Genomic DNA, 70,425 nt, shown 5'->3' on the forward strand with positions numbered 1-70,425 from the left:
TCCTCCTCCACACCAATATAAAATTCAAACTTTTATTGATATTGAGACATGTAAGTAACACTAGAAAAGATTGTTAATGTTTCCTTAATAGTTTGAATGGATTCAACATCCACAAGAGCCACTATGAATAAATAGTTCGCAAAGTATATATGAATAAAGTCTACTCTCTGCAATATGGATGGTGAGTAAATGTCTGATTTTTTAAAAGTATTTTTATAATGCAATCAATAATTCCATGATGAGAACAAAAAGATTGGAAGAAAGAGGATCTTTAGATTTTTTTCTCATTTTTTTTTCACTTTTTAATTTATTAATATTTTTGTTAATTTAAATTTTAAACTTTATATTTTAAATCATAAACTCTAAACTCAATACCCTATATTTTAAATCATAAAATCTAACCTTAAACTAATTATATGAATATATATTCATATAAAAAAAATATATAATAAATTAATAATATATAAATAAAATATTATTACTAACTATTCACAAATATGAATAATTTTAAATTAAAAACAATTAATTAACATGAGAGATATTTGGTAAGTAGTTTCTAAAAACTTTGGATTGAGACGGCTAATATAATATACATACATATTTAGTATATTATTCAAATTATTTTTTGATGGACTATGTAGTTGGAGAAAAATCGTCGAATATTCAATTATTGTAATGTCCAATGCGTATAATTCATATTTCTGATATTATAACACTTTTTAGATTTTTTTCTGAAAAGTCGATGGAATTTGTCGGGGAGTTAATTGTTTTTTAGAGAATTTACAAGATCGATTACTTATTAGAAATTTATTATATTCTATTTTTTTCATGTCATGCTATGTGATTATGCTTCGCCGATTTTTATCATTATAATATATTCTGAATACTATTAAAAAAACAAAACAAAAAAATGTGTATAAATCTATTAGTTTATGTAATCTGCATATTGACCCGGATATTGATTCACAAATTATTTAATATTTACACTATTTAAATTTTAAATTTTAAATCAATCAAAATAAACTTGTACCATAATTAATAATGAAATATATAATATATATTTTATTCAATTTTTATGAAAAGATAAATGGAACTAAATCGTTATAAATGTATATACATTCATTTGGGAAACAACTCTTTGATTTGTTTGATTTGAAAGAAAATTACTATATTAATTTTATTTTTCCTAACTTTTCCTTTATGCAAATATGTTAAATTATAAAAAAAAATCAATAAAACTTTAATTTCATTTAGATATAAAATCATATCAATATTAATTAAGAAGGATATATTATCATAAGATTTACTATATATAAATATTTGAACTTTAATATACATACTAATTTTATCTCTTACTCAAGTGTATAAATACAAATTTTATTTAGCAATGTTGCATAATACAAAAAAAAAAACAGTTCATTAGTGATTGGTAAAGAAGAGTTGAAGCAACATAATAAGATGGGTAAAAGTAAAATAGTGTCAAGAACGAGTGTGGTGGTGACAATAATATTATTATTGTTTGTTGTTGAAGGTACTAAAGTAATAATAGAATGCAATCCTAAAGATTGTCAAAAGATATGTGAGAAGGCTTACGCGGGAAAACTCACCAAATCTTATTGCAAGTCAACTCTTTTTGGTAATATTTGAATAATTTTAAATTAAAAACAATTAATTAATATGAGAGATATTTGGTAAGAAGTTTCTAAAAACTTTGGATTGAGACGGCTAATATAATATACATACATATTTAGTATATTATTCAAATTATTTTTTGATGGACTATGTAGTTGGAGAAAAATCGTCGAATATTCAATTATTGTAATGTCCAATGCGTATCATTCATATTGCTAATATTATAACACTTTTTAGATTTTTTTCTGAAAAGTCGATAGAATTTGTCGGGGAGTTAATTGTTTTTTAGAGAATTTACAAGATCGATTACTTATTAGAAATTTATTATATTCTATTTTTTTTCATGTCATGCTATATGATTATGCTTCGCCGATTTTTATGATTATAATATATTCCGAATACTATTAAAAAAACAAAACAAAAAAATGTGTATAAATCTGTTAGTTTATGTAATCTGCATATTGACCCGGATATTGATTCACAAATTATTTAATATTTACAATATTTAAATTTTAAATTTTAAATCAATCAAAATAAATTTGTACCATAATTAATAATGAAATATATAATATATATTTTATTCAATTTTTATGAAAAGATAAATGGAACTAAATCGTTATAAATGTATATACATTCATTTGGGAAACAACTCTTTGATTTGTTTGATTTGAAAGAAAATTACTATATTAGTTTTATTTTTCCTAACTTTTCCTTTATGCAAATATGTTAAATTATAAAAAAAAAAAATCAATAAAACTTTAATTTCATTTAGATATAAAATCATATCAATATTAATTAAGAAGGATATATTATCATAAGATTTACTATATATAAATATTTGAACTTTAATATACATACTAATTTTATCTCTTACTCAAGTGTATAAATACAAATTTTATTTAGTAATGTTGCATAAAACAAAAAAAAAAAAACAGTTCATTAGTGATTGGTAAAGAAGAGTTGAAGCAATATAATAAGATGGGTAAAAGTGAAATAGTGTCAAGAACGAGTGTGGTGGTGACAATAATATTATTATTGTTTGTTGTTGAAGGTACTAAAGTAATAATAGAATGCAATCCTAAAGATTGTCAAAAGATATGTGAGAAGGCTTACGCGGAAAACTCACCAAATCTTATTGCAAGTCAACTCTTTTTGGTAATATTTGAATAATTTTAAATTAAAAACAATTAATTAATATGAGAGATATTTGGTAAGTAGTTTCTAAAAATTTTGGATTGAGACGGCTAATATAATATACATACATATTTAGTATATTATTCAAATTATTTTTTGATGGACTATGTAGTTGGAGAAAAATCGTCGAATATTCAATTATTGTAATGTCCAATGCGTATCATTCATATTGCTAATATTATAACACTTTTTAGATTTTTTTCTGAAAAGTCGATGGAATTTGTCGGGGAGTTAATTGTTTTTTAAAGAATTTACAAGATCGATTACTTATTAGAAATTTATTATATTCTATTTTTTTCATGTCATGCTATGTGATTATGCTTCGCCGATTTTTATCATTATAATATATTCCGAATACTATTAAAAAAACAAAACAAAAAAATGTGTATAAATCTATTAGTTTATGTAATCTGCATATTGACCCGGATATTGATTCACAAATTATTTAATATTTACACTATTTAAATTTTAAATTTTAAATCAATCAAAATAAACTTGTACCATAATTAATAATGAAATATATAATATATATTTTATTCAATTTTTATGAAAAGATAAATGGAACTAAATCGTTATAAATGTATATACATTCATTTGGGAAACAACTCTTTGATTTGTTTGATTTGAAAGAAAATTACTATATTAGTTTTATTTTTCCTAACTTTTCCTTTATGCAAATATGTTAAATTATAAAAAAAAAAAATCAATAAAATTTTAATTTCATTTAGATATAAAATCATATCAATATTAATTAAGAAGGATATATTATCATAAGATTTACTATATATAAATATTTGAACTTTAATATACATACTAATTTTATCTCTTACTCAAGTGTATAAATACAAATTTTATTTAGCAATGTTGTATAATACAAAAAAAACAGTTCATTAGTGATTGGTAAAGAAGAGTTGAAGCAATATAATAAGATGGGTAAAAGTGAAATAGTATCAAGAACGAGTGTGGTGGTGACAATAATATTATTATTGTTTGTTGTTGACGGTACTAAAGTAATAATAGAATGCAATCCTAAAGATTGTCAAAAGATATGTGAGAAGGCTTACGCGGGAAAACTTACCAAATCTTATTGTAAGTCAACTCTTTTTGGTAATATTTGTATTTGTGAGCATACATTTGCAACAACAACTATAGTAGCCTACCACTAATTTGTGTAACATTTTTCTCATTTTCTTATTAAGCAATAAAAATATCTCTATGATTTCTCTCTATATATAGAAATATATCTTAAATCTTAATTTAAATATTTATTTGGATTTTAGTTTTATAAATTATATACAGATAAAAGAAATGATTTCTTGAAATTAATATTTTAGATTGATTTATGTATGTGATGGTGGAAATCTTGAGTTGAATTAGGATGCCATAAAAACTTTGAGGCGAATATGCTCTATTTGAAAACCCCTTATTATCAGTTAGGAAACACCCAAGATTCGGAGTTCAATCATTTGAGTTTGGCCAAAATAAAATTTTAATTTTTAAACTTTTTTTAATTATTGGGATATTGATATAAAATTAAATAATATTATGCAATCTATTTTAATTATATATATATATATATATTAACAAATTTAATAATATTTATTCGTTAAACCTCAGTTTCACTCTAACACTAACTTCAATTCCAAACAAATTTAATATTATTATGTAAGTGTATAGCCTCGAAAGTTTTAGTGAAATCTTTAAAACAGTTTCATTCAATTCATTATTGTCTTACACAATCATATAAATTATTTTGATGTAAAAAAAATGTGAATAATAAAATAATATTAAAGCAAAATAAAATATGAGAGACCTAGAATGTATTATTATCGACAATCTCAAACAAAACAAAAATAAATTAATCTGTGACATGCTAACAAAATCGAGAGTTACTTCAATTCGTTAGTCAATAGTAACTCATATAATTTTTTTAAAACAACTTAGTGTCTTACATTAAAAACTCTCCTAAGGAAAAAATCTATATGAGTTCACGAATTAAAGCAAATTTAACATTTGCTCTAATTTTAAAGGAAAATGACATACAAGCAAAATGAATACATCACAAAACAAGCTTACAAACAAACAAAACTTTAAGTGAACTATCACGCTTTAAACTTTGACATTTTTGTGATTTTTTCAAAGTTGATGGACCAATTTTGACACAGCTCACAATTTTCCGGATATGTGAGTATTCTCCTCCAAGTGTGAATGGGCATGACCAACAATAAAGATTTCCCAAAAAAATTATTCATTGTGATAAGTCAATCTATGATCGGACGAGCTAAGAGCCATATGTATAATGGTATGTCTAGAAATATACGTTGTAGACCTAATATCATTAGAAAATTATTTTTTACTGGAATTATCTCAGTTGATTATATAGAATCAAAAGATAATATTGCAGATCCGCTAGCCAAATGGTTAAACAAAGAGTTTTTGTTAAAGTCCTCATAAGTAATGAGACTTAAGTCTACAATAAGTTGATACAAAGGGAAACCCAACATATGATAATTAGATATCCCAAAAACTATGTTCAATGGGACAACCTAATTGTACTAAACTTGATAGGTTATTGTGGGTGTAAAATCCTACAATAAAAATAGTATTTCAAAAAAGGATAAGCGCGTGGGAATTTAATGATTCTTTGTGAACAAAGAGATCATTTATATAAGAGAGAAGTAGGTCGCTTCAAAATAATTACACGATTCAATTCTAGACCCTCTCACTGAACTAGCGAGTGTTCAAGGACAAAACGAACACAATCATGAGTACTAGCATGTATCAAGAAAAATTATATGTGAAAGTGTGTAATCGTTTACACAAATGACAAAATATTTTAAGAACATTGAATCTACTAATCAGCTAGTAAAAGTTATATATTTTCATAAGAAAATATTCAAATGGTCATAAATATATATTCTATATAAGATTCAGCTGTTAAATCTTTCACCGGGTTAATCTTTCAATTTTTATTAATGTGCAGGTTTGTTGAAATTAAACTAATTCCATTAATTAAATGAAAATGAGTTTAAATTCAACAGAGGCAACGTCCAAGATAGAAAGATCGAGATTGTTAGACCTGGTGTTATACGTTTTGCTACTAATTTTATAGCACTTCGAATTTTGAATGATCATGACAAACTTGGAATATTTGGTTGTATCTCAGGATTATTCAAAAATATATTTGAAGATGACAAAGGGTATAGGAGTGAAACAAATTGTATTGGATTACTGGTTTTAGACGAATGTTGTGATTGGTGTGAAGTTGATGGCTCCATTGAAGCGTATATTGAGAATTTGTAGCGTTGATGATAATTCTGCAATAGGATTGTTATGAGGGCATGCGTAGGAACGTAAAACAACGAAGGATATATTTTTGAACAAAAAAGCCTTTACAAACCTTATATTGATATCATCAAGACTTGGGGGAAATGTATGTTTTGTCAACATATTCACATGCTAGCATACCAATTGAATTTCATCTTTTAATATTATCAAGACACTTATTGCAAGAAGCAAATATTTATTCAAGTTATACTTGATTTTGTAACCCTACAAAAGAGGATATGCAAGATAGATGGGAAACTATTATTTCATGAAGTTGAACACTTTAAAGATTGTAGACTACCATCTTTTGCACATTAAATGATATTTGATATGTCGAAATCCCTAAGTCCAGCTACTTAAAAATTTTGTATGTAATTCATAACTTTGGTATAAATATAAAAATCGTTTATATTTTATGTTTATCTATTATAGATAATTGGATAATATCATTTTTAACAGATGCATGGTGGAAGTTATTTGAAAGAAATAAAAGTTCGTAATTAGATTTCTCAATAAACAACTTCTTCATCAAGTTGTGAGCATTATTGGAGCACCTTTGATTGGGTTCATTCAAAAAAATAGAAATAGACTAAAGAATTAAAGATTTAATGAGTTGGTTTATATTCATTATAATTTGCGTTTGCGAAATATGTATGAATGCATTGTCAAAAACTTAATGACTTAATGAATATCTTATGTTATTATTAAACAATACTTTAAATTGTAGGTGCAAACGTGCAGGACAAACATATGAACTTTGTTGATAAGACCGAATTTTGGATCATTAACCAGAAGAAGATATTGGTATAAATGAATTGGAGACAACACTAGAGGAAGCACCCATTGTGCTGAAGAACAAGATGAAAATATGAGAGTAAATTTGCTTCTAACTACATGTTTGTAATATTTTTTATATTGTGAATTTGTGATATTGATATGTTTTTTCAATATAAATATTATCTCGCTAATATTATAAATATTGTGTAAAGATGATATTTCGGTGACTCTTGTTGTTGGAACGGATTGGGAGAATGAAGATTGGCTAACACAATCATTGTTATGAGAAGAATCATATGATTTGAATATTAAATATTGTGGTTGCTAGCTTTAATGTTTGGATTGAAATATTTGATGTAGTTGTTATTTACTAATGTTATTCACTTATTATAAGTATATTTAATGTGATTGTTATTTTGATTTTACAGAATTATAGATATATTTTGTGTGATATTAATTTAATTTACAAATTATTGAGTTTAATTAACATGTATTTGATTATTTTGCATATGCCTAATTAATTATATATAAAATGTACTAATATATTTAAATTTAATTTTTTTTAAATAAAATAAAATTCGGTTCAACTAGTGGTTCAACCGGTTGGACTGATCGGGCCGAAGTTCGCAAAAAACTAGGTTGATGACTAGAATGGTTTTCAGAACAATGCTAATTACCCCTATCAGAGTGACCCGATGGAAGGAGTCGACTTATGATACCCAAAAGTCACGGGTTTGGTTCCCACCAAAATCGTTTTGAATGGAAGTAGAGGGTCATGGACCCATGGTTGTGGGGTATCATTAGTGGTGAGTATTAGATGGAATAATTCAAAATTTAATCTGATCTGAATCTGAAATACTAATATGGATTGAATTGAGATCGAATCGAATTGAGTTTGGTTTAGATTACATATTAGATAAATTTAGTTTGGATTTAATACGGATCAAACAAAACGGATTGATTTTACTCGCTTGTCCCATGTGTAATGTTAGTTCTTCCTAATTTAAAAAAAAAACTAATATTCACTAATTAATTAAGAAGATAATTAAGTAAAGATTAATTCAAACTAATTAGCCACTAACTGCATTTAACATTAAATGGAATAAACTTGCAATGATAGACTAAAGTCTTGTCTTTATTCAATAAATCAAAAATAATCCAAAACCTTCTAATATTGTATCCCTTTAAATAATAGTCCATGACACCTATTGGAATTTCTCAGTCTCTAAACAAATACATTAATCTTAAAAGGCTTAGTCATCCAATGGATTGAGCTCATGACATGGATTACCTTTGTATTTTCTTTTGAAACTGTAAAACTATTTTATTAATTATGTTATGGCGATGGTCATCAAACATCAGAAGAAATTCTCAATTAAATTTATGTTTGGAAAATTACACACCTCTATAACAAAAATGAAAAAAAAAACATCAAATGAGATGTCCACTATATATTATAGTTGCTTTTAAGTTTTCAACACTAGACATTCTTTGTCCATTGCAACAGCTAATTCTCAATTATAGGTATATAACCTTGATTGAATTATGTACATAATCACAACAAACAAAAATTAACGATGAGTAACCGAGAATTAGATCATTCCAACACAACCAATTGTGATAAAAGTGCAACTCAAATTACAAGTTGTCGGTAATCAACAAATGTTGTTACATACACAATGAATGCCCTTTGTTCAAAGGACATGATTTATGCAAGCAAAAAAAAAAAAAGAAGAAGTCCATGTTTGTAACCCACCATTGCAGTTGGAAAAAGAAAACCAAAAAAAAAATTGAAAAAAGGAAATTGAAAGGAAAAAATAGCAATTTTTCCCCTTCAAGAGGAGAATCTCCTCCATTCGTGCACACTACAAATCATCTGTTTGTTTTTGTTTTTCTCATGGAATAACTATGGAAATTGAATGGGTTCGGGTTGTAAGGCTTTCTGAACCAAACCGGTTTGCTCCTTCACATGGACCTGGTAGAAACCAGTTGCGGATGCTGCAGAAGGTGGACGCCCCACATATTTAATATCGTCGTAACCACCTCTGTTCAGTGCTTTCATCGCTGTGTATAGGCGCGGAGCAATATAGCTGTACGCTCCCATGTTCATGTGCTCTTCCTGGCACCACACGACCTCAGCATCTGAAATTAAAACATCATCCATTTTTTTACTTTCATCATTCACAAACTTCTTATTATCACTTCCCAAAAACAGACTATTTCTCATCATACACGCAAAAATACAACTTATAACTGAATCTAAATAACAATTATCAAATGAACAAACAATTTTCTCATTTTTCAAACATAAAAAGGAAATCAACATTGAATGAAAGTTTTGGTTGAGAATTATGAGTCTACATACTTGGGTACCGCTTCAGTTCACGTTGGATTAGATCGTACGGAAAGGGGCAAAGTTGTTCCACCCTACAAATTGCCACATCCTTGGCACTTTGTTTTTTCCTTTCATCATCAAGCTCATAATAAACCTGCAATATTGAAAAAGCAATTATCCTTGAAAGTTCCTAGTCTATGATCTAATCCAACAATGAAATAAAATTGTCCATGTATAGTATATGTTGTTGTTAACTGTTAAGGAATGTAAACACATGTGTATCTGATGTACCTTTCCAGAACAGAGAACTAAACGTCTAATACCCTCCTCAAGATCTGAGTGGTCATTCTGGTCCTTTATGAGACGCTTGAATCTGGTACCCTGTTTATCAAACCCAGGATGGCCTTGGACATCATCAAATTCAGAGAGGTTTGATTTGCATTCTTTATGTCGAAGCAAGTTCTTAGGGGCCATCGCAATGAGGGGTTTGCGAAATTCCCTATGTATCTGGGGAGATGGTGAAGATATAATGCAATTGAAATGATAAGTATTCACTACACTACAAAAATAATATTTAAACAACAAACTTTGGCAAATCACACAACAGTGTATCATTTTTTGACTCACTTGACGACGCAAGACATGGAAATAATTTGCCGGAGTGGTGACATTCACAACTTGCCAATTGCATTCCTGAATCTGCTTCCGTAGGGTTGAATCCATCTCGGGTATAACAAAAGGATTGTCATCGCTCATCTGAAATAAAAAATAATGGAAGATGAATTGGAGCAGAAATCATAAAAGAAAAATGAAATATATAATATATAGTACAGTAAGAAAGCTAATGTAGAGAGAGAGAAAAAAGAGACCATAGAGTCAGTACATGACCTCATGAATACTTCTCCAGGAAACTAATACTAAGAAGATATAATGGTGTCTTAACCCAGAAGAATTGAGTTATACCTGAAGGTAACGTTCCAACCTTGCACTTGAATGTTCAGGTCCCTGGCCATCATAACCATGGGGTAAAAGGACCACAAGTCCAGTTTGACGAAGCCACTTTGCCTCTCCACTGCTCAAAAACTGATCAAAGATAACTTGAGCTCCATTTGCAAAATCACCGAATTGGGCTTCCCATAGTACAAGAGCATTCGGATTTTCCATGGAGTAACCCAATTCAAAACCAAGCACACCAAACTCAGAAAGAGAACTGGACACAAACAAACAAACAAAATATTTAGTGGAAAAAGAAGGAAACAATTGAGGTGCAATGTCACATGTGATGATATTTTTGTCAGTATAATGTCAAATTCATAAAAGCACAATTTAAAATGGCAAAAGCACTGCTTCTTAAACGAAGTCTACATTGAAAAAGATAAAACCTTTCAAATGCATGAGTAGCATATCCCTACTTTAGCTGAAAAACCAGGTGTACATGACAAAAGTAGACTTGACAATTAGACAACCTAAGCTATGCAGTCTTTAAATCATTCATTGATAAGTATGAATACTATGGTAGACTATTATGATCTTGTTGACCATATTTCAAAGGCAGCATGATCAATTGGATACGCACATGGGCACATTTTAACTATTTCCATTTATGATTGTGATTATGAAAGTGAGACTTCTATTGAGTATGATCAGTTGGGTGTGGAGCCGTCTCCTATTGACATTCTGTTTACGCCAAACCATGAGCTCATTTTCGATTCGTAGTTTGATGACAACTTAGTGTTGTCCACCAGCTTGGGGATAAAATGTCATTCTGCCTTATTCCTTCAAGTTTCATATGTGATGCATGATCCTTGGTTCGTGTTAGCAATGGAAGATGTCGGATATTCTTGTGTTTTGGAAGCTGCTACAAGGTTTCTATCAATGTCGTATACAACAATGGAAAACGGATTAGCTACTTCACTCCAAGACTCTTGTCGCCAATTCCCTCCAACTAACCCTACTTGTACTAGCTAGTTATTCTGCCATTTAAAAAAATACTATTTTTACCCTTGCAACAAGGAGAAACTAGCAAGCCATCCTTAGTATGTGTCAGTGCTCAAATGCTTTAAGAATCAGTACATTCAATAATTTACCCAGAGAAATGAGTAACAAAATTTACCGGTAAGGAAGTCCTAGAGAGAAGGATTCTTCTATATAGAGTGATGTCTACCAAATCTCAACTATCGAGTGTAACCTTACATTAGTTTCTCTTTTATCTGCCACAATGTAATGAAACAATGTTTTAAGTATCTCTCCTTACCAAATGAAATATGATGGCCACAATGAGTTCCAGAATGTATTATGTTGGTGGTGAAAAGCATACATGATGAAAAAGGGAAAAAACAAGCAATGGAACATGAAAAATACTTCCTGTGGGACTTTCTTTTTGTTTAAGTACTAGCACATGGTCAAACAAAGTACACAAACAGGTTTGACATCAAGTTTGTTCTGAAGACAAGAACAGTATGACTGGTTATCGCTCAACCCAATAATCCATAACAATCTTTTCCCAGCACCTTCTACCGCCTTACCAGTTCATTACTCAATGAGTATGATATTTTGTTTTGAAAGATTAAACAAGGCCACCTCAGTTATAAAATAAATAAAAATTGTGATTTGTATATGCAAGAAGAAATAAGTTTGTCATAGATTGCAAAATATAAGACGGGAACTAACCTGTTGCTTACAGTAAACAACTCCTCATTTTGGTTCATTGTAACATGATCTAGAGGACAATACTGCTCCCCTGTTTCCTGATCATGAAGTACTGAATGTCGGTGACTGAATGTACCTCTCTCAACATCCTGACCACTCAGACGTACATGATTTCCTTCAATAAGCAAGGTCGCAAAAGCAAGCGCTTCTGCAAGTGCCCAGTCAATGCCTTCTCCAGTTTCTATCATCTGAGCACGGTCTTTAAAAATTTTATTAATGGCCCTGTGAGGCTTAAAGGTTTCAGGAAGAGCCGTGATTGCTTTCCCAACAGTCTTCAAAATCTCTGGCTTCACCCTGTAGGACAAAATAAACCTTGTGAACATGATTGAGTAAACGGACCCAATTAAAAGAAAATAGCTAACACAATAATCAGTTACCCTGTGTTTCGGACACGAGACAGCTGTTCTGGAGACTTGAATCCAGTCCAATAAGCTGAAAGCCAGTCCCTCCTCTTTGGGACATAATCTTTGCTTGCCAAAAACTCCTCATTAAGGATTGTAGTGACCTTGTTATGTATCTTATCAATATCTTCTTTTGTCAATTCACCAGATTCAAGAAGCTTCTTTTCATAAATTTCAAGTGTTGACGGATGGTTCCTAATGATCTGTAACCAATCATTCATTCAACACAAGCAATATTAGTAATTTTCATTTAGAATATCTAATTTCCAGAATATATAAATACATAAACAAAGATATAATAATTTAAAACCTGAAGAGAAACCCAAAACAGAATCTACATTTGCACCCTAAGCATTGAAAAGTTTTCAGAGACTAACCTTGTACATCTTGGGTTGTGTGAAAGATGGCTCATCAATCTCATTGTGTCCAAATCGACGATAACAAACTATATCCACAACTACATCAGAATGGAAAGTCTGGCGCCACTCAGCTGCTAGTTCACAGGCATGAACAACTGCCTCAAGATCATCACCATTGACGTGAAATATGGGAGCACTCAAAGCTTTGGCAACATCAGTACAGTATTGAGAAGATCTTCCAGACTTTGGATCAGTAGTGAAAGCAACTTGGTTGTTTACCACAATATGTATTGTCCCACCAGTTGTGTAATTAGGAAGAGCACTAAGATGCAATGTCTCGTAAACTACACCTTGTCCAGCAAAACTACCATCACCATGGATTAAGATACCCATATTCTTAGTCCGGTCCAAATCGTTGGAATAATATTGTTTAGCTCGGGTTTTCCCAACCACAAGAGGATCTACGGCTTCCAAGTGACTTGGATTAGCGACTAGAGACAAATGAATTCTCTTCCCACTCCTTGTTGGCCGATCATAAGAGGTACCCAAGTGGTACTTGACATCACCAGTTCCTGTGTAAAGCCCAACTTCATCCACAGGCCTTGTACCTCCACTAAACTCGCTAAAGATTTGTCTCAATGGCTTGCGAACCACATTACCCAAAACATTTAATCGTCCTCTATGAGACATCCCAATGACAATACTCTCAACCCCAAGATCAGCTGCCCTATCAAACATTTCCTTCATACCTGGGATTAAAGTCTCACCTCCTTCAAGGCCAAATCTTTTTGCAGCAGTCCATTTGGTGGCCAAGAAGTTCTCGAACTGAGTACTCCATACTAGCCTATCAAGCATGACATCGCGCCGTTCCCTATTGTACCGTGTCGGCATAGGAGTCTCAATCTTCTCCCTCAACCAATTACATTGGTCACGATCAGCTATGTGCATGTATTCATATCCAATACTGCCACAATAAGCCTGCTCAAGTCTGGTCAATATTGCTCTAAGAGTTTGCACAGGACGGTTTTCAGACAAAAATCCAGACATCCTCCACACTCCAAGAAAGAACTCTCTGTCAATATCCGCTTCCGTGAATCCATAAAGTGCCGGATCTAAATCATCAGGTATCTCCCTTTCTTCCAACCCCAATGGATCCAACTTAGCTTTCATATGACCATTAACCTGGTAAGCCCTAACCAGTAACAACAATCTCATACTCTCTTGAATAGTTTGTCCAGAAATTCCAGGCGATGTGGAAGCCTGACCAACAAAGTTCCTAAAGAAGTTATCCCATGACTCGTCAACACTGTTCGGGTCTTCCTCCCAAGCCCTCTGCAATTCCTCAAGGTACACGCTGCTTGTCCCATCTAAAAAACTATCAGTCAACCTAGAGAGCGGCACGGGACGAGGAACTGGAGCAGCTTGTGCCTTTGGTCTGAAAATACTGGAATGAAAATACCGATTCTGTGCAGGAATGATCCTCGCCCTAGCAGAATAAGATCCAGACTGTGCTAATGTTCTCTTAATAGCAAGCTTCGCTACATTAGACCCAGCTCTAAACCACGTCATTCTGATTCAACTCAAGACAATCACAAAACAGAATTTAGCTGAAAACGTATACCGTTTAAGTTCAATCTCGGCTCATGTGCATCCTATCTCTTTCCACACAATCTGACAGTCAAAATGAATAATAGTTTATGAGAGAGAAGTAGATATGAACGGAATTAGGACTGATTGACTTGCACAAACATGTATAATATATATATATAAGTTAACGATTGATCAAATCTGAGAGAAATGAAGTGAATAATGATTGATCATACCAGAGTGAAGGATGAATAACGAAGAACCCTAGAGCCTCCTCCAAGCGTAGCCGAAACGCATAGAATAGATGAAGGAGAAGATAAACGGAGCATATAGCGGTCAAAGCCGCTTTATATATCAATCAATCAATGTATGCCTTCCTCAGTCTCACGCCGTTGAACGTGGAAGAGTGAAAGGAATGTCAATTACCTATTTTATCCCTTCTTTTTATTTTATTCTTGTCTGAATTAAGGGAAGAAATGTTTTCATTTATTTATCTTTACCAAAATAAAATAACATTTCTACAATTTATATAAGAATAAATTATTGTCAGAATAATGTCTTATTCAGATTGCAGTATTTTAAGTTACACAATTGAATTATTCGTGAGTTTATACTAACAATAAGAAGAAGAACAAGAATAAATAACTTATTATAAAAGATGTTTGAATCAGTTTTCATACCTATTGAATCTCTTTAAAGGCTAGTCTAAAACTATTTATTTTAAATCATGAATATTTGAAAGTTTGGGACAGATTGCATTATTTGGATTGAATTATTTAAATGAGAAATGATTAAGAGGGAGAATTTGAGGGAGGGAATGATATGCCGCAATTTGATTAGTGAACAAAATAACACATCATTTTCTCCCTCATCATCTCTCTCAAATTCCCTTTCTCTATCACTCATCTTATTTAAATAATGATTAGTTGATGATTTTGAGGGTGATAATTATTTTTAGTAAAAAGATTTAAAAAATATTGATATATATAAATAAAATAAAAAATAATAATTTAAAATAAAGAATATTTTAATATTTAAATTAATGAAATAAATGATTTAATTGATAATAATTAATTAAAAAAATTAATTTTATGTAAATAAAAAAAATTAAAAAAACAATGCTTCCATCTCAATTAACTTAGCTCACCAAATCTGACACACATATTATATATATAACTTTCTCGTTATTAAAAATCCAAATATTAAATTATTGTTAATTTATAAATTTATAAAATTAAAAATTTATTTGAAATTATAAGAATGTATTATATTATTATTTATATATATAATTAAATAAAATTTAATTTAAAATAATAATAAATAAATAATATTTTATATTAATATTATAAAATTAATTACATTAATTTATTATTTAAATAAAAAAATATATATATTAATTTTTAGTAGAAGTCTACTTTATTTATATGATTATAAAATAAGAGTAATTTAAATTGGTAAGATTTAAATAATTTGTTATATCCAATGACATATTAGTATGAAATAAATTTCAAATGTTTTCATCCATTTTTTATATTTTAAATTTTTTACATACTTTTATATTAAAATGAGAAATAATATATACAGTATCTAGTTTTATACAACACTAATGATAAAATATTTTTCTCTCTTTATTTTTTTCAAGATAAAATATTTTTCTCTCTTTATTTTTTTCAAGATATATATTTTGAGTCTACCTTCATACACAGTTGTCAATTGTGCTGTATATATCATTTATCGTATATATATATATATATAATTAAATAAATAAAGTAGGTGTTAAATGAATGTACTGTATATATTATTTTTCTATTAAAATAAAGATAAAAATAAAAAAAATATCAATATTATTGGTATATTAAAAATATCTTATTATAAAATAATAATTTTTTATATACCAAAAAAAATATACAATATAATATGGATATCATAAAAATATGAGATTTTTAAAATTAAATTTTGTATTTCATAACAATCCAACAACATTTGATATATTTATTCTTTTATTTATAATTTTTAAAATTAAATCAAAATATAATTATATTATAATATTATTAGTGTTTTGAATTTTAGGTATAAAAGAAAAAAAAATTAGCAGACCCTAATTTAGTGAATATTGAAAAATACAAATGCTTAAAATTTTGTCATATAAATCCTTCTATAATTAACATAAAGAATAAATTTAAAAAGTGTATAGACTATTTTAATAATGTTAAATTTTGGTTGTACAAATTTAATTATAGTTTACAACCAATTCTAGAACTTGATTTAATTATACATACAATTCACATCACTCTATTTGAAATAACAAAATATGTAACTATTTGAAAGAACAAAATGTGTAACAAGTTAAAGTATTTTGATCATTAACTTAGCAGGCAATCAAAATTAATTAACATAAAAGAAGAAAAAAATATCATGTTGTTATTCAATCACCCTAACAATAAGCAACAATCTCATAACAAACAAATGATCAAAAATCAATTCCTAGACCAAACAAAATAGTAAAATGCATCATTTGTGCTCAATCTCTTCCAACAAATAAGCACATATGATTGGAAAACACTTGGATAAAAAGAACATTGTACTTGACAGTACTAAGGGGGAAACAATTGACATTTGAAATTAAGAAAGCTTAAATAAACACAATTCTCCAAATTGTAAGAAAAAAATTGTTCATCAGCAAGACATCAAAAACTTCCTCATAAGAGAATTAAGTCTTACATGGGATCCCATTGTAGTAAAATGAATCCCAATCACTCATCAATGAGATCAGTAAAAGAAGCCCAAAACCTTACCACCAACATTCTTCCTCCTAGCCTCTTCATGGTCCATAATTCCAGCTGAGGTGGTCAAGACAATGTACCCAAACTGCAAATATAGGTCACAAGCAAAAACACTACGGGTCAGCTAACAATCTTTTGGTTAGGTTATTTGCAAAAGGAAAAACATTCAAAAGGCAAATTTTAATATATAATGCACCTGTCTAGAAGGCAACAATCTAGCTGTCCATCCCTCAATCTCCTTCACACCCACATCAAATCGAGGACTGATGACACCACATTTGTTCAGCCTTCCATTAAGTTCAACAACAATCTTTCCAGACCTGTGATCATCAACATACTCAAATTCTCCAATGTATCCTGGTGTGAAACATACAATAAGAATCAGCATATGATTTAACAAAAAAACTTTCTGAAGTAACAAATCAAATTAAGCACAATACCATGCTTCTGCATCACGATAAGAAACTTGATGATCACTTTTGATGAAGGTCTAATCATGACCTGACGCTTCCCTCGTTTCTCAGCATTATACATACTCTTGAGAGCATCATTGAGCACACTAACTCTCACCATCTTTGTTGTTAGTACTACTGCAAAGAAATAAGCCTTAAAGGTTTAAGTCATTCATGTAATCAGCGACTCAAGTAAACACCAACATAAACATGAAGCTCCTAACTTCAGACACATAGGAATATTCCAATCTCAAAACAATACATTTCCTTTGCCAATTAGAAGCAGGGAATCAAACCCAATGCATCTATTTCTTTCATTGTTCAGATTCATTCAAATATCATCTACGGAAATAGAAATCAAATGTAAACCCAGACGTCAGTGTGCAAGTAAAGAGATCTTTCTCACAATCAGTCAACTAGAGAATAGAGAATGGGTTATCAAAGCGATAAGACAGTAGATAAAGAGATCAGATTCAAACACAAACACAAAGATAACGAATCCATCACAGTTGATACAAAAACAATGAGACGAACATTGGACGAATCGAATCGAATCAATCACAGTTGATAGAAAGGTTGAAGATTGAGGTTGATGGCTTACCGTGCGAGAATGAACAACGAATGTGCCGCCGAGTCCCTGTTGCCGCTCTAGCGCTAGGTTTCTCGGTGGCTGATCTAGTAATGTAGTAAAAGCTCCAAGTTTTATATCTCAGGCTGGCGGCACGTGTTAGTTTATTTTAGGTGCCCTAGATCTTTTATTTGGGCCTTCTAAACTATCTACGGCCCAAATAAACAGACTCCCGTATTATCCTCGACAATCATATATATTTAATTATGACTTTTTAGAAAAACATATTAACTATAATTTTTTGACTGATTTATTTTCGTATATATAATTAAACACATCTAGATGAATAAAATAATAATATTGATTAAATAGTTTTAAAAAATATATCTATCATAATAATTATACACGTATTTTCTCTTTCAGTTCATATATGCATATAAGTTGCCAACCAATTTCAATGCCAAAGTAACTTAGTAGAAAACTACATGCCTTCCAAATTCAAAAGCTTACTAGATAGGAAAAAAAAATGGGATTGGACCACAATTATCAATGTTAACACAGATTGTGTTAATATATCTGTAAAATATTATAAATTATTATTATATTATATAATTATATTAGTTTTTTTTATAAATTTACTATGATATCTATTCCATTATATAATTATATTAGTTTTTTTTTTATAAATTTTATGTAATGTCTATATATTAAACATAATTATTTTTCGTTTTTTAGCATCTAAAATCATAGTTTTGGGTTGTCTCCATCAATGTTATTTTATTCATTGATAATATTCTTATAGTTTAAATAATATTTTTTTCTTTTTAAATATTTATGTTAATGTTTTTATTTTTTCTAACAATTATATACTATGAGTTTTTTCGACTGTCGTTTTACCCCATCCCAGCCTTCTATGCCCATATTTGGTTGCTTTTAATCCAATCATATATGATTTTTGCTTGTTATTTAGTAAACACACTTCCATCCTCTCGTTAGATTCAGAATTCTTTCAGTTGTTATTTCACTCCAGTATTATATGTCCATGAAATTCTACCTTTTTTCGCTAGTTTATTTAGCACACACTGGCATCCTATTGTTGAATGGATCTCAACACCCATAAGTAACTTTGGAATTCTTTTTTTAGTTGTTGTTCACTGTCATTCAATACTTCGATGGTTTATTAGTGAAAAATACACTACCATCATGTAATCGGATGGATTTCAACACTCACGAGTTTAACAAACTTGAAGAAACTACCATCAACATTTTACAATCTCCTTTTATACTTAAAATTCATCAAGTATTTTTCATCTTGAGTTTAAAGAGAATGTTATAATATAAAATAAAATATTATCACAATATTCTAATATTATAATATTGTGATAAAATCATTATTATATTAATTTCTTTAAAAAAATATAATGTAATATATATCTAATAAATTTTTGAAGAGTGATAGGGAAAGGGAATGATGTGTCACTAATGATAAAGGATGAGAAGAGAGAAAATTGAAAAAAAAAAATTGTTATTTTTTCGATCAATCAAGTTGTAGATTGTCCACTTCATTCTCTCTTCTAAAATTTCTCCTCCAATCATTTCTCTAAATTCTAAATTTTTTCCTCCAATCATTTCTCTAAATTTTTAGACTATATTATTATATATAAAAACATTCAATGAGTATCATTTTAATTAGGTCAACATATTTCATCTCCATAGTCAAACCGAGGATCGCGTTTATATATTAAGATTTTGTTTTCTGAATTGTTCAAATTCAATTTATAAAAGAAATAGGTTATATAGTTAAAATATTTAAAAGGAGTTAATAATATATATATATATATATATATATTAAAATAATAAATATTTTAATTAATATAATTAATGAATAGATATAAATATTAATTTATTTGAAAATTATTCAAATAACCAAAATATTTAAGGCCAAAGAAAGAGTGCTTATTAATGAATAAATAAATAAACAAATTACACATTAATTAACTTTTTTGTTTTCTTCTTTCAAAGATCAACCAATTCACACGAATAAGCTACAAATAAACTGGAATCAAACAAGCCCTCCGTTTTTCTTTAATTTGCTTAACATGTATATCAACCCTTTTATTTATGAAGTGAAATATATCATACCAATAATAATAATAAAGAAACAAGGCCAAATGAAATGAAGCTAATAAATAAATAAAACGCAGCCAAATTTAGTAAAATAAAAAAATAAAACAAGAAAGAAGATAAAGGAAAAAAAAAGTTGATTCAAAGTTCAAACTGAATAATGCCTAGTTGTATGAGAAATAAAAGCATATTCCAAATAAATCAGTAACAATATAAACGATTTTTTTAAAATAATAATAATAATAATAATTAACTAGTTAAATTTATAATTAATAAATTATTATGTTTATTCACTGTAATTGTTATTATTATTATTATTTAGTTTGGATAGACTAGAGTTTATTTTTTATTTTTCATTTCTAGAGAGCTATAGTTTAATTTAATTATTTAATTAAAATTTACCTATCTAGATTCTAGCTGAAGTTTAAATAATACTTTTTTTAATATATAATTACTACGTGTCTTTTGTATTAACAAAAATTTCTAACTGTTTTATTTTATTTCTAAAATAAAATATATATATATATATATAATCATTTTTAACTGATTGTTTTATTTTATTAAAAAAATTATTGTTTAATTGAAAATAATTTATCAAAAAATGTCAATATACATCAATATTTAATTACTTACTATTATTTCAAATATAATGTAATTGTATCTTATTTATTTATTCTTTAAAAAAGTATTTAATTTTATAATAACATATCTTATATTTATATAATAAATACTTAAAATTCTTAATCATGATAAATAATAATAATCATATTTAATCAATTATAATACTAAATTATATCCAAAATCAACAACAATATCTTCGAGCTAACTAATTTAAAAAAAAAAAGAAACATTAATTAATTATAAATAAAATATCTATCATAATAATTATTTATTATATATATATATAAATATTAAATTTTATAATATCTAAGACTACTATCTAACTACTATTACTATTCAATTGGGGTGGATTTACTCTAATTATAGCAAAACATAGACGAACTTGGATACGGAAACTCCATATTTGTACACGCATTCCCTCCTTCAGTTCATTAGTTTTGACGATTTCGTTCCAAATAGTTGTACCAAGATTGTATGTATTAGAGTTCATAGCCCATTTTACTAACTTCATTCCTTCCATCACATTTCCCCTTGGATCTATGACCATAACCGGTATACTTTTAGGAGTCCTTTTTTTATGTTCATGATTTTCGAAAGTATTTAAGAAATTAATTTCTTCGGCAGTCATGAAGTTTTTCGGTGATGTTTGGTTTATCGGAATTGATAGGCGGTATTTAGATTTATCCACGTCTGAATCGTGAAGTTCTTTTTGTAGTACCAATATGGGATTGGATCCTTCAATCTCACGAATTTTAGTCGTCATCCAATCAGGTAACAAAGCATCACAATCGGCAACAACTTGAGCTGCCTTTGCACTTTCAAGTTTTAGCTTCCTCTTCTCACTTATAATTTGACTTATACTTAAATTATTTGTGGCATCGGGAATTATAATTCTATTAATGGTCGAATCTTGTTGATTTGGAAATGTGGTTTCGGTTTGGGTAGAAACCACATTTGCATTACCAAGTAGAAGTAGGGTTGAAATTACTGTTCGAAAAGTTTCATTGTTTTCATCGATATTGGATACTTGACGTCGAAACATTGAATCTCTTTTCTTCGGCGGCACATGAGATGGATTCATTGGTCTACAAATTGCCGAATTTCTCTTCTTCGGCGGCACATGAGATGGATTCATTGGACGACTTTTCATGATAACAATAAATTGAAGAGAAAATTTTGAGAAACAAAATAAGAGATGTAATGAGAAAATTTATGAGAAAAAAAATAAGAGATGTAATGAGAAAATTTATGAGAAAGAAAATAAGAGATACATTGATATCAATGATGGATGATGATTTATATATAAAGAGTTAAAGAAGAGACTTTTCAAAGTAATTGAATTATATGCTCCTATTTTTTTTCTTATTATTATTTAATATATATATATATATATATATATTTATTCATTTATTTTTGGAATTTAGTTTCTCTAGTTAATTATAAATAGGATAATTCTTTTTTTTTTCTTTTTTCTGTTTTTATGTCTTTTTCTTCTAACATTCTACTTTTTTTTCCTTTATAGCTTTATGTAGAGGCTTCTTTTAAGTTTTTATTAAAAAAAAGAGAATATTAATCTTATTTTTATTAAATAATAATTTTTAAAATTGAATATTTATATATAATAATTAATTATTTTCCTACTTTTATTTATTATTTTATTTTTTGAATTTAATTTTTTTAGTTAGTTAAGTAAGTAGGGGAGATAATTGTTAAACATCTTTAATAAATTAAATATATTAATTAATTAAATTTATTAAATTTATTTAAAAAAATTATAATATTATTAATATATTATATACTAAATAAAATATAGAGAAAGAAGAAAAAAATGAAGAAATATATATATATATATATATATATTTCTTGTAGGATTAAATACATTAAAAATATAATTATGATTTAATATTTTTTTTATAAAAAATTAATCTCATTAATTAAATGAGGAGTTATATATATGAAAGTAATTTAACTTTAATACAATATAAAGTCTAAACAATCAAAATCGTCAATAATAATTTAGATATTAAATAATATATCTTTGTAAAAATTAAAATTTAAATAAAGATATTAAAATTTTGAAGAAAAAGTGTAAAGTATCGTTTTCAAACAATTACATATCTCTTTTATATAAGAATTTAATACTAACTAATTAACCAAACTAACTAATTAGTTACTAACTAATTAACGGGTTAATAAACCGTTAGTTATTATTTTTACATCCTCCCCTCAAGGAGAAATGTAGTAAAAACAAAGTTTCACCTTGACAAAATAAGTCGATGAAACATCAAACTACGATCATGCAACCATCGTCTTCAGTAAGTCCAATTCATCAAATTTCAATTATTTAGCTATCCAATTTAGACAGTCGAACAAACCAAATTCAGGAAGCTCCATTTTTTCCAGCTACCCAACATAGACAGCCGAGCAAGCCCAATTCAGCAAGCTCCATTTTTTCCGAACTACCCAATATAGATAGCTCAATCTACGTTAGTCAAATCCACAACAATCATCATGAATTGTTTTTTCTTCATTAGCCACCAGCTTTCAACTTTTGCAGCTTTCGATTTTTTTTTCAAAGAAAGCTATTTAACATTCTTTTTGGTATTGACGAAACATATCGATAAACCTTCATTTTTTTTCCAACGATTACAAAGGAACCTTCCTCTACAACTTGAAGACTATCAAAATCTCATTTTAATCCAACAAAATCATCTTTGCACCCGTAAATATTTTTCAACATAATTTTTTGTTTTCCAACCTCAGCTCTAAGCAATCATCATAGCCCTTGCCCCTGTCAATCAATCAGGTTGCTTTTTTTTTACATACTCATTAAGAAGAAGAAGAATTGATTTCAAATTTCTTTATCTCTGCCTCCAAATCATCATCTCCAATTCCTTTTCTTCATTCTCACTCATCAACACCTTCATCCAAAATGAAATTCTCATCATCTAGGTTCAACAACATCATTTCCGATTTGGTTGTTATGGAAGTATAGCACTTTAAGATTTTGTTGAAGGAATCAATTCGCAAACTTCAAAAACTCTAGAATAGGTGACATCAGACGCTTTTCAAATACCATCGTTCATCAAATAGAGTTTCTCCAATTTGCTCGGTGATTTCAAATGCTTCTCGAACGCGCTAACCCCTTTCTCAATCACGCTCGAAGGATTTGTCTTGAGATTGCTAGACCTCCGGATTACTGGATTTGGAACCCTAATTCGTCTTCTCCGGTCAATAGTCGGAATTCTATCGACTAGAATCGTTAATCCGAACATATGGGCGATTTTGATTAGGAATACATCGCTGTTTCGCCTATTCTCTCTGTTCGTTTAGAGCTTGATTCGATTTTTAAAACATAACTAATAATCGCGAAGAAGATGGAATGACTGGTATCTCAATAGCTTCAATGAATCAAAATCACATTCCTCTAGTCATTCTCAAGGTGAAGAACAAGATGAGATTTGTTTACGAAGGAGAAGCTCTTGCTAGTTTCCTCAATTCAATTGAACGGAATATACAATCGTCAAGAAATTATGATACAACACTACCTGGAAAAATATGGCTCAAGAAAAAATTTGCAATTGGAGTGAATGAGGTAATCGTGTGCTAGAACGAATGTCACTGTCTGCTTCAACGTAAATTTCTTCTGAAACTCGCCAAACTAAAACTAAGCGTAAAGCAACTCCTTTAGTCCTTCTCCAGGCCATACTCGAACAACCAGCAATTTCGCCATTCCGAGAATTTTCACCTCATTCTTCAGTCTTCACAGATTGAAGAGCCTCACCATCAAGAACTGGAGGCTGGCGTTCTTGCAAGCTTTGAACCCTTTAATACTTCTCCATATCGAGGCCATTTCCCTCATTGGGAGGTCGGGACCCTGTTTCTTGTCTTCCTTGGTAGCAAATATTTTCATCCACAACAGTTGATTTGGTTCCTATAATGCTAGTAGCCGCCGCATTCTCCTTCACACGATTTAGTAGCCCTTATATTTTCCTCAATCCTGGCCTTTTCTTTCTCTTTCCTCTTCTTGCCCTCGAAGTCTTCCTTCTCATGAGAAGAAATCAAGAACTTTCTCGAAGAAGTACAACAATCTTGATGGATCGAGGGACGCACTAAAAGGTTGTCTCGACCACTCTATTGAAGTTCTTCTTTCATTTCAGATATGATTCCATGATTCTTGAACCAACCTTCTTTTAAAAAAAATATTGTATACAACTCAAATGAGTAAACCCTCTACCATGGCCTGAGAGCCATCGATAGAGGCGCAATGGAATATAGCAATTTGTCTCCAAGATCAAAATTGCTCTGATATCATGTTAAAATTTCGAAGAATAAGAAGTGTAAACTGAAATTGTATTATTGAAAGTATCGTTTTCAAACAATTATATATCTCTCTTATATAGGAGTTAAATACTAACTAATTACACAAATTAATTAGTTAGTAGCTAATTAACGGTTTAATAAACCGTTAGTTATTATTTTACAAGATAATCTAACAATCTTGCATTTTTTTAGGGTGAATTTAAAGACGAACTCGTTTGAATTTTCATAAGAATGAGTTGAGAAGTAGATTAAGCCGAACAAAAGAATTTAGCGGTGTCAAAAAATTCTCTATCAATTATTATGGGCGGTAGTAAAAATTGTCATTATTTGCGATTTAATAAACAAGATTAGAAAAGATTATAATAAAAATAGGTAATGATACTTGTAAGAGGTTTTCAATTGAAAAATCGGTTCAAATAACTCATTATTAAACAAATGAAAAATAACTCTCTCTTCTTTGTTACTAAAAGAAGAATTAACACATACTTGAGAAAAGATCACCAGATTAATCGGCATATATGAACAACAAACTATTCAAAAAAATCTGAGACTACAAATTTAATCGGACTAAACATAATAACTAATCGAACAAAATACATTAACAACTCAAATATGAATGATAAAAATTAAAATAAATTCAATTTTGCCTTGTCATATTCCAAGAGAGAATAATATAGAATCCATTAATAATATAGAATCCATTAAGATGGTAGGTTATTGAGATTGAATATATACTTTTAAAATCTATATAAATAATACTTACAAAATTTTAAATATATTAATATGATACAAAAATTAATTTTATATTAATTAAAATAAATATATTTAATAATTTAAATATTTTCAATCGGATTTGAGCCTTATTAATTTATTGATTGAATGTGATAAACTATATCCATAAACTATAAAATGTTTTTTCCTGATGAACGTATTATTATTGAATATTGATATATGAAAATCTACCAACTATAATAAAAAAAAACTAAGAGCTGATGTTTCAAAAGAACCAATATTTCTACGCAAAACAAACAAACAAAGACAAAAAACCGCCATACCATCCTGCTTTATAAGTTAGACACTTCAACTCGGTTCATAAGCGTATTCCTCACTTTGTTGACAATCTCCTCCCTTGTGCGATGGCTCGCCAGAGGAAATTTCCGACTTTCATCCAATAGGAATCTGTAAACTTCCCATTGCCGTTCAGATGTTGAATGTCTCACAACTTCAGCCTAACAATCATATAAACTCTATCATCTTTAACCATACTTTATCAAATCTTTAAACTTCAACACTAATAACACTTCATTATACTTACCGAGAATATGCATATACCAACCAATTTCAATGCCAAAGTAACGTCGTAGAAAACTCGAGGCCTTCCAAATTCAGAAGCTTCAACTGGATTAGCAACCAGAAGAATGGTGTCTGGACCGCAGCTGGTAATGGTGACACGAAGAGGATGAAGCATTTCCTCCTTCAGCTGACAACATAGACCATTTAGAGTCTCGGGATCTACAATCTTCCCCCCATCTGTTTTTTGGATGAAAAGGTCCACATTTCGAAAGTCATTTGTAGTCTGTGATATTCTTCCATAGGCAACCTAAACCACAAACAAAAATAGGAACCATTGTTATAAATCAAGACAACAGCCATTGCTTGCACTCTGTTTTGATTGTAAAAACAGTTTACCTGAATATTACAGTCCTTCAATGTCCTGAGGATGTCATAAACAAGGCTCTTCTGATCTACACATTGTATTTGAAGCAATGTATGAGCCGGACTCATATGGTTATCAACAGTAATACTTGCCTTCTTAACATTTTTCATCTCGGGGCTAAGAGGAATTGATGAAAGCTGACAGCTGAAGAGCTGTTGAGAAACTTCAGGTGAGAATGACAGGGCCCCTTGTTGATTCTGAAACTCCGGCCCAGGCAAATGAAGTTCACAGCTGATGCAATGCTCTCTTAAGACCTCTGTCAAATGCCTGCAAGTCTCGTCTCGTCTCTCTTTCGTGTGTAGAAGGTTCCTGAAAGAAAAGTAGTACAGTTGAATATGTCACTAAATTCTCAAATTTGAGACAGACAGAACATAACCCATGAAACTTACATGGTATCTGTGATGAAGAAGAGGTCCAAGACTTTGTCATCTGGGGTCGTAGTGACCTTTACTCTTTCAATTGTTAACTCAAGCTTGGAAAGAACCTTGGTAACATCTGTCAATCAATATATATAAAAGTTCTTTCTTTGAATCATAAGTACTTTCAAAAGAAAAAGAAAATGTCTACTAACCGTGCAATAGACCTTTGCGGTCAAGGCAAAAGACTTTCAACAAGTAAACTGGAGGAGGAGTTTTGGGATTGGATGATGATAACTGCTGATTGAAAAGAAAAGACATAGAACAAGAAGGGCAAGCCGCCTGTAACCTATTTTTCAAACTATCCCATTCAATTTTAATTGTGTTCTCAAGTGGAACTGTCCATAATACTATGTAACACCATTTACCATCTGTTTGAAAATCTGCATTCCAAGTTGCAAATGAATTTCATCAATTAATTAAACCCAGATTCAGAAATCCAAAATCAAAAGAAGATGAAGATGAAGATGATGATGCATGCGCAAATCTAAGCTAAACTAACCTCCACGAGTAATGCATAGTCCGAATTCAAGAATGATTCTGCAGATATCGCAGCCAAGTCCTGCTTTGTCGGGGCAGTTAGCCGTGATGACAGTCGGGTCACCGGGTTTGTTTCCATGTTGAATAAGAACGCCGTCGTCCCATGGGATTCCCATTCCGGCAACTGTAGATGATTTTCCGAGTAGCCGGCGTTGAATAATGAAGATGGGTTGTTGGGATTTGGCAATGACGGATGGAGGGCTCGCCGCCGCAGCAGAAGCAAGGGAGGGTGTGTTTGATGATATATAACAAGATATGAGCTGTATGTTTGTTGGTTATGCTTGTTCTGGTCCCCCACTCACAGTGCCTATTGTCACCATATATACAGGATAAAGATGTCTGCAAATAAGCACGTGTCCAGTAATTTTGCGTTTTTCAATGCTGTATATTTCTTAGTTTTTTTTTCTTCTTCATATAGGTTTATCTTTGATTATCTTTTGAAAATAATTGATTTGATATGGGTTTATCTTCTAATAATTGATTTTGTTTCTACTCTCTTTTAGTATAAGAAATGTCTCTAATTTAGTAGTTATTCAAAATAGAGATCATATAATTCAGTATTTCTTAACAAGAGGTCAAGTAGTTGTTCATTATCGGGTCAATTTAGATTAGATCTTGGAGCTTCCCTTTTAAACTTCACAATTTGAGATTTCTTAGAGTTAAAATTATATAAAACGATCTTAACAATTTCAAACGCTTTAAACTTATTATTCAACAGTAGGAAGATTCAAAAACTTTCAATTCTCTGAAATTTGATAGTTAAATTAATCATATGCATATTTTATCTTTTATTTATAAGTAAATAATAAATTAAAGATGTTTGAAAATTATTAATTATTTTTTTATAATTTTAACCAATAAAGAATTTAACGTGTGAATGTGATTTTTTGGGTTTTATAAAGTTTTTTCTTTAAAATTATTTGTTTATTTTTTTTTTTTGGGTTAACATGTTAAAACACTATTATATATATATTCTCTTTTCTTTCTTTTTTTGATTAATAAGGAGTCATTTTAGTATTTTAATAGATAAGAAAAATAATTAGATGATAAAATAATGGTTAAATTTTAGATCAAATTATTTGAAAAACCCTAAACCAAACAAGCTCTAAATGGTACTTGGTGGTTCATAGCCTGTCCAGATACAAAAGAAATTGATGCATGATTGTAACAGGACATGTACCAATTTTGACTTTTAATGTATTTTATATATAGACGACTTTATTTATTGTCATTATGTGCACGATTTAAATCATTTCTTTACATATATATATTTATTATATATATTTATTTAGTTAGTGGTTAGTGGTTACTGGTTAATCTCAAATTCATCCTCAAACTTACATTATATATTCAAACATACTCTCAAACTAAAAATCGTTCTAACCTATTTACCCTCGAACAAGAACTAGGATTAGATATTCAAAAACCCTAATAAAGAACGGTAATTAAAAAGTTGGTTTCAATTATTTTAGAAATATTTATGATATCTATACTGCCACTGCTTCTTCTTCACTGGTAAAACCCTAATCAAGATTTCGCATCATATTATTGAATCTCATTTATGTACTCGCAGAAATCTTCCGGTTGCAATAACCCTTTTATCCTTTCCAATTAACGACCTTTAACAACCACAGGAACTGGGTTGTTGGAAATTTGAGAAATTGAGAGTGAGACCTAGCTCGATTTGGAAGAAGAAAATGGCGGTCCGAGCTCACTTATCAATTCAAAACAGTATCTACTTCTTATCATCATCTGTTTCCTCAACTTATGTGATCAATCCCGCAAGAGCCTATTCTCTTCGGAAGAGACTCCCCTTAAACTCTCTTTCTTTCCCTTCTTCAAGACGAGCACTTTACTGTACTTGCAGAGCGGCGCGGCACCCTGTTAACGATGATTCTACCGGCGAGTCTTTCGTCCTCACAACTCCTCTTTACTATGTCAATGCTCCTCCGCACATGGGTAGTGCTTATACTACCATAGCCGCTGATGCCATTGCCCGTTTTCAGGTACTGAACTTGAATTCTTCAAGAAAATTCCAATCTTTTTGTTAAAACATGAACAATAGTTAGATTAATAAGCTCCATGGATACACTTCAAACCCCTCAATGGCAGAGGCTATTAGGGAAAAAAGTAATCTTCATTACTGGGACAGACGAGCATGGAGAGAAGATTGCTACTGCTGCTTCCAGTCAAGGAACTAGTCCAAGTGAACATTGTGATGTCATTTCAAAAGCTTACAAGATGCTTTGGGATGATGTATGTTATTTACTCATCACTGATAATTAATTTCAAATTTTATTTCTCTTAATGTTCAATGCAAGGTTTGATTGTTCTTTCTTTCCAGTTGGACATATCTTATGATAAATTCATACGAACAACTGATGAGAAGCATGAAAAGATTGTAAAGGAATTCTATTCCAGGGTTCTTGCCAGTGGTGACATTTACAGAGCTGACTATGAGGGACTTTATTGTATTAACTGCGAGGAGTATAAGGTGGGATTCTTCATTTTAACTTGTACATTTCCTTTGTTAATTTTAGAGGCTTTGCAAATTTTTATGTTAAATTATACAGCCTGATGGATGAGTTGTTCAATCCATTAGTAATTTTAAAATACGCAGGATGAGAAAGAACTTCTGGATGAAAAACGTTGCCCTGTGCACCTTAAGCCATGTGTTTCACGAAAAGAAGACAATTACTTTTTTGCACTTTCAAAGTACCAGGAGAAGTTGGAAGAGACTCTAGCAGAGAATCCAGAGTTTGTGCAGCCACCTTATCGTTTAAATGAGGTGTGATTATGAAGATTTCTAGAAGAGAACTATTGCTATATTTTATGTTCAATGCAAAAAATAAGAATGGAACTCCTTTATTTAGAGTTTTGATATAACGAAGAATTGCCAATGAGATCGTAATTTTAACTTTTGTAGGTGCAAAGTTGGATCAAAAGTGGCCTGCGAGATTTTTCTGTTTCCCGAGCATCAGTGGATTGGGGTATCAGAGTTCCCAATGACAGCAAACAGACCATTTATGTTTGGTTTGATGCTTTACTTGGGTATAGTCACTTCCTTTGTGTCTCTTTTGGTCAAGTTGCATTAAATTTCTATTTCTATTTAATTTTGTCCTCTTGATTTCTATCACATTTTTGTTAGATTAGCACCTTTGATGTTTGGATTATTGTTTACTTCACAAATAACTTTTCAATTTTAACTACTTTTCTCTCCTTTCAACATCAAATATAAACAGTTATATTTCTGCACTCTTGGAGGACGAGCAATCCAGTTTAGAAGCAGCTGTTTCTTCAGGCTGGCCTGCCTCACTACACCTAATAGGAAAGGTATAATGATATCCATTCATGCTTAAATTTACGATTTCACCTGGTTGGTATTTTTTCTGTTTGGGGGTCCTTCCCAAGAACAAAAACAATGTGAAGGACATTATTTTATGCCAAATAATCTAAATCTTGTTTTTAACATTTTATTATTATTTATTTGAAACTTAATTGTGAGGGAAGACATGGGAAATGCAATTTTATTTTTTGAGACCGTGTATTTTAACCATTTATTTTATTGATGTTTATCTGCAGGACATATTGCGTTTTCATGCTGTCTACTGGCCAGCAATGTTAATGTCAGCTGGACTAAGCCTCCCAAAAAGAGTATTTGGCCATGGGTTCTTGACAAAGGTGAGTGTAGTTCTTTTCATTCTTAATTCCTATATTTTAACTACTGTTATTGTTTTATGTAAAGATTGGTTTCAATCATGATAGGATGGCATGAAGATGGGGAAATCACTGGGGAATACGATTGAACCAAATGATTTGGTGAACAGATTTGGATCGGATGCTGTTCGGTACTTCTTCCTTAGAGAGGTGGAGTTTGGAAATGACGGGGACTATTCAGAGGAACGATTCATCAATATCGTCAATGCTCATCTGGCCAATACCATAGGTAACTCCATTCTTGATGGTGGCCCGAGATTAAACAAATTATACAAATAACCTTCAATGTTTCAATGTTTTAGGAAATCTTCTTAATCGGACGCTTGGATTACTTAAAAAGAATTGCCAATCGACCTTGTCAGCTGATTCTGCTGTAGCAGCAGAAGGAAATGACTTCAAAGCTACTGTGGAGAAGCTGGTAGATTCAAATTGACAAGATTCATTACTTTTTATTCAAATCAATCTTCTCTCTTATCTCTTCTTCTTCTTCTTCTTCTGACTATTATGATGCATGCATCCAGATTGATAGTGCTAGAGTCCATTATGAAAATCTGTCATTATCATCAGCCTGTGAAGCTGTGCTAGAGATAGGAAATGCAGGCAACTTATACATGGATGAACATGCTCCTTGGTCTAGTTTTAAGAAAGGAGGCACTGCTTCTGAAACTGCTTCCAAGGTTCTGCTTTCTACCCCATTTGGAAACACTTATTGTTTCTGTATCTAGAGCATTTTTTGAATGTCTGTATGACTAAATTTAGTTTTCAAACGATTCTGTATTTGGGAACGTATCCAGATAAAAAAAACAATAAGTGTTTCCAAATAGGAACTGATTTTGATCATTTCTGTTATTTATTTCTTTTGGGCGTAGTTGTTTTTGAAAACTTATTGGTGGGTTTCTTAGAGCAGGATCTTGTAATCATATTGGAAGCAATGAGAATTATAGCAGTTGGTTTATCCCCTGTTGCACCAAGTCTGTGCTTGAGAATATATACTCAGCTTGGCTACACGGAAGATGAACTCAGAGCCGTTACCTGGGTCAGTGTCGATTCTCTCTCCTTTGTAACTAACGATTATATTTTAGTTGAAATTGCTAAAATAAATTTCTGATTTCAGAGTGACACCGAATGGGGTGGGCTTAAGGGTGGTCGGATCATGGCTCAACCAATGCCTGTTTTTGCCAGGATTGAAAACCAAAAGGAAGATGAAGATGGGAGCGGATTGGAAAAGAAACTTGGTAAAAAGCAGAAAGTAGCTCCACAGAGGAGTACTAAGACTGCTGTGGAAGCAGCTTAAAATTTTTGGTCATAGGAGTAGCAGCAAATTGTGGCTGTTATTAAGGTTGAGTATTGGACATGTACTAATAATGATAATTGGAAACATTTACCTTAATAGAATATATTTTGTTCATATCTTTACTATAACTAATTTGATAGAGTAAAGATTTAATATTTTTTACCCAAATAAACAACAATCTTTGTGTTAGCTTTTTCCAAATAACAAAAACTTTTGAGTTTTCTAAGGAAGAAGAAAAGAAAACAGACATATAAAATGATAACTGAAAATATATTATGGTATTCCAAAAGTTCCAACAATTACCTGTATCAAACAAAAACATATCACCAGACAGAAGATGGTGTTAGCTTCTTCCAAATAACAAAAACTTTTGAGTTGTCTAAGGAAGAAGAAAAGAAAACAGACATATAAAATAATAACTGAAAATATATTGATATATATTATGGTATTCCAAAAAATCCAACAATTACCCTGTATCAAACAAAAACATACCACCAGACAGAAGATGGTTTGCTTAGGACTTAGGAGTATGATGTATAAAAAAGGTTTTATTCAGATAAGGGGAAAAATAAAAAACAGAAGTTATCAAAGAGAAATATAAGACACTCAAATATAGATAGTAGACTAGAGCCTCTGTCTTTCTGTATCAAACACCACATTCCTTCATGCCTTCTTGGGAGTTTCGAGCCTGAGGCGAAAGTCCTCTTCCATTAGAGGAATACCGTCCCTCAACTTCACCTTTGGTTCCCAACCAAGCAGCTCCTTTGCCTTTGTTATGTCTGGTTTTCTCTGACGAGGATCATCAGGCGTGTTCTCAACTGTTATGATCTTCATACTTGGGTTGATAAGCTGCAATTTTATTTTATTAGTATTTATTATTGCCTGCATTTCCTATGTTGATCTTCATACTAGGGTTCAATTTAATACTAATTTACCTCTTTGACTGTCTCCGCCAGCTCCAGCATTGTAAATTCACCAGGATTTCCTATGTTGATTGGTCCTGTATTGGCTCCTTCCATAAGTCTGATCAGTCCATCAACCTAAAATATTGCTCCAAACAAAACCCCATCATTTTGCATAATCATAATTATTTAAACTAAAAATAAGTGTGATTGATTGGCTAACCATGTCAGAAACATAACAAAAGCTGCGGGTTTGAGTTCCAGGTAACTGAACAGTCAAAGGTTCATCTCTGCATAAAATGGATTGTCATTCGACAAATCAGCAAAAAGAACACAACGGTCACAATTTATATTCTAAGGTGAGCTTTTTACCGAATTGCTTGAGCTATGAAGTTGCTGACAACACGACCATCGTCTATGTTCATTCTTGGTCCATAAGTATTGAAAATCCTAGCAATTCTTATTTCTAATCCAATAAACAAACAATTGAATCAACACAAAGATCAGCCAGACATAAGGTAGAGAAAAGAGAGAACGTCGTCTCTTTTACCAATTCCATGCTGCCTGTGGTAATCAAACATCAACGTTTCTGCTACTCGCTTTCCTTCATCATAGCAACTCCTCACTCCTACAATTGAATATTCCTTTTCAATTCAATTCTAGTTTTACTTCTCATAAAAATCTATATCAAAACAGTCAATTGGTTACCAATAGGATTAACATTGCCCCAATAATCCTCTGTCTGGGGATGAATAAGAGGATCTCCATAAACTTCCGAAGTTGAAGTTAGCAAAATCCTGTTAAGCAATAGAAGAACAAGCCAAATAAGGAAAAAAAAAACATAAATATATTAGGAGAAATGTATAGATTATTTCAAACCTTGCTCCAACTCGCTTGGCAAGTCCCAACATGTTTAGAGTCCCCATCACATTTGTTTTAATCGTCTGTGAAAGACAAACACTAGTCAGAAAAAGGCATAAACTTGAAAAAAGATAAATCTCAAAGGCATTTAATGGTTTCCACCTTTACGGGATTGTATTTGTAAAAAATAGGAGAAGCAGGACAAGCCAAGTGATAGATTTGATCAACTTCAACCAGTAAAGGCTCAGTGACATCTGCCAAAAACAAGTTAAATCTAATAAGCATACGGAGAATTGTAATGAAGGGAGGGATCAAATTGTACACATACCATGACGAATAAGTTCAAATCTAGGATGACCAATCCATTGTTTAAGATTGTCTTTGGAGCCAGTGAAATAGTTATCAGCAACAATCACCTGAAAATTATCAAATAGCCATTCTTAGAATCTTAGATATGAAAAGGCAAACAAACAACATAAAGGGGAATGAAAATGGTGTCAAACCTCATTCTTCTCATTCTGCATTAACCTATCGACCAGATGAGATCCAATGAACCCTGCTCCTCCAGTAACCAAGATTCTCATGTTTGCCTATTCTTACGATAAGATGTTAGGAATGCATATCTATGGTAATTAAAACAGTAAGAAAGAAAACCAAGTCTTTCTATTACCTGATAAAACCTGCCACTTCGCAATGGAGATGGATTTGGTGGGGGTTTAGTAGCTTGTCCATTGGATGCCATTTGTTAAGTGCTATCTATCCTGAAAAATTCATAACACCGACCCAGTAAGAACAGAATCAACAAGACCAATCAATGTTCTTCCTACACAATAGGTCACCTGATTGTTTCGAGTTATCTCTCAAAACAGAGAATTTGCTGCTACCCTGCTATGAATGCAGTTGCAGAGCGATGAGATTTTATAAGCGGAAACGTTGAGGTAAATAAATCTAGAAAGGGGGTGAGATCTTGAAGTTTACGAGAAGTAAAGCTTAAGCAAGATTAGTCTAACAATCGATAGCAGAAAAAGAAAATGAAATGCAATAAGAGTAGACCCATCAATCAACAGCACACCAAACGAGAGACTCAGATCTAAATGATGATGATGCCCGAGGATTTCTCACATATAATAATACAATAACAGTTAAGAAGAAGATTGATATGTAATTATTAAAGTTGACATTTTTCGAAATCAAGCAATCACCTTCCTGAGCAGCTCTTTGGACTCCAAACAATCGCTAGGGTTTTACCTGCTAAAATAAAGGATTCAGTCTATGGGGATAATAATGAGAAGTTCTATAGCGTAAATAAGAGAATTGGGCAGATTTGAAAAACCCTTTTTTGTGATTGGGAATTTGGGATACGTTAAAGTTTCGATCTTGAAATTGATCCCCTTGCTACTTGATAGTGTCTTTGATTTCTGCAGAGGAAATTTACTAAAACGAATATCCCTTTTTATAGCTTCTTTGGTATTCCACAAAATCACAAAAAATCAAAATATAATTTTTTTTCCAAAAAGTTTTCAAATATTGTTACTTTTTTCAACTTTTTTTTATACGTTTAAAAAAATTCTTTATTAATATAATCACATATTTTGCACAAAATTCAAACAATTAGTTTTCACTTTTTCCTTTATAAATTTTAAAAGTAAATAAAATATCACATATATATATGTTTAAATATCACTTTTTAAAAAAGAGACATATTATTCTCTAAATCTCTCTTATTAATCATTTATCTTTAAGTTTTTGAAAGAAAATCTTAATTAAAGAACTACAAATATTATTTAATGAACACAAAATTCAAACAATTAGTTTTCACTTTCCTTTTTATTATATCTAAAAGTAATGATAATTATAATAAAATATAATTTTTATTTATTTTATATTATTATTTATATATATATTTTTTAAATATCACTTTTTTTTAAAAAAAGTTATTATTCTCTCTTATTAATAATTTATCTTTAAGTTTTTAAAACAAAATCTTAATTAAAGAATTACAAATATTATTTAATGAAAAAATAAATTATTTAATTACATTATTAATATATTATTTAATATTTACATTTTAAAATAATTAAAATATATTAGTAAAAAAAATACAAGCTCTAATCAAATCAAATCTACTTATAAAAGAAGAAAGATAATAACTTGTTTTTTTTGTACAAACATTTATAAAATTTAATGTGTATTTTTTCTTGATAAAGGGATTGGCCACAAAGTTAATAGAGTTTATAAAAGAGAGAGGCAATTAGTGATTTGAACCAATTTATAAGTTTAAATAGTGATTTGAGTAAAGGTGAAAATTTAATATATTTTTTAAATATTAAAATTTATATAATAAAAAAACACTTTTAATAATACTAACATTAAATTATGAGATTATGAATTAGCCAATTAACTTAGTGCATTCTAAAGTAATGTTTTTTAAATTAACATTATTATTACAACTATTAAGATTTTTGTCAAAATTTACACCATTAATAATATAAAAAAGAATATTACATCTTTCAAATAAAATTTCATTTTCCACCAATTATCTCAACAAATATTATTGACATTTTCTTTCTTTGTTCAACTAACAATCTCCTTTATATATTTAATCATCATTATCTCTTGCTTCACAATAAATTTCTCACAATTAATTTCGTGACTTCACTATGAGCTTACGCACAACCATCTCATCATATTATTGTTTCTCCTCATTTTAGTTAAATCAATAATTAATTATTGTTCCTCAATCAACCTCTCACAATTAATCTCGTGACCTCATTCCGAGCATTTTACACCACCAACTATCTCATCTCTCTCCCCACTTCGGTTAAACAAACAATCTCATATTCACATATTAACCACAATTATCTCTTATTTTCGAATCGACCTTTTAGTACTTAATCACCCCATATCCCATTTTTGCCCAATCAAACTCTTGTTACTAATCTCGTGACACCATATTTTGAGCAATTTGTACATGACTATCTCATTCACATATTTAACATTGTACATCCCTTTATACTTTCAATACTAATTTCATGACTCATTTCAGTATTTTGTACCCAACCACGTATCATTACCGACTTCTTACTATCACCTTCGACCAATTAATAATATCTTCATTCATTTAACCACTATTATCTCTTGTTACTCAATCAATATTTCAATACTTAATCTCGTGATACCTCACTTTGAGCATTTTGTATCTCAAACATTTCATCGGGAAGCATCATTATCTCCTATTTCCTAATCAATCTTTCACTATTTATCTCATAACCTCATTTCGAGCATTTTTCATCAACTAATAATCTTCATTTACTTAACCACCATTATATCTTGTTGATCAATTGACATTACAATATTTAATCTCGTGAGACCTCACATCAAGTATTTTCATTTTGTACCCTAATCATCTCATTGTTAAGCATCATTATCTCATGACCTCACTCCAAATATTTTATACCAAACCGACCTCTTCGATCAACCAACAATCTCATTAACTTATTTAATCACCACATAACTCTTATTCTCCAATCGAACTCTCATTAACTCATTTAGAGTATTTTGCAAAAACAGGATTTTGAATATTGGTATTTATTATGTACAATAAACATTTTAATCATTAGATCACTTAAAATTGTTAATTTATATTTATAATTTTTTATATAATTAATAATTCAAAATAAATTACAAAACTTTTAATTATATATTTTTTAAATTAATTATTCTAAGTTTGAGGGTAAAACTCACCAACAACAGCTATAAAATTAATTATTTTTTAATTAATTAATTTTATTATTATTATTATTATAATATGTATATATAAATTGCATGGTAATTAGGGTGACAATCTTTGTAAATTTCGGGTTGGGGTTTCATGTTAAAAGGTTAACGGATTGCATGATTTTAACATAAATTTGACTTATTTAGTAATTCGGGTCAAAATCTCTAACTTGAACCTGATTTGTTTATTTGTAATTGACATGAACCTAACTCGTTTGACCCGATTTATCTAACTCAATTCGAATCAAACATAATGCAATTAACTCACATCTCTATATTTTAAATTAAAATGACATCAATACAAAATAAAAATGAAATGAAATTACAAATCCACTTATAAAAAAAATTTACAAAAGAAAATAAGTGAGTAAATAAGAAAAAATAACACAAAACTCAATAAAAGAAATTTGTAAACGGATTATCGAGTCTATTTTGGGTCATAACAAGTCGACCTGATTTTGACATATTTATTAATCAGGTTAAACAGGTCGACCTGATTTTGACCCGAACAATAAAATACATTACCCTAAACTTGATTTTTTCGTATTTGATTCGAGCGGTGTTTAATTTCGTGTCGTGTCAAAAATTGTAATATCATAAATATTTATTTTTTATAATAATTTATAACATATAATATATTAGTTTCATAATAAAATACTTAATAACCTCATAACAATCAAATAAAAAAAAATTATATTTTCTTTTAATAAAACAAGAATACTTTATTTATTTATTTATGTTTTCTTTAGTCCACCTTAAATGTGTCCAACTGGACACAGCTAAAACTAACGCGTCATTTTTATCTTATTTAGCCATTCAAGTTTGTAAAAACAGATTCAATATTTGTTTTATTTTTTATATAAAAAGTTAATATTAATAATTTAAATTTAAAATATTTTAAGTGATAATTAATTATTTATAATAAAATAATCAACCGCATTTATACTATTTCAACTACTTTTTGGTGAGTTTACTAATTTTATTATGAATTTAATTAATACTCAAGTAAAAGTAGTTAACTAATTAAATACTTTTTTAAATGTGAAAACGAGAGCCCTTAACAATGAAGCAGACGACCCGAAAACCCGAGAGCAAAGAAGACAAACCCAAGAACACGAATCCCACAAACCCCAATGCAACCGATATGTCCGTTTGCTTACAGAACGCATTGTTAGCCGTACACGTGTCCCTCAACGTCCGGGCCAACCCGGCCCCCGTCGATGCCGCCGACAGCAACAGGTAAGCAAACACCTGATAAAACCCAGGAGAGATCTCGCACTCACTAACTTGAAATAATAATAATAAATAAAAATAAAAAAGACCTTACCTGATCATGGCTGAAATCGAACCAAACTTGAAATATTTCCGGCAGAATCGTGACGCCGGTCGAAATTTCCCATACGGCGGCCGCCATTTCCAACATTGAATACACAGCGACTATCCCATTAGCAGCAAGGACAAATCTGCAATTATAAAAATTGAGAATGATGATACTTTTTTACTCTTGAAAAAACCCTAAATTTTGTACCTGAATGCGTCGTAATTGTACCAGCGAGGTGAATTATTAGAAGGTCTAGGGTTTACGAGCATGAAGATAGCGGCGGCGAGTGAGAAACAGAAGGCACCTAGTCGAAAAGTGAGTATGAGTATGTTGAACCGCCGGAGCTTTTGTTCGGCAGCAGTGGAGTTGAAGTGAGGAGGAGGTGAGACTTGGATTCGTGGCCGAGGCGACGGAGTCTCGCCATTTCGGCGGGACTCCGGAGATGGCATTTCCGGCGGAAAGGAGAGAAATTATGGAAGGAAGGTTATTGAATGTAAAGAGAGTTTATTGAAATCTATTTGAGGGCCGATTGATTGTCTATAAATATAGTGTATAGTTTGAACTTTGAACATATGTAATGTTACAATACCCTAATATGATATTTAAATAAATATATATAATTTTAAGCAAATTAATAAAAAAAGAAGAAGTTCAAACTCAACTTTCTATGAAGTTGGTTTCAAATAAACCCATTTTCACATCATGTTATTAACACAATCCTCTCTCTATATATATTATTTTTTTATTTTTTTATTTTACATAAGAGCATCCTTATCCATGATTCATTTTTTATGATGACTATAGTCATTATCATGAAAAGAGTTTTATGACCAAAATTTTAGTCATTGTACTTATCCATGATTAACAAAATCTTGATCATTAATTAAAAAATATTATTTTTATCTTTAAATTAAAAAAATAATAAAATGGATAAATAGTAAAAATTGAGAAAATGGTGATTTTTTTTGTGCTCCGAAATATAACAAGAGTGGTCTCTATTTATAGATTTCGAAAAATTATGAATTTTGATATATTTTATTTGTTTTTTTTAAATTATAAATAATACTAAAATCGAATTTTAAAGATAAGAGATAAAGAAAATATGAGTAACCAATCTGATGACAAATTGCAGCATTTTATTGGATAATTTTGGTCATGAAATGACCAACCATTTGGTCATGATAAATTCACAATATCAACTATAACCAGCATCATGACCCATTTTTGGATCATGGATAAAGGATGATTTCTCAAAGTAACCTTGTTTGGCGTTAATTTTCCCAAACTAACCTAATTTGTTCATTCATTCCCAAACTAACATAATTTACTATTCAAACTCAGTTATTTTTATTTATTTATTTATTTTATATTTAAAATTTATTATATATAAACTAAATTATTTATATTTTGATATATATTTTAAATTATTATTTTTATAAATTTAATTATTTATATTTTGATATATTTTAAATTTGATTATTTTTTTTATAAATTTAATCTTTTTTATTTTAATATATATATATATTTACATTTTAATTATTATTTATATAGTATAATAAATATTCTCTTTAAAATTCTAATAAATAATTAATAAATACTAATAAATTTAAAATATTTTAAACATAATAATATAATAATTAAATATTAATAAAAACGATTACAATCATCATTTATTTAAATTATTGACGATTTTGCTCAAGACTACGTCTCGTATGACCTTCTTGGCCACACCTCTCATAAATGATGGTCCTTCGTGAGTTATCTATTTCGGTTTGAATACGTTGGCTTTGACCTCATTGGTTTTTCTTCTTTTTCAATTTTTCATTGGGAACAAGATTACCATATTTCTCCCAATAATGTGCTAATAAAAACGTCCAATATGATTCATTAGGTATGGGGTGAAAATTATATTGCCACATCTCAGAAAGTGTTGTTAGAGTGTGATATGTATCGATATATTTAACCCAATCGAGATTGCACACTATACAACGAACAACTATATGTGAACATGGAAAGTGATATCGACACCAATAATTGAAATATATATATATATATATTAAAATATAAATACTTAAATTTATAAAAAAATAATCAAAGTTAAATTATATATCAAAATATAAATAATCAAATTTATAAAAATAATAATTTAAAATATATATCAAAATATAAATAATTTAATTTATATAAATAATAATTTAAAATATATATCAAAATATAAATAATTTAATTTATATAAATAATAATTTAAAATATATATCAAAATATAAATAATTTAATTTATATATAATGAATTTTAAATATAAAAATAAAATAAAAACTGAATTTAAATAATAAACTAAGTTAATTTAGAAATAAATATATATAAAAATGGTCAAACAAAATTACTTTAAAACCAACAATTACCTTCCTTTCTCATCATTTGATTCATTGATTGATAATTTATTTCATTTCCTTTTGATGGCTTGGCCTTCCTCTTACAACTTGAATATTTCACATCAAAACAACTTTCACTCAAATATTTTTTTATTTTTTTATAAGAAAACTAAACATTAAAATGTGATTCCCAAGTGTTATTAATGGAGGGTTTACTTTTATTTATATATAATTTTATATTAAGATTTTTAAGTTTTATCTTCTATTTAAATATCAAAATGACTCCAATGAGAAAAACTCATAATTAAAATAAATATGTATAAACGTATTTAAATATCATTTGAGTTGTTCACATATAAAGATGCAAAATTTATTAATCTAGCTCAACTCAAAATAATTTTGTATAAGAAAAAAATAATAATCACCCTTTTTAAATTAAATATTTTAAAATAGTAAAGCAACTTCTAGTTTGGGTTTGAGATTTTTTAAAAATAATATATATTTATTAAAAATAATGATTATAGATGATTTTGAGAATGTTATTTTTTTTTTTTTGTAAAAATATTAATAAAAAGGGAGTGAGATAATAATTTTTAAATTGAGAAATAAACCCTTATAAATAAGTAAAAATGCATTTTAAATGGAAGATGTATAATTTATTATAAAACAAAATAATACTAAAGTTTGTATTAATGTTAAGTTTGATATAATTTATACTCAGCTTATTTTTAGGCACGTTGTATAGGATTCAGTATATATTAAATTTATCCGCTCTAATTTATTGGTAAAGATAAAATTACGCTTAAACGCAAAATATGTTTAATTATAACTTTTTATGTTAAAGTATTAAGCAAAATTATTGTAACATTTTACTACACAAACACTCAATAAAACGCACACCCTAATATGAGACAAAATTGGAAGGGAATATAACTATTAATTGATTTCTATTTTTTAAATATTTTTTTTTTGTATCATTGTCATTTTGTTCAAAGTTGTAAATAATGTTTATCTTTGAATGACATACAAATTCTTGCTATACAATGATCGGGGTTTATAATGAAATATTTGAACAATAAAATAAATGGATGCTCTGTTATGTCATATGCTTGAACTGAAAGAGCATAATTTTTAGTTATAATTTTTTAGTTAATAGCAATATTGTTTACATCTAATTGATATTTCTAATATTCTTAAAAGAATTGATAAAGTTTCAAATATTAAATGCAATAGTACAATAAATAGGAGAGAAAAATATCATACAAAATGTTTACTGATGATTCACAGATTCAAATGAATAAGAAATTATATTGGAGCTCATTATATTGATTTAAGATGGGAAGACTTGAAAAATAAACTACATGTACATATATTATAAATGTTGTTTAGGCTATTTTAATATACACCTCAATAAAAATTGAAAAAAATTAATTCTTTACTAAAAAATAAAGATTGTTAGAGCATAGAAATATGATTCATCATAATATATTTGAGGAATTTAAATGGCATAACAATTATATCCATTGATTATGTTCAGTTCAAATAAATAAAAATCAAATTTATATCAATCACAACTTATAAAAAAGAGATTGAACAAGTGATCAAATTGTAAATAATCAATTTTAATAAAATATAATTATGACTTAAAAGAGCCTAACCCACTACAAAAAAAGTGAGATATAGCAACGTTAATAGTATATATAAATATAAAGTGGTAGATTTCTTTATAATTAAGTAAATTGATGATACAAAATGAAAAAGTATTTTCAGTCAATTTTAACTATTAAAAGAGGTTGTGAGTAACTAATTTGTCTAAAAGTTTTTACTTTATTATATATGATTGAATTTTTTATTAACTAGATTATATTTTATTTTATTTCATAACAATAAATTTAATTTTATAAACATTATATATATTGCTATTTTTTATCAAATTTTTCAATAATCGCCATTAATGGGTAAGTGTAAAGAGCTATAGTTTAATTTAATTATTTAATTTAAATTTACTATCTAGATTCGAATGAGAGTTTAATTTATTCTTAAACTTACTTACCTAGATTTCTAGTTGCAATTTAATTGGAATTAATTCATCATTTACAACCAAATAACAATACATATATTTATTTCTATATTTGAATAATATTTTTGTAACAATATATGGATATCTTCTTTCTTTTCGGTTCTAGATTCGAACCCGTTATACGACAAGTTTCATTCGTCTGGTTAAATTGTCAAGTGTGTTTATGGTTACGTACTTAACTCCGCATAAATTAATCGCACACAAAGAAAAAACATACCTCAATGCTTTAGAAATTTTTTTTTAGTAAGTTGCCTTACAACCCAAATTCATGAATTTAATTATTTTTAAGTAATAAAAAAACTCAATTTGAATGAAAGACCGATTAAAAATATTATTCAGTATGGAAAAGAAATTATATGCATTTAAGATTAAAAAAAATCTATTTTATTGTATTTTGTATATTTTCTTAAATCACCCTATCCCTATTTATTTTTCAGGAACAATTTCAAGTTACTTTCATTTGATTAGCGAATAACATTTCAAACATAGGTAATGATAATTTTGTTAAATTTTTACTCATATTTATATGAATATATAAATTGACTAACGACAGAGAAAGATAACGATAGAGAGAAAAAAAACTTGACAGGAATATATAGGAAATGAGGTGTCACTTTTTAATTGGACTAAAAATCTTTAAAGGGTGAAAACTCCAATTTTTTTTTTTTTCAAACTCCCTATTATTACAAATATAAAAACTTATATTTGGGTAGAGAATAACACTTCAACCTACTGAAAGCACGGTGGGTCATGGGTCGACTAATGATAATATTTATAAACAATAAATAATGATAATCTTATTAAATTTTTACTCATTTTATTTTTTATTTAACAGTAATTTTAAAAAAATCTCACAATTTAAAATAAACTCTCAATTATATTTATACAAAATGAAAGTAAACTTTAAATTTGAAATGCACATTAAATATAGTACTACATTTATTAAACAGCATCATGATGCATTATCACACACTTTTATTAAACCTTTTTCCATCACAAAAAAAAAAGCTCAGTCTTAGTGACTCATATATCAATAATGTAATGCAAAAAACAACTCATAATCTTGTATAATAAAACAAATAATGTAACCCAAAAAACCCTCATAAACTATGTATTAATATTAGAAAGCAAATAATTCCCAAAAAAAATTATTAGAAAGCAAAGAAAGCAGGCTTAGAGTAAATTCCAATACCATTATAATATAATGACATATCCAAACAGGGCACCATATAGAAGAACTTGAATGATATTTTGATGAATTTCTTCTTCTAGATTGACAACTCCAAGTTCAAGTTTCAAATGGTTCACAACATCTCTTGCGATTTCCTCACGCAGCGACTCACTTTCTTCCTGAAATCTTCCCTTCTATCTCGCCATTCCTTCTGTCATTTTAACCAATTCAGCTCAATATTAGCCACATCCATCTAATCTTTCAACTAGTTTCTGTCAAATATGTGAAAATAATGTAGATATTATTGAGATAGATACTAACCGCGGCTTCAACATTTGCTGGGGATTCATCATTTGGACTAGAAAGCATTGATATGATGCTCAATACTATGCTCTCCACCTTGCAACACACAAACCAGAAACAAGAAACCAGAAACCTTCACTTTACAATAGAACCAAAATACCCTATATTGTAAGGCATGATGTTCATAGACAAGTAGAAAAGCCTAATTGATCACAGAAGACCATAAATAGATCTCTCTTCTCAACATGATTAGCTTTTCTACCTTCCAATGAACCAAGAAATAGAATCAAACTAGTAAAAAGATGGTATTCATCAAGAAGGCTTCAAATGGTTATCTGTTTCTAAAGTATGTCAAAGATGGATGAAACCCTAATCTTAATTGATTGAATGAAGTGAAAAAAGTTTTACAGATTCAAAATCAATAAACAAGAGAAATTGTGCTACCGTGTGAACAGGGGACCAGCGTTCGCTAGCAAGTTCATAGCCATTAGGATCATCACCAGGGGGGTGAAGAATTGAAATACAGACCTTTCCATCAGAATATACTGTAAAATGCAATAGCTTTATTCAGTTACTTATTAACAGATGTAAAAAATCAAAATCAGAGAAGAAAACACAGACCATTTGGATGCCATACTTCTGATATGAATCTCACTGTTGGAGGGCTGTTAGGATAATTAGAAGGGAAAGACATAATAGCATTGAAGAATCCTCCTTCACTGTAAATTGAACAAACCCAGATAAATAAATGCCAAAAAAATGAAAGCTTCTCTACACATCGAATCGATCTTCAATCTTGTAACCCAAAACAGGCATAAGTTGAACATTGAAAAGAATTATAAAGTAATAAAAAAAACCACTCACTATAGCGTATCTGGCGGCCCAATAACGGTAACACTCCATTCGAACAAGTTCTTCTCATCAACTAACCCGGCAGAGAAACCATCGACTGGGTTTTTACAGAGATCTGAAAAGAGATAGATCGATTGAAACAATTAAAGGGTTAATAATGCAGAAATCAAAACCCTAGAATCTACCCTTAGTTAGCAACCAAGAAAGAATCGAAAAGCACAAACCTTTAAGCTGTTTCTGGAGAAGAAGAATTGCTTGGGAAGGAGATGCCATGAAAAGTGAAGATGGGCGATGTGCAGAGAAAGAAGAAGACAAGAAGAAGAGGGAAAGAGAATCAAGAGAAATCTACCGTAAACAAAAGGCCTTGTGTATATATTATATATATATGTATATAAATGCCGACACAGTTCCCTAAAGAGTGTAAAGATGAAAAGCCATCGTCGACACACTCTCTCTCTCTCTCTATAAAACTGTGATGATGGAGGAGATAAGAAAGTGGGAGAATTTTTTACCACACCGTCGTCGCGTTGTCGACGATTTCTTAATACTGCTACTTTAATATTTTGTTTCACCGAATATATATATATATATATATATGCAAAATAAAATAATATATTTTAAAAAATATATATTTTCTTTTGATCTCTTGTAACTTCTTTAGTTGCAGGTATTTTTTTTTATCACTCATATTAATTATCAATTGTGTTGTAATTTATTTGATATGAGAATACAAAAATTATATTAATACTAAAAATCATATAAATTTATTCTATTTGGATTATTTATTTATTGGTATTTTTATTTTATTTGGTTAAAAATAAATGGATTAATCTGATTAATGAATTGGTGTCGTTTTCGAATTAAAATTTTATTATAATTTCGGTTCAAAAAGTTATTATATGAAACCATATTGGCTCGAAATTATTTAAGTTGTATATTCAGATTTTTTTTCCCGAATTTTATAATACTATCAACTTTTAGAGGTTATTGATTGTTTATATATGTCAATTTGGTGAGACTTTCTCGAGCATGTGTATATCTCTCTCAACAAAGAAGAAGATGATGTTATCAAAGTTGTTTCTCTTTTGTTCAATAAATTTTTTTTAAAGATGATCTTTAATTTGAAGACTCTATTACAAGTATACTCTTTTATTTGAGTTTTCCATTGTTTTGATCATATATATAGATGATTAGTTACCATATGCATGATTATTCTAGCAAACCCATGGGTTAGGGCAACTAATTTAATAAAAAAAACTTTTTTTAGTTAAATTTATTAATTTATAAAAGTGTGTAACATAGTAGTTAGTTTAGGATGAAAAATAAAATTATTCATTTGGTTATAGTTCAAATTTCACAAAAACAAATTTTTTTAACTGTAATTAGAATATTCAAATATTATTATTTTTTTCGTTTTTTTATATAGGGATAGGGCAACCCAACTTTTAGGACCGACACTAATTAAATGATAAAACTTTTTCTAGCATTACTTACCAATCCACGGGCAATGCTAAATTTTTATTGTCGCTCATAATTTTTTTTGTAGAGATTCTTCCAATTATTCATTCATCGTTGTGCAACTCAAACGAGTTAATAAAAGAAATCACCCTCAAGAAATTTAAAGATTTGTTGATTTTTTTTCATTAGAATTTTAAATTTTACAAAATTTTCATATTATTTGTTATCGGGATTCTCATTTAGTTGTTTTAATTTTTTAAATATTATTTTATATTATTTAAAAATTAATATTATATATTCAATGAATGATAATTAATTTTTTATTTAAAAAATAAAACAGTCAAAATCAAAGTAAAAATAATTTTAAAAAGAGAATAATGATTATTTAGAAAAAAAGATGTATTACTATTAGGATTGGTGTCAGCTATAGAGAGGGGTTCTCAATATAGTTAACAACTTTCAATTCGATGTTAATCCTATAAGGGATTAAAATTTGTTTCTATTCTTCACAAATCTTCGCAAACTTTTGAACGAATTCAAGTGCGGAACTTCTTGCTAGATTTGAAGCGTCAAGAAAACAAACGTAATGAGCGAAAAGAAAATAACACACGGAGTTTTATGGATGTTCGGAGATAAAACTCTTACGTCACCCCCTTTTCTGTTTTCAGAAGATTTTTCACTAGAAGACTTTGATTAGTATAGAACACTACACAAATTCGGTAAGATACACAAGACTTAACAACTGTCTGTTTTTGAACTCTTAGTTAACTCTCTGTTGAACCGAACAACCTCTGTTCAACTTACAGTACTGAGATTTCACACAAAAAGGACATTAGTAGATTGATTACAGAATGATCACAGAGAAAGTAAGCAATTCACGCTTGAGCTAGAGAGTTAGAGAATTCGAGAATCGAGAGATTCGCCGTTGTCCTTGGATCACCTTTTATACTAAAGACTCATCAACGGTCGAATATTCTTTTTTGATACGTGTCAATTATCCGTTGTCCTTCTTCTTTAATTAACTTATTTTAAAATTACATTACATTTTCTCTTAGTAAATTTTAAATACAAATATTTATTTTTTAATAATTTAACCTAAATAATCTTTAAAAAATCTCAATTTTATTTTTGATTATATAATTTATTTTAAACCCCACGTCAAAAATAAAACTATAATATATATATTATATATGCTAATAGATAAGTGATCAAAGTTTTATGAATACCACATATATTTGACTAACTACCTAATAAAAATATCTTTTGTTTATGATGAAAAAATTATTCATGAAGCATAAAAAAAAAAGAACATTATAAGAAGCATAAATAAAATAAAAGATAGAGATCTAGATTCTAGACTTCTAAAAGCACTAAAAATGGCCTGGCAACCAAATCCCGTATCAGATCTCTCAAGGATTGCCTTGTTTGATTTGATAAATTTATAAATTATTTTTTTTATGGTTAAAATAAAAGATAACATATGTAAAATATTATTATAATATTATATAAATGGTAATAATATCATTAATATATTATATTATATTATATTATTATTATACTATATTATATTAATTTAATATATATAATTTATGTAATTCAATATATCATTTTAATACAATCTTTCTTTCTCCCTCTATTTTAATATGGTATTAAAGTCTTCTTATCATTTTGAGTCAATTAAGTGATAGTCTTTCGCTGTCTCGTCAATGGTTACTTTAGTCATTGATGAAGAGCTCTAATAATGCTTTATTAATTATAATTACTATCTATTAATAATATTTTCTTCTTTCAAATAATTATGTTGATGTTCTTACTTTTTTCGTCAATCATATTCTTTTGCTTTATTCCAATAGTTAATGTCATTTTTTTTATTGGTGTTAATCCAATCATATGTACTCTTTTACTGATTATTTAGTCAACACACTATCATTCTCTCGTTAAAATAGGTTTTACAAGTGTTGTTTCACCCCAACATTCTATTCCCATAGGATTCTACCTTTTTCGCTGGCTTTTTAATGCAACACATTGTCATCCCGTTGTTGGATGGATTTCGAGACTCGCGAGTAACTTCGGAATTTATTCGGTTGTTGTTTCACCCCAGCATTCTATTCCCATGGGATTCTATCTCTTCGCTAGATTATCCGTCAACACACTATCATCCTTTAACTGGATGAAGCTCACAAATTTTTAAAGCTTGAAGAATACAACATCAACATTTCATCATCTCGTCTTCAACCTGAAGTTTTTAAACGTTTTTCATTTTGAGTTTGAGGAGGGGTGTTAGAATATAAGATAATATATATATATACGTAAGATATTATTACAATATTATATATAAATTGTGATAATATCATTAGTATATCATTATTGGGAAATGATATTTTCAACGAATGAGTAGCGAAAGCAAGGCCACGAATCTACGTGGCCTTGCCAGCTAGGAGAGAGAAAAAAAAAGAAAAAAAAAAGAAAAAAAGAAAAACGTTTCAGTTTCCCCCTTCTTCTTTCCTCTCTCTTTCTTCTTTTCATTACCACTTCCGGCGATTTTTCTCTTCTCTGGCGATTTTTCTCTCCGGCGGCGGCATCCCCGACTTCTTCAACTTTATTCATCTTTTTTCTTTCGATCGAAAATGGTAGGTCTTCTCCTTCGGGTATTTTCGTTCACTTCACTGTCTGCATTCGTGAATATCTTTTCTCTTTTTCAGGCTGGTGGTCTAGGTACATCTCCATGCAAGACTCCAAAATCTCCAAGGACAAGGTAAATAACATCTCCTTTAGAATCATAAAACATTTTGATGATTTGAAGACCGTTTAAGTTTTTGCGGTTAGGGTTAGGGTTAGGGTTATGGATTTTTATGATTCTGTTGATTCTAATGATTTTAACGATAGAAATGGTTGATTATTTTGTGTTTATTTGCTTCTATGTGATGATTTATGTGATTTTTGATATGTTTGACTGTTATGGGTCCCGAAAGTGTTGTTTCGGGGACCTGAAAGTATGATTATATAGTCCAGAAATTTGATTTTGATATGTTTTTTGGATGAACGGTCCCGAAAGTGTGGTTTCGGGACCCGAAAGTGTTGTTTCAGGACCCGAAATGTGTTGTTTCGGGACCCCAAAATTGAATTTTGATATGTTTGGCTGTTATGAGTCCCGAAAGTGTTGTTTCGGGACCCGAAATGGGTGGTTTTAGGACCCGAAAAGGGTGGTTTCGGGACCCGAAATGGGTGGTTTCGGGACCCATAAATCGGATTTTGTAATGTTTGGCTGTTATGGGTCCCGAAAGTGTGGTTTCAGGACCCGAAATGGGTGGTTTCGGGACCCATAAATCGGATTTTGTAATGTTTGGCTGTTATGGGTCCCGAAAGTGTGGTTTCAGGACCCGAAATGTTGTTTCAGGACCTAAAATAGGTGGTTTCAGGACCTGAAATGGGTGGTTTCGGGGCCCGAAATAAGGTGTTTGGGGACCCGAAATGGGTGGTTTCAGGACCCGAAATGAGTAAATATTTGATTTTAAATGTTTATCTTTATCTGATTATCAGTTTCATGTTTTTTAAATGTTTATCTTTTGTTTTTGTAGGGCAAATAAACGTAAAAGGAATGCCCAAGAAGCAGCATCTCCCAAAGCAGTTCACAAATCCCCAAAAGCTCCCAAATTAGTTCCGAAATCCCCCAGAACAGCAGCTCCCAAAGCAGCCCCACACAACCTTTTTTTAACTAGGACATCTTCTTTTGGCCTTTTCAATCTTCTGCAACTACTGTCTAATGATCAAAAGGAGGCTGTGAAGTCAATAGGCTTTGGCCATCTACTTTCATTATCACTTTCAAAATGCCCCGGGGAGATATCTCGTTATCTAGTCAGGCAGTTTGACTGTGATAAATGTTCTTTCACCTAGAGAATGGCGAGGAAGTGAAAATCGAAGAAGAAGATGTTGAAATGGTATTGGGTCTCCCCAGAGGGGAGTTGGACATTGTAGAATATCAGAATAACGAGACTGATGACAAGCTGAAGGCATTTAGGACTCGATGGGGTAACCCTATTAATGGCGCTCCTTTAGTGACTGTTATGCCGACGAAAATGATTGAGAACAAAGCTGCTGATAACAATTTTAAGATAGACTTCGTATTATTTGTTGTCAGCTGCTTTCTCTGGTGTGATCACCTAGGTCAACTATCAAGGTATATCTCATTTCTGTTATTTCATTTGCATGACAACTTATATGACATGTTAATTAATCCTCAAATATGTTTTTTCCCCTTGCAGGTATAGAATTCTAAAATCTATTTCAGATGTTCATAATATCAAGAAGTTCAATTGGTGCAAATTTGTACTTGAATGATTAGTTCAATCATGCGCAAAAGTGAAGGAGAATGAAAAACGACATTTCCAAGGACCACAGACGTTCCTTATTGTAAGTTATTCGTTAATTAATTTCTCTGTTTGCAAAAATAATTGGTTTTAATTAACATATGTTTGTTTTCAACTGTGCTACGTGTATAGGGTGAGCAACCCACAACTGGGAGGAGTTAATGACCGTCGATTTCCAATACTGTCATGTTGGAATGACATGACGTTGAAGTTTAGACTGGATACGGAGTTGGAAAATGGAGGATTCAGACGCGGAAGCGTTGTGGGACGAATTCCACTACCGGGGATGTGGGGGGAGAACGATGAGGAGGATAATGATGTGGGGGATAATGATGTGGGGGATAATGATGAGGAGGATATGAATGAGGGGGTGTCTGAGACCCCAAAGGCGGCGGTGGCAGCAGTAGTAGAACCTAGGAATAGGTCACCACCTCGGAAGAGGCCACCAATGAGGAGGTCAGAACCAACGAAATCAACACCTATGAATGAAGGCCTACCACCTATGAATATAACACCTATTAACACGGCAGGTCCGGACGTTGATAAACTGAGTTTTACAGAGAATTTGGCGTGGATTGCTAAATGTACGTTGTTTATTGAAAAAGCCACGAGAAGACTGGAATCTTTAACTTCAGGCTGGGATGCAACGCCAATGTATGACAACGCCATCCACATAATTTATAGAGCAATGGACAGTAATAAACCTTTTAGGGATGCCATGCACAGATACTTCAAAGATCGAACACCCACTGAGGATGATGGGGTAAACGATCAGGACGCTAACACTGAGGGGGCTCACACTGAGCGTGCTCACAGTGAGGGGGCTCACACTGAGCGTGCTCACACTGAGGTGGTTCACACTAAGGTGGGTCAAAAGGGTGTTCTCGAAGAGGAAGATGAAGATGAAGTACCTGAAAAAGATGGATCTCCAAGAAAAAGAAGGAGAAATCCAGTGCGACATATGAAAATTCCAGCACGCCTTAAATCTCCATACATGACGCAAAACAAGCCGACGAAGATCATCGAGCCTGCCCCTCAAACTCATGATGTCGCGGGAAAAGAATTGGTTGCTTCCAAAAAACAGAAGAAATATCCCATACATATGATGGAACTTCCAGCACGCCTTCAATCTCAATATATGAAGAAGAACAAGCAAAGAAATATAGAGTTCTATCATTTTGTCAATATGGAATACCGAGATGAAGTCGTTGTGGGATTCATTAATGCAGTTGATTCGAATGCGAGGTAAATAAAGATTTCATAGTTTGTTAAATATGTTTGTTTGGCTGAATTAATGGTCCTGAAAGTGTGGTTTCGGGACCCGAAAAGGGTGGTTTCGGGACCCGAAATCTGGTTTCGGGACCCGAAAAGGGTGGTTTCGGGACCCGGAATAAGGTGTTTCAGGACCCGAAAAGGGTGGTTTCGGGACCCGAAAGTTTGATTTTTAACTTGTTTTCTTCTTTATCTGGTTTCAGCAAGGAAGTATTCTATGTATCCGAGCTTACCAATATCAACATAGAGCAATTTTAATCAATGAAAAATGAATGCCATGTTGAAAGTGGGATAATTGATGCGTGGGCAAACATGATCACTCTTCACTGCAAATCAACTTCCGACTCGAAAATAGTTTTTTCGACAGTCGTTTCTGTAAGTCTCTATATCTTTCATTGTTGTTTAAACCAATTATCTCTTATTGTGATGTTGATTTCATTTGCAGGACTTTTGGAGAACGAAAGACCTTTTCATTGAAAGATTGATTGAAGAAATGAGAATTTTCGAATTAACTCCCGAACACATGAAAACTGCTAAGCTGGTAAGTCCTTTTTTATATTATCTGATTTTTTATTATATGTGTCATCTGAATCTTGGTGATATTCTTGCAGATATTTTTCCCAATTTTATATGAAAATCACTATTATGTGGTTGTCATCAATATGCGAAACCAAGCAATTGAAGTCATCGACAACCTCCCACTGGACCCAGATATTGAATGGGATGATAAATATGTCACAACTCGGCAACTGGTAATGTTGAAGTCTTTTTTACACATAATGTATTGACTTCTTTGAAAGTGTTTATTAACTTCTTTGGTAAAACAGGTACAGAACGTTGTGGACTACTTCCAAACTATCGACCAAGGGATCGCGGATAAAATTGCTCAATTCCCGTTCAATGTTTTGAAATTACCTTGGCAAGACAGTTCAAATAAAACGGATTGCGGAATATACTGTATGAGACATATTCATTGGTACACGGGCGATGCAACAAATTGGAATTGTGGTATAACGATAGAAAATGTAAGTTACATATTTTCACATTTTATTTGTTTTACAAATCTTTAATAACCGCTGAATTATAATTTCCTACATGCAAGGGGAATGCTTGAAGCATTGCGAGTCAAATACACTACAATGATCATCCGTTCAAACTTAAACAAAAATGTCAAGAACATCTTACAGAAGTTTGTAGACATTTTAAAAGTAGAATGTCCTGAAACATATAAGTTGTATGAAAAGAGCAACTCTTAATTAATTTAGTACATTTTTTGTCTTCAATTATAATCATGTATAAACTAAGTTAAAAACCAAGTATAAACTAAGTTAAAACAAGTTAAAAACCAAGTATAAAGTAAGTTAAAAACCAAGTATAAACTAAGTTAAAACAAGTTAAAAACCAAGTATAAACTAAGTTAAAACCAAGTATAAACTAAGTTAAAACAAGTTAAAAACCAAGTATAAAATAAGGTGGTTTCAGGACCCGAAATCTGTTTTCGGGACCCGAAATATGTGATTTCGGGACCCGATATAAGGTGTTTCAGGACCCGAAATATGTAGTTTCGGGACCCGATATAAGGTGTTTCGGGACCCGATATAAGGTGTTTCGGGACCCGAAATAAGGTGTTTCGGGACCCGAAATAAGGTGTTTCGGGACCCGAAAAGGGTGGTTTCAGGACCCGAAAGGTGGTTTCGGGACCCGAAATAAGGTGTTTCAGGACCCGAAATATGGATTTTTAACTTGTTTTCTCTTGGTTTTTAACTTGCTTTAACTTGGTTAGACTATCTTCGTTAAAAATGAAAGGACAAGAATGATAAAAATGTAAAAATATTCAAAGTTATAACATGATCAAAATAAGTACTATCTTCGTTGAATGTTATCACCACACGCATGATCTTCGACATATACTTGAGAGGACAAAAGTGATGTGAAGGATAATTTAGTTGAAAGTGGATCATTCCATTGTTGTTGTTGTGTTGAATCCAAAACTGTAGATGTTGTGGCCGTATTTCCCTTCTTTTTTTATCTCGAAGTCTTGGGGATTTTTTCAATTAAAGATTGTTTCCTCTTTGTTGGTGGTCGTCCTCGACTTCTAACTTTCTTAGGAGAGTGTATCAAAATGGATGTAGCGGGAGATTGAAATGGAGATGGAGATGCTTCTGTGCTTTGGTCTTTAGATGCTTCAGTGCTTCCATGATTAAGTGGCATAAACTGTTCCATCAAGCTTTTTATTCCGTTCATCCAAAAAGAACAAGTTACTTCAGATTTTACTCCAACTTGTTGAACCTCTTGCATCAATCGAGTTAGACTATTGTGACGTTTTTTTTCTTCCACGGACATATCTGAATCATAAATGTTGGTGATATTTTGATACTCACGCTTAATATCTTTACGCCACCGGTCCATTATATAATACATTGGTACCTCATTCACCCTCATTTTTTTCAACACAGCCATGATATGTCTACACAAAATACCTCTAAACTCAAACAATCGACATTCACATTTCACATTGTAATCCTTTTCGGTGTAATGTACTTTGTAAGAAACATCTCTTAGATGTTCTCCATTAACCCCCAACATGATTTCCTCAACTCTAAATATAGAAACTGAACCTTCCTCTTCAATGGCTGAGATGTCGCACAACATCAAACCTCTAACTTCTACTTGAACCAATCTAAATATATCTGGAGTGTATAAGTTTTGGTATTGCCTTTCGAAGGCAAATCCACTAACAGTTGGTATCAAAGAATTAAACGATTGGAAATCCAATTTCTTTTCTCTCTCGATATTTCTCAACAGAGCCCTATCATATTGCTCGACAAATTGTTTGAGGGATGTTTTGGACTGCACGTAGTCATCAAAGAAGGCGTTCATACTTTCACTCCGTTGAGATGTTGACATCTCGGCTCAAAATTGTCCTTTGACATAAACATGTATCCATTTAGATCTTTCCAAATACAAAGATTTCAACCAAACATTATCTTCCAACTGATAATCTTCAATTAGTCTATTCCAATCCTCTTCGCATTGTTGAATATTTATGGAATTGTATACAATGTTTTTCAGCCTCTTCTTTATTAGATGGTATTCAATATGGCTTCCAAGTTTTATAGGAAGTTTCTTCATTATATGCCACAAACAAAATCGATGATGCGTTTTAGGAAATACCTTCTCAATTGCAATCGCCATGGATCGACATTGGTCTGTGATTATGGCATTGGGAGGTCTATCATGCATACATTCCAACCAAGTTCTAAACAACCATGTGAAAGAATTTGAATCTTCACTTGACAATAACCCACATCCAAGCAAAATGGATTGACCATGATGATTAACACCAACAAACGGAGCGAAAGGCATGTCATAGCGATTTGTCAAATATGTTGTATCAAAAGAGATAACATCATGAAAATCTTCAAAGGCAGCCATGCACCTACCATCTGCCCAAAACACGTTTTTAATTCGGGATTCCTCATCCAAATCAATAAGGTAGAAGAAGTTTGAGTTCCTGATTTGCATTCTTAAGAAATAATTAGTGAGCGCTTCAGCATCCCCAATCCCTAACCTCAACCGTCGTGCTTCTGTAACGTAATTTCTACATGTCCTCTCATCGAAAGACATGTTTTCATACCCTCCAGCTTCAACTACAAGTGATTGAAATGTTTTGGCCACAGTTATTCCAACTTCATCGTTTGTATCCAATCTTCTCTTTACATTTCCGTCAATTACTTTGTAGGATCTAACATGACGTATTCTCTTAGGGCTTAAAGAATGGTTGTGCTCAAGAGAAATACTTGTTATCACATATTCCCTTTCATTTCGAACAACAACATTAATCTTTGCTTTACAATCTGTCTTCGTTATTGGTCTAGGCTGATGAAACTTGTTTTTTGACTTCGATTCTTTCAGAAAACTCTTGGCACAACCAACGCTGAAGTATTTCTTCTTACCACCTACATTTTTCTCCCTAATTTGGTAATGCCGAATCCCGTTAAGTGGGCATATGATGTGTAGAATTCAAGAAGTTGTTCTTCGGAGGAAAATGTCATTCCAACACTAGGAATGTGACTGCAAAAATTAAGTGAAACCGTAAGAAAAAAGTCTATAAACCACCCGAAACCACACTTTCGGGTCCCGAAACCACCCATTTCGGGTCCTGAAACTACCCATTTCGGGACCCGAAACCAACCATTTCGGGACAAGGAATGACTCTTTCTTGTCCCGAAACCAACCATTTCGGGACAAGGAAGGACCCTTTCTTGTCCCGAAACCAACCATTTCGGGACAAGGAAGGACCCTTTCTTGTCCCGAAACCAACCATTTCGGGACAAGGAAGGACCCTTTCTTATCCCGAAACCAACCATTTCGGGACAAGGAAGGACCCTTTCTTGTCCCGAAACCACTAGATCTGTTCAGGGTACCTTTCGGGTTCAACAGGGGTGGATCTGTTCAGGTTAAGTTCTTCATCTACTGGGTTGTTCAAGTTCGGTGTTTCGGTTTCCTGAAAATTCAAACAGTTTAAATCCATAAATACTTATGTAAAATGTAAACCCTAGATCTGTAAAATCTAAACCCTAGATCTATAAAATCTAAACCCTAGATCTATTCAAAAAAAAATAAAGATCATTAAAAAGGATACCATGGAGAAGTAAATGCTGCCGTAGAAAGAAATAAATGCAGCCGGAGAAGAGAAATAAATGCAGCCGGAGCCGGAGAAGAGAAATAAATGATGCGTTTCAGAGAGAGAAAGAAATGTAGAAATATGAAACCCTATTGGGTGAAAGAGGATATGCAGAAATGTAGAATTTTTTTTTCCTTCTTTTTCTCTCTCCTAGCTGGCAAGGCCACGTAAGATTCGTGGCCTTGCTTTCGCTAACCCTTCGTTGGGTTTATCATATCTCATCTCATCATTATTATACTATATTATATTAGTTTCAACTTATGTAATTCAACAATATACCATTTATTACAATCTTCTCCTCTTTATTCTAAGATTTATAATACTTTAATATTTGGGATAATTAGTGGGTTTTTTAAACTCAAATAATATACTTTTAATCAAAATAATCAAAGAAGGTGTATACTGTACAAGTTAACAATTTTGAGGTAAAATCGAACCAACCTGTGCACATACAATATATATGTTCTTTGAAGAATAAATTAAAACCAATTAAGAAAGCTCATCTAGGTAGATCAAGAACATAAGAGACTATTGAGAAAATGTTGTATCATGAAAGAATTTCAATTACCAAATAGAAATTCAGAAATTTTGAATGACATTGTTAATATTGTAAATCTAACAACTGTTACTGTTTTGATTAATTGAAACTGGTATTCCTAATTATAGGTCATGGCCAGCTAAATTTGGGGTGGGTTTAAAATGTAAGATGTTTCAATCAAAATATTGTTATGTTCTGAAAATTGTAAAATTCATTATTCTTTCTTAATCAAATTATTTGATACGAATAGAAGTTTTTATAATACTTAAAATATCCATCCATCAACAAAGTTGACCTAGAACAAACTCATAAATTTTGGCAAAAAATAAATAATAATAATAAAATAATTATAACACTTTTAAATTTATAAATAAGAAGATTAAATATTTTGTAGTAATAAATAATAATTATTTTTCTCAAACATATAAAGTTTTTACAAAAACAAAATTATTTACCTTTTCATTTACCACCTAGAAAGTAATAATTATTCATATTATTTATCCATAAATATCCTCTTAACCAATTTAAAAAAAATCTCAATTACTTTAGATTATATTTGAATAAACTTGCAACTTTCCATATATACTTTAACTTCATTATTTTGATTATAAAATTTTCAAGAATAAACTAAAAAATAGTAAATTATATTTTGTCAAAGAGAGAGAGGTGTACAGGAAATATAAATACAAATTTAGGTAGACAGTATGTAATCATCTTAATACCATTATTTCTTTTTTTCAGGGGTGGGCTTAAGCCCACCTCACCTCACAAGTAAATACGTTCCTGGTCATGGCTATGATTTTTTTTTTCGAATAAAAGAGAGCTAACATGACATCTCACATTCATGACTCTCCGCTTAGACTTAAAGCGCAATTATTATGTCTTTTCTTATAAGTGGATAAGTTGATATTTGATTAATTAGGATGAAAATATTGAGCAAAGTCATTTTCACAATATTGGTCTTATTAAGGATCATGGTTTTGGTTGGAGATGTTTGAAAAAAGGAGTTTGTGAATTGTGTTGTCATTTTCTAACTTAGATACTTTATATTCTTCTTCACTATCTTTGTAATTTCTTATTATTAATATAAATTTTGTTTTATAAACAATAATATTTTATTATGTATTAAGCCTCAAAACTATTTGAACTCTTAGATCAATTTATTTATTATTTAACCACTTACCCAATCATTAAAGTTTTTCGCAATAATTTGTCTAATTAACTACTGTCAATCAAATTATGATTTTTATGATTATAGTGTGAGCAGTTTGTTGCACACAAATTGACTTCATTAGAAAAAACTAACACAACAATATTAACAAATTCTGATTTGTAGCTATTCACAAATCACAAAATTAAACAAATTTAATTTGTAATCCAATTGAGGATATTCAGGAGATATGGCAATTGATTAGCACATGATATTGCTAATCTTGCACTCTTGTTATCACAAATTAAACAAATTTACTTTGTAATCCCAACCCAAAAAAGATATTTGGCATATTGATGGCAATAAATTTTTGGTTTGAATAGAAAGGAATACTAAAATGTGGTGGTCTATAGAAGATGGGCGGTGGTGGAAAATCCTTGATTCTCCTTCTTTGAATATTTCCTTCTTTTTATGCTTGGACTCGTTATCAATAGGATTAGAGAGTATCCTTTTATGGCAATTCTCTTTATTCCTTTCCTCTTTCATCATTGTAAATTAATTAACATGGATCCATGAATTATTGGATCAAACCCTTTTCCTTTTCTTTACATCCACAATTAAATCTTTAACTCAATCAACCATATATCACACAACATTTACGCAACTATTATAATTTATTGGATTGAATGATAGAATGTGCAGGTATGATATCTCAGCATTTCAGCAAGATCCAAATCAGACACTATCAGGTCCACCAAGATTTCTCCTCTTGACCATTATAGAGAAGACAAAAAGAGGACTTGGAAACTGAGGATGGAGGAGGGGGGATCCAGAAAAGGGTCTCACAGCTAAGAACCCCTCCCCTATTGCCTCACCAGCAACAGCATACTTCACCCTTTTTCTAATCAAATCCTCAAATAACCAACAAAATGAACTATTCAAAGACTCAAACTCTATGCTCTAACCACAAAAATGAATCATTTTCATACCCACACCACCCACTAAACAGCATCCAACGATTATTAACACCACAAAAATGTTTTTTCAGAATATCATAGCACATTCAGTGTACATAGGAATGAGTAGATAAATACTTTACAAAACTTGTAGGACATATTTGTATTTATGGGTCACAATGAAGTTTAAGATTGAGGTAAGAACTGAGTACTGGTCATGGATCCACCGCCTAAAATAAATAGGGCATAAGTGTAGATTTCCACCATCTTTTTAAAACACTACACAAAAGATGTTTTGCCATAAAGTTTCTAAAACTATATGCAAGCAAAAAATAATAAGAGAAAAGGAGTGGAGTGTTCAACTCCTACTCAATACTTAATTATTAAAACAAATGTTGCAAAACCATAAAGACATTTGTCGTTCAAATTGTTCAACATAATCAAATTTCTAGTAACCAAAAATAACAGAGTAAATCCATGAAAAGCCAGAAAAAAGAGAAGACATTTAAAAGAGTAAATTATCCCAATCTAACTAACCATTAGAACCTGCAGACAAAACAGAAACTCATCATCTTCCACCCTCACCAAGTTCAGAAAAACACTTAGTCGACTTCCTCAATCTTGGGTCCTGGGCCGCCTGAGGAAGGTGGTGCATCATCATCCATGCCACCACCCATATCAGGGCCACCAGCACCTTGGTACATCTTAGCAATGACCGGGTTACATATTCCCTCAAGCTCCTTCACCTTATCGTCAAACTCATCAGCCTCAGCAAGCTGGTTGTTCTCCAGCCATTCGATCGCCCCATCAATAGCTTCCTCAATCTTCTTCTTATCAGCCTCCGCCAGCTTAGAGCTAATCTTCTCATCCTTGATAGTGTTCCTCATGTTGTAAGCGTAGTTCTCCAAAGCATTCTTTGATTCCACCTTCTTCTTGTGCTCTTCATCCTCGGACTTGTACTTCTCAGCCTCTTGGACCATCTTCTCAATATCCTCCTTTGACAACCTTCCTTTGTCATTAGTGATTGTGATCTTGTTCTTCTGTCCAGTGGTCTTGTCCTCAGCAGAGACATTAAGGATACCATTAGCATCAATATCAAAGCATACAGTAATCTGAGGAACACCCCTTGGAGCTGGAGGAATGCCAGAGAGTTCAAACTTTCCGAGAAGGTTGTTGTCCCTCGTTCTTGTCCTCTCACCCTCGTAGACTTGGATAAGGACACCCGGCTGGTTGTCGGAGTACGTAGAGAAGACTTGTTCCTTCTTGGTGGGAATAGTTGTGTTTCTCGGGATCAAAACTGTCATGACACCTCCAGCTGTCTCGAGACCCAATGAGAGAGGGGTAACGTCCAATAGTAGAAGATCTTGGACCTTCTCATTGCCCTCGCCACTCAAGATGGCAGCTTGAACAGCTGCACCATAAGCAACAGCCTCATCAGGGTTGATGCTCTTGCAAAGCTCCTTTCCGTTGAAGAAATCTTGAAGGAGCTGCTGGACCTTTGGAATTCTGGTGGACCCACCGACAAGAACAACATCGTGGATGGTGCTCTTGTCCATCTTAGCATCCCTCAAACACTTCTCAACAGGCTCCATACACTTTCTGAATAAATCCATGTTCAATTCCTCAAATCTTGCACGGGTGATGGTCGAATAGAAATCAATACCCTCAAACAATGAATCAATCTCAATTGTTGTCTGAGCGGTCGAAGAGAGAGTCCTCTTCGCCCTCTCACAAGCTGTCCTGAGTCTCCTGAGAGACCTGGGGTTTCCACTGATGTCCTTCTTGTTCTTCCTCTTGAACTCTTGTACAAAGTGGTTGACCATTCTGTTGTCAAAATCTTCACCACCCAAATGGGTGTCTCCGGCAGTAGCCTTCACTTCAAAGATACCTTCTTCGATTGTCAAGAGAGACACATCAAAGGTACCACCACCGAGATCAAAGATAAGAACATTTTTTTCACCGACGCTGGTTGCCTTCTTGTCCAAACCATAAGCAATGGCTGCAGCAGTGGGTTCGTTGATGATACGCATGACATTCAAACCAGAAATAACTCCGGCATCCTTAGTGGCCTGCCTTTGGGAATCATTGAAATAAGCAGGGACGGTTACAACAGCATTCTTTATTGTGGTACCCAAGTAAGCCTCAGCAATCTCCTTCATCTTGATGAGGACCATGGATGAGATCTCTTCGGCAGAGAATTGTTTATCCTCTCCCTTGTAGTTGACTACAATCATGGGTTTGTCAGCTGGGCCAGCAACGACCTTGAATGGCCAGTGCTTAATATCGCTCTGTACTGATGCATCACTCAATCGCCTACCAATCAATCGCTTGGCATCTGTTACAAAACACAGAAAGTTTAAAAATTGTACATGAAATTATAGTTTCAATCCCAAAACTACCCTAAATTGAACACACCAATTCTTTCTAAGCCATCAGAACAGACTCATCAAATGAACAGTTAATATAAAGTATCTAAAGAGCATGGTGAAATAGTAATGTAAGGTTAATAAAAGCAAAGAAAAAATTACGCATCCTCATACAAAAAGGGAGGACATGGGTATATACATAAACTCATCTATCAACATATGGATGAAGGAGAAACACGAATACGCGTACTCATCATCTTTCCTTGGACGAGTTGTTAAAATTAATGAAGTATTATAACAATGACCATAGAGAATGTTTTCTACAAATATGAAGTTCAGATCTAAATCCGTAGACATAGGAATGAAGGAAAAACGATCCCTTTCAAACACTAAACATTGATAAGATTTCAAATCTATTAACAAACACAACCCTCAAAACAAATATTCAGATCTATTCGAAAACAAAGAATAAATCTTACCGAAAACAGTATTGATGGGGTTCATCGCAACCTGATTCTTGGCTGCATCTCCGATCAAACGCTCTGTGTCGGTGAAGGCGACATAGGAAGGCGTGGTCCTGTTGCCCTGATCGTTGGCGATGATCTCGACACGGTCGTGCTGCCATACTCCGACACAAGAATAGGTCGTTCCGAGATCTATCCCGATTGCTGGACCTTCTCCCTTTCCGGCCATTATAGATCTTCTTCGAAGCTAGGTTATGCAAATAAGAATTTGAGAGAATGAAATAATAATGAATATTGAAATCAGATGTTGTTTATGAGATTTTGCCTCTACATCGCTTAATATTTATATATCAGCTAAGAAGGTTCTAGACTGAGATTAGGGTTAAGAATTTTCTAGAGTATACTAGACAAAAATAATCTTCTAGCATGTACTAGAGGAAAAAAAATATTTTTAATAAAATAATCAATTATTAATTTACTATGGTTTATAATATATTTAATAAAACTTTTTTTTAAATAAATATTTATTATTCTAATCAAATAAAATATAGATATATAATAATTTTAATATTTAATTATTAATGTAATATTAAATTCTTAAAATTTTAAAAATATATATTTTAAATTTGGAAAAAATATTTTAAAAGTAAATAATATATTTATATAAGAATATAATATTTTTTTAAATACAGACAATAAAGAAAATCAGTAAAGGGATAAATATCAAATTAATTTTTTTTTTTTATCAATTTTAACAATTTTAAATATATATTTATATACTATAAAATATTTTTAGAAAGGAGTAAATCAAATTTAATACTTTTTTAATTGAATTTAACACTCATAAAAAATAGTTGATAATTTAATTTAATTTTTTAATTACAAAATAGATTAAACAAAATATGATTTGGGGCCAAATTAATTAGATCGAATTAATAATTAAAATAAATTAAAAATAATTATTATAAGTCAATTTAATCCATATTTAAGTTTGGAGTCAAAATTATATTAGGATTAATTTAAATGGACTGTATAAAATTATTTAAAAATTTAAAAAAAAAAAATATATATATATATATATATATATATAAAAGGAAATAAAAATAAAATAATTTTAAAAAGTAAGAAAATTAAAAGAGTTAAAGTATTTTGTAAAAAAAAGAAATATATACTTCAACTTTGAATGGTGTAATATTGGTCCATTATTAAAATTTTAGTCTAAAGTGAATGCAATAATCAAAATGTTAAGCCTCCAATCTAACTTCTACAAAAAAAAAAAAAAAAATTGCCTTAAAAGTTTTCTCAAGTTTTTTATTTTTGTTTGAAATATTATGTAAAGTTTTAAACTTGGATCTAGATCATCAAGATGCTTTATAAAGAGTTTAAAAGTTTGCTCCAACTCATAGTAAGCTTCAATTCACGTTGTAATTTAAGTTACGAATTCAAATTGAATTTTTTGTGTTTTAGTTCGATCAATCTTCAATTTTGTTTAATTATTCGTTTATTTGATTTAAATTCGATCCTAAGATCATTTTGAAACTTTCTATCGAAATCAATTTGAACATATTAAGTTATAATAAGAATACCCAAATTAAATTTTGAAAAACTTCAAAATTGAGTTTATATTCTCGAGCTGTAACTTAAGAAGCTTCATAATACATTAATAAGATTCGTGTGTGATTCACACAGATAAAAATATAAATAAATAAATTAATAAAATAATAATAATAATAATAATATGTATTAAATGTTTAAAATTATTAATAAATCGCGAATAATATATTAAAATAAGAAATAGAACGCTCTCATTCAATATTTTATTCACTTCGGTATAACAACTTATTTTCTCACATATCTCATCAAATATGTTTTTTTTCTGAATGAACCTCTAACCTCGTGACTTTACATTTTCACTTTGGTCAATCAAATATTTGATTCTTATTTTTTAATATTTAACATCATGATCTCACATTTTGGTCAATCAAATATTTGATTCATATTTTTTTAATCATTTTCAATTGATACCGGTTTATTATCCATCAGCAAACCACATCTCAATCACACTTGGTTAAAGTATTGTACTTATTTTTGTTATGTTGTAAGTTCGAAACATACATATAACATTTTTAATTAAAATATAAACAGGTCAACCCACAATCCAACTCAAGTATCTATTTAATCTCACATATATATTCAAATTAATCACAACTCTCGACCCGACAATTCGCACACTTTAAAAATTAAGCATCATTATATATATATATATATATAGATTGGTTGGTTAAAAAATTGAACTTATATTGTTAAAATGTCTCGTGTTTATCAAATTTAGTGTTGAATTTAAAATATAAAGTCTTAATTAACCTAGTTGGTTAAAATGTTATATTTGTTTTTGTTAGGTTGTAAGTTCGAAACATACATATGATATTTTTAATTTTATTTTTAACCGTTTTAAGTTTATGGGCGGATCAATCCACAATTCGACCCAAATATCCATTACTCTCAAAAATATATCCAAATTAACCACAGCTCTTGATCCGACAATCCGAATATTTTAAAAATTAAGCATCATTATATATATATATATATATATATATTAGTTAGTTAAAAAGTTGAAGTTGTATGGTTTAAATGTCTCGCGTTCATCAAATTTGGTGTTGAATTTTAAATATAATTTTTTATAGCCTAGTTGGTTAAAATGTTGTACTTGTTTTTGTTAGGTTGCAAGTTCAAAAACATACATATAACAATTTTTTTATTTTTAACTGTTTTAAGTTTATAGGCGGGTCAACCCACAATTTGACCCAAGTATCCATTACTCTCACATATCTATCTAAATTAATCACAACTCTCGATCCGACAATCCGGACACTTTAAAAATTAAACATTATTATTATTATATATATATATATATTTGTAAACATGTTAGGAGTATTTTCAAATCAATTTTGACCATTCAAAACATGTTTACTTGAAACTCGAAATTTTTAAAGTAACGGTAAATTTCAGTTTCATGAATTAATTCAAACTTGGCTCCAATAATGTTTTTATAATTTAAACCAACTCTAATAAACTTATAAACATATGAAAGTTATTGGTAATCTTCAAATGCTGTTCAAATGTCGAACTAAGCTAAAAAAAAATTCCCACTTTTCCTCCAGAACTTTTCAAACCTGATTTGGCTTCTCCTTAACGAATTATTCTTCAATATGATTGTGGATGTGTTCTACATTAATAGACGAAGAATGAAGGCGGTTGGCGAAATCTCAAAACCTGCACAAATGTTCTTGAAGGCTACCAAGGAATTCTGCCTTGGCTTGGTTTTCAACCTAGAAACCAGCTAGACATGTCTTTCGACTGAGAAATCTTGCGAACTACCGGGAAAATGCTCGAGTGAATGAGAGTCAGCCTCCACGTTGATTGGGTGCTCCGAATCCAACCTAAACTCGTGCGTCCGACCCATTTCGGACCCGAATACCTGCCTAAGGACATGTTTGTTTGGGTTTTTTAATTTTAATCGTTTTTTAAGACTATTTTTTTAATCCGAAAAAATTTAAAACGATATTAAAATATTTTAGAATATTTTCATAAAAAATATTTTAACAAAGTATGTTTGAATTTATTTATTAATTTTAACATCCTTAACTAATATTTTCAAGTGTTTTCCTTTATAATTTTTTACATCAATCAATAGCAGATACTATCATTTAAATATTATTTTAAAGTTTTAAACGGAAGAAAAACCAATAAATGTCTAGAACTTGAAATATAATTGGTTAAGTAAAATGTAACAAAATCAAATTTAAAAAAAAAAAATGCCAAAATTCTATAAGGTAGAGACCGTTTTTAACGGGCACGAATGTCATCAAATATTGAACTCAATAGAATATCTAAAAAAATATTACGTTTATACACATATACATGTATTTTTTTTATTTTCAATCTAAAATCAATTGACATATATAATCAAATAATAAAGTTTTTTAAAATTAATTTATGGTTTTCCTTAACCAAATTTTGGTTTGATTAAATCTAAAATTGATTACAAAAATTTATATTATTATAATTAATTTTTAACATCAAAATATATTTTTGTATAAATATTTTAAATAAAAAAAATTCAACGTAAAATATAAACATAAATTTCCGGGAGAAGGAATTTTCTGGCGTTACATTTGTGTAAGCGTATAAATTTATAACAAAAAGAGAAAACCTAACCAATATCATATTAAATCACTAATGGTATATTAAATCACTAATGATCAGGGAGCTAAAATTTTATGGCAAATGGTGCAGCGAATAATGTGACAATGCATTGTCATCTTAGAAATATGACGCATATCAATTTATCTCTTTAATTTTATATTTTAAATGTTATCTAGAAATATTTAATATTTTTTCTCTTTAAATTTTTTATTATTTAAAAAAATATTTTATAATTTTTCTCTTTAATTTTTTATTATTTTATTTTAAATTGAATCATTAAGAGATAAATTATTAAGTACTAAAATAATATATAATTATAAATGAATAGATAAAATAAAATATATATATATATTTATATATATATAAATGTTGAGAAGAGAGAAATATTAATGAAAAGAAGATGGATAAATAAATTTTGAATAATGTTTAGGTATCCATTTTAAATTCCTAATCACTTTTTCATGTAATTCCGTTACACTTTTAAACCACAACTCTTAAAAAAAAAATCCTAAAACAAATACTTTCATCAAAAACATTTATTAATGGCCCATTAGTTAAATTCATTTAAGTTTAGTTCATTTTTTTTTTATTATTGGGCATATTAGTTAAATTCATTTAAATTTTGTTCATGTAAATTTTGTTCGTTTTATTTTGCATTTGAGACAAATGTTTATTTTGTCCTGTCCAAAGTAAATGGGGGTAATGTTCTTCTTTTAGATTTTTTAATAGAAGGAACCATGAGCAGTATTATATAGCATTCTAACTTAATGGAAAAAATCAAGAAACTCTAACTTAAATTGACTTGTCCTCCACTCAAAGGTTTTTAGCATATTCCATGTTTTGAAAAAACATCACCTAAGAAACAAATGTCTTTTCATTCATGATTGCGATAATGTTGAGTTAGCAAGTTTGGAATGTCAAAAGAAAAAGGAAAAAGGGATGTATCATGGAGAATTAAAAAGGAAAGGAATAAACATCTACTTCAAACAAGCATTAATGTTCAAGAAGATGAAAACAAAAAATATGAAAACAAAAAATATGCAGTGAACAATTAAATCTGATCATACTAATAATTAAAATTCAATGTTCCAATACAATAAAAAACATAGAAGTTCCAACAAAACAGTACATAATCCAGTTTATAATGTAACAAAATATAATAGCAAGACCTTAAGAAAATAGCAGAACCATAGGAACCTGCAGACAGCAAAATTAATAATAATAAAAACTCATCCTCCATCCAAGTTGAACTTAGTCGACTTCCTCAATCTTGGGCCCTGGACCGCCTGAGGAAGGTGGTGCATCATCATCCATGCCACCACCCATATCAGGGCCACCTGTACCTTGGTACATCTTAGCAATAACAGGGTTGCAAATGCTTTCAAGCTCCTTCATCTTGTCTTCAAACTCATCAGCCTCAGCAAGCTGGTTGTTGTCCAGCCATTGGATCGCCCCATCAATGGCATCCTCAATCTTCTTCTTGTCAGCCTCGGCCAACTTCGAGCTGATCTTCTCATCCTTAATAGTGTTCCTCATGTTGTAGGAATAATTCTCCAAAGCATTCTTAGCCTCAACCTTCTTCTTGTGCTCCTCGTCCTCAGACTTGTACTTCTCAGCCTCCTGAACCATCTTCTCAATGTCTTCCTTTGACAACCTTCCCTTGTCATTGGTGATGGTGATCTTGTTCTTTTGACCGGTGGTCTTGTCCTCAGCAGAGACATTAAGAATACCGTTAGCATCAATGTCAAAGCAGACAGTGATCTGAGGAACACCCCTTGGAGCTGGAGGAATGCCAGAGAGTTCGAATTTTCCAAGAAGGTTGTTGTCCCTAGTTCTTGTCCTCTCACCCTCGTAGACTTGGATAAGGACACCAGGCTGGTTGTCTGAGTAGGTCGAGAAGACCTGCTCCTTCTTGGTGGGAATAGTAGTGTTTCTCTGGATCAAAACAGTCATCACACCTCCGGCTGTCTCAAGACCTAAGGAGAGAGGGGTAACATCCAAGAGAAGAAGATCTTGGACCTTCTCATTTCCTTCACCACTCAAGATGGCAGCTTGAACAGCTGCACCATAAGCAACAGCCTCGTCGGGGTTGATGCTCTTGCAAAGCTCCTTTCCATTGAAGAAATCTTGAAGGAGCTGTTGAACCTTTGGGATTCTTGTGGAACCACCAACAAGGACAACATCGTGGATGGTGCTCTTGTCCATCTTAGCATCCCTCAAACACTTCTCAACTGGCTCCATACACTTTCTGAACAAATCCATGTTCAACTCCTCAAATCTTGCACGGGTGATGGTCGAATAGAAATCAATACCCTCGAACAATGAATCAATCTCAATTGTTGTCTGAGCGGTGGAAGAGAGAGTCCTCTTCGCCCTCTCACAAGCTGTCCTGAGTCTCCTGAGAGACCTGGGGTTTCCGCTGATGTCCTTCTTGTTCTTCCTCTT

General features: G+C 30.6%; 10 protein-coding genes across 12 annotated transcripts in view; 1 reads left to right on the forward strand and 9 right to left on the reverse strand.

Moving 5' to 3' along the window:
* Positions 1–8,530: 8,530 nt before the first annotated feature.
* On the reverse strand, positions 8,531–14,697 carry LOC124931034 (2-oxoglutarate dehydrogenase, mitochondrial). The gene is made up of 9 exons (XM_047471423.1): positions 14,558–14,697; positions 12,753–14,405; positions 12,352–12,578; positions 11,936–12,268; positions 10,229–10,475; positions 9,893–10,021; positions 9,557–9,772; positions 9,296–9,419; positions 8,531–9,072 (listed from the first exon to the last, which is right to left on the reverse strand). Exons 2-9 carry the CDS (start codon positions 14,301–14,303, stop codon positions 8,837–8,839), a joined length of 3,063 nt encoding a protein of 1,020 aa, XP_047327379.1. The 5' UTR covers positions 14,304–14,405; positions 14,558–14,697; the 3' UTR covers positions 8,531–8,836.
* Positions 14,698–16,870: 2,173 nt separating this feature from the next.
* LOC124931017 (40S ribosomal protein S15a-1) lies at positions 16,871–18,311 on the reverse strand. Of its 2 annotated transcripts, none has more exons than XM_047471400.1 (4): positions 18,158–18,311; positions 17,545–17,694; positions 17,301–17,461; positions 16,871–17,189 (listed from the first exon to the last, which is right to left on the reverse strand). In XM_047471400.1, exons 2-4 carry the CDS (start codon positions 17,675–17,677, stop codon positions 17,091–17,093), a joined length of 393 nt encoding a protein of 130 aa, XP_047327356.1. In that variant the 5' UTR covers positions 17,678–17,694; positions 18,158–18,311; the 3' UTR covers positions 16,871–17,090. The 2 variants fall into 2 exon arrangements, with proteins under 2 accessions (XP_047327356.1, XP_047327357.1); XM_047471401.1 differs by having other exon boundaries at positions 17,545–17,691; positions 18,158–18,259.
* A 2,877-nt stretch (positions 18,312–21,188) lies between these two features.
* Positions 21,189–22,004, reverse strand: LOC124929802 (B3 domain-containing protein At2g31720-like). Its single transcript, XM_047470193.1, has one exon. It carries the CDS (start codon positions 22,002–22,004, stop codon positions 21,189–21,191), a length of 816 nt encoding a protein of 271 aa, XP_047326149.1.
* A 4,092-nt stretch (positions 22,005–26,096) lies between these two features.
* Positions 26,097–28,094, reverse strand: LOC124932043 (ACT domain-containing protein ACR9-like). The gene is made up of 6 exons (XM_047472645.1): positions 27,828–28,094; positions 27,481–27,708; positions 27,299–27,404; positions 26,882–27,218; positions 26,508–26,792; positions 26,097–26,421 (listed from the first exon to the last, which is right to left on the reverse strand). Exons 1-6 carry the CDS (start codon positions 27,979–27,981, stop codon positions 26,257–26,259), a joined length of 1,275 nt encoding a protein of 424 aa, XP_047328601.1. The 5' UTR covers positions 27,982–28,094; the 3' UTR covers positions 26,097–26,256.
* Positions 28,095–29,362: 1,268 nt separating this feature from the next.
* Positions 29,363–32,990, forward strand: LOC124931463 (methionine--tRNA ligase, chloroplastic/mitochondrial). Of its 2 annotated transcripts, none has more exons than XR_007098698.1 (12): positions 29,363–29,871; positions 29,978–30,121; positions 30,210–30,359; positions 30,486–30,653; positions 30,792–30,916; positions 31,108–31,198; positions 31,448–31,546; positions 31,631–31,811; positions 31,885–32,000; positions 32,104–32,259; positions 32,485–32,618; positions 32,697–32,718. XR_007098698.1 is itself a non-coding variant. In XM_047471929.1 (12 exons), exons 1-12 carry the CDS (start codon positions 29,563–29,565, stop codon positions 32,874–32,876), a joined length of 1,848 nt encoding a protein of 615 aa, XP_047327885.1. In that variant the 5' UTR covers positions 29,363–29,562; the 3' UTR covers positions 32,877–32,990. The 2 variants fall into 2 exon arrangements, 1 of the variants encoding a protein (XP_047327885.1); XM_047471929.1 differs by having other exon boundaries at positions 32,490–32,618; positions 32,697–32,990.
* A 297-nt stretch (positions 32,991–33,287) lies between these two features.
* LOC124931218 (UDP-glucuronic acid decarboxylase 6-like) lies at positions 33,288–35,892 on the reverse strand. The gene is made up of 13 exons (XM_047471640.1): positions 35,842–35,892; positions 35,479–35,524; positions 35,310–35,400; positions 35,143–35,229; positions 34,968–35,055; positions 34,802–34,893; positions 34,658–34,722; positions 34,487–34,575; positions 34,329–34,406; positions 34,151–34,244; positions 34,002–34,068; positions 33,812–33,916; positions 33,288–33,725 (listed from the first exon to the last, which is right to left on the reverse strand). The coding sequence occupies exons 3-13, from the start codon at positions 35,379–35,381 to the stop codon at positions 33,540–33,542; spliced, it is 1,023 nt and encodes a 340-aa protein (XP_047327596.1). The 5' UTR covers positions 35,382–35,400; positions 35,479–35,524; positions 35,842–35,892; the 3' UTR covers positions 33,288–33,539.
* A 3,482-nt stretch (positions 35,893–39,374) lies between these two features.
* On the reverse strand, positions 39,375–40,200 carry LOC124933078 (CASP-like protein 4C1). The gene is made up of 3 exons (XM_047473806.1): positions 39,945–40,200; positions 39,744–39,879; positions 39,375–39,667 (listed from the first exon to the last, which is right to left on the reverse strand). Exons 1-3 carry the CDS (start codon positions 40,184–40,186, stop codon positions 39,452–39,454), a joined length of 594 nt encoding a protein of 197 aa, XP_047329762.1. The 5' UTR covers positions 40,187–40,200; the 3' UTR covers positions 39,375–39,451.
* A 5,029-nt stretch (positions 40,201–45,229) lies between these two features.
* LOC124931470 (ubiquitin-conjugating enzyme E2 7) lies at positions 45,230–46,949 on the reverse strand. The gene is made up of 6 exons (XM_047471940.1): positions 46,741–46,949; positions 46,529–46,631; positions 46,286–46,383; positions 46,109–46,209; positions 45,683–45,760; positions 45,230–45,572 (listed from the first exon to the last, which is right to left on the reverse strand). Exons 1-6 carry the CDS (start codon positions 46,787–46,789, stop codon positions 45,495–45,497), a joined length of 507 nt encoding a protein of 168 aa, XP_047327896.1. The 5' UTR covers positions 46,790–46,949; the 3' UTR covers positions 45,230–45,494.
* Positions 46,950–61,328: 14,379 nt separating this feature from the next.
* LOC124930733 (heat shock cognate 70 kDa protein 2-like) lies at positions 61,329–64,092 on the reverse strand. The gene is made up of 2 exons (XM_047471080.1): positions 63,790–64,092; positions 61,329–63,279 (listed from the first exon to the last, which is right to left on the reverse strand). Exons 1-2 carry the CDS (start codon positions 64,001–64,003, stop codon positions 61,547–61,549), a joined length of 1,947 nt encoding a protein of 648 aa, XP_047327036.1. The 5' UTR covers positions 64,004–64,092; the 3' UTR covers positions 61,329–61,546.
* Positions 64,093–69,038: 4,946 nt separating this feature from the next.
* Positions 69,039–70,425, reverse strand: part of LOC124930732 (heat shock cognate 70 kDa protein 2) — a 2,681-nt gene continuing 1,294 nt past the window's right edge. The window contains exon 2 of the mRNA XM_047471079.1: positions 69,039–70,425. This exon is cut by the window's right edge and continues 539 nt beyond it. Coding sequence (XP_047327035.1) covers positions 69,232–70,425 — 1,194 coding nt within the window. The 3' untranslated portion in view covers positions 69,039–69,231.

The sequence above is a fragment of the Impatiens glandulifera genome, chromosome 3, assembly GCF_907164915.1.
Source record: "Impatiens glandulifera chromosome 3, dImpGla2.1, whole genome shotgun sequence".
Classification (NCBI taxonomy): Eukaryota; Viridiplantae; Streptophyta; class Magnoliopsida; order Ericales; family Balsaminaceae; genus Impatiens; species Impatiens glandulifera.

Coding starts and splice junctions, on each gene's coding strand:
- LOC124930733 (XM_047471080.1), bottom strand. CDS start 64,003: ATGGCCGGAAAGGGAGAAGGTCCAGCAATCGGGATAGATCTCGGAACG. Junction 63,280..63,789: donor CCCCATCAATACTGTTTTCG/GTAAGATTTATT, acceptor GTTTTGTAACAG/ATGCCAAGCGATTGATTGGT.
- LOC124931017 (XM_047471400.1), bottom strand. CDS start 17,677: ATGGTGAGAGTTAGTGTGCTCAATGATGCTCTCAAGAGTATGTATAAT. Junction 17,462..17,544: donor TATCGTGATGCAGAAGCATG/GTATTGTGCTTA, acceptor GTTTCACACCAG/GATACATTGGAGAATTTGAG. Junction 17,190..17,300: donor GATTGTTGCCTTCTAGACAG/GTGCATTATATA, acceptor CTATATTTGCAG/TTTGGGTACATTGTCTTGAC.
- LOC124929802 (XM_047470193.1), bottom strand. CDS start 22,004: ATGAATCCATCTCATGTGCCGCCGAAGAAGAGAAATTCGGCAATTTGT.
- LOC124931218 (XM_047471640.1), bottom strand. CDS start 35,381: ATGGCATCCAATGGACAAGCTACTAAACCCCCACCAAATCCATCTCCA. Junction 34,723..34,801: donor ACAAATACAATCCCGTAAAG/GTGGAAACCATT, acceptor TGTCTTTCACAG/ACGATTAAAACAAATGTGAT. Junction 33,726..33,811: donor TGGCGGAGACAGTCAAAGAG/GTAAATTAGTAT, acceptor ATAAAATTGCAG/CTTATCAACCCAAGTATGAA.
- LOC124931463 (XM_047471929.1), top strand. CDS start 29,563: ATGGCGGTCCGAGCTCACTTATCAATTCAAAACAGTATCTACTTCTTA. Junction 29,872..29,977: donor ATGCCATTGCCCGTTTTCAG/GTACTGAACTTG, acceptor CCTCAATGGCAG/AGGCTATTAGGGAAAAAAGT. Junction 32,619..32,696: donor AACTCAGAGCCGTTACCTGG/GTCAGTGTCGAT, acceptor TTCTGATTTCAG/AGTGACACCGAATGGGGTGG.
- LOC124931034 (XM_047471423.1), bottom strand. CDS start 14,303: ATGACGTGGTTTAGAGCTGGGTCTAATGTAGCGAAGCTTGCTATTAAG. Junction 9,420..9,556: donor TAGTTCTCTGTTCTGGAAAG/GTACATCAGATA, acceptor TCAATATTGCAG/GTTTATTATGAGCTTGATGA. Junction 9,073..9,295: donor TGAACTGAAGCGGTACCCAA/GTATGTAGACTC, acceptor TTTTAATTTCAG/ATGCTGAGGTCGTGTGGTGC.
- LOC124931470 (XM_047471940.1), bottom strand. CDS start 46,789: ATGGCATCTCCTTCCCAAGCAATTCTTCTTCTCCAGAAACAGCTTAAA. Junction 45,761..46,108: donor GCTGGTCCCCTGTTCACACG/GTAGCACAATTT, acceptor GTGTGTTGCAAG/GTGGAGAGCATAGTATTGAG. Junction 45,573..45,682: donor CAGCAAATGTTGAAGCCGCG/GTTAGTATCTAT, acceptor TTAAAATGACAG/AAGGAATGGCGAGATAGAAG.
- LOC124932043 (XM_047472645.1), bottom strand. CDS start 27,981: ATGGGAATCCCATGGGACGACGGCGTTCTTATTCAACATGGAAACAAA. Junction 27,709..27,827: donor ACTATGCATTACTCGTGGAG/GTTAGTTTAGCT, acceptor CTTGGAATGCAG/ATTTTCAAACAGATGGTAAA. Junction 26,422..26,507: donor TTGGTATATGCATATTCTCG/GTAAGTATAATG, acceptor TATGATTGTTAG/GCTGAAGTTGTGAGACATTC.
- LOC124933078 (XM_047473806.1), bottom strand. CDS start 40,186: ATGCCATCTCCGGAGTCCCGCCGAAATGGCGAGACTCCGTCGCCTCGG. Junction 39,880..39,944: donor TACAATTACGACGCATTCAG/GTACAAAATTTA, acceptor TTATAATTGCAG/ATTTGTCCTTGCTGCTAATG. Junction 39,668..39,743: donor TCGATTTCAGCCATGATCAG/GTAAGGTCTTTT, acceptor GGGTTTTATCAG/GTGTTTGCTTACCTGTTGCT.